Source organism: Lichenostomus cassidix, chromosome Z (genome assembly GCF_008360975.1).
Source record: "Lichenostomus cassidix isolate B80296 chromosome Z, HeHo_3.0, whole genome shotgun sequence".
NCBI lineage: Eukaryota > Metazoa > Chordata > Aves > Passeriformes > Meliphagidae > Lichenostomus > Lichenostomus cassidix.
The window spans coordinates 23,377,050-23,449,138 of record NC_139511.1 but is presented as its reverse complement, the minus strand read 5'-3'; the positions used below and the strand labels follow the sequence as shown (position 1 = coordinate 23,449,138).

Here is a 72,089-nt window from a genome sequence, read left to right as displayed (position 1 = left end):
ACACAGATCACTAATGACATCACTTTATATTTAATTTTGTAATAGGTAGCTATTCTGCTATTTTCAGCAGCAGTTAAATTTGGAATTCACACTCTTGGTGCATTCCTGCAATTTATTGCTTACTAGAGGTTTTTCTATGACCTTTGTGCTTCTTTTTGTGGGAAGTTTTTTTTCAGTATCACCTTGTCCCCAGGTATTCTCAAATTTCCTCTCTGTGGCTATAAGGCAAAAAAATGTCTGCCATGGGACTTACCCATAAAGTATTGCTCACTTCCTCTCTATAGACAGACTTCAGGAATTCAGATGGGGAGGGGATACAGTCAGCAATTTATTTTGCCTGATATAATTGGGAGTGGTAAAGAGTTCAAGAAAGCAGAGATGGTCTCTTTTTTTTTTTTTTTTTTGGTATGGTATTTCTTCTTCTGAGTTGAAAACATGACCTGCACATCTAATGAGCCTCCATCTTGTTGGATCTCCTGCAGTCCAGCCAGCTGCCTCTGCAGCAGCAGGAACAACATAAATCCATGTAGAAATGGGCTGGCTGGTTGGCTGGTACCTCCTACATGGTGGTCTCTAACCCATGATCCTTCCCACCCTCCACAACATCTGACATTCAGGGCAATGCAGTGGGTCAGAACTATTTGCATTTACTCCTTTCTGTTTGAGACCTGTGCAGGTCTGAACTGAAAAGCAATTTATCCAGAACAGCCTCACAGGCATCTGGTCCAACCTCATCTACAAGAGACAGAAGGAGGATGCTTTTTTCTTTTGATTTAAATTAGGATTTAAGAAATCTAACCAGTTTTCTGTCCTTGTAAAACACATTATTTTTTTGTTGTTCTCTTTAGTTTAGCATCTTCATTTCTTCCAGGGTCAAGAGTGTGATGCAGCTGGAGCCTGATCTGCTTATCCTATTCTTCTGAATAACTTCAGGATAAAGAAAGCCTCCCACTGACAGCAGCATACTGCTGATTCTCTGTCACTGTGCTCTGCCATAAATGAAGACTGATCACGGTCATCAACTAAGCATAACACAGTGTTATAAGCTGGAATTTGTTCAATTTTTCCATGGCATTTCCAGGTTATATTATTAACCTTTCTAAAGCACTCAATGAATTGCTACTCAGAAGTTTTTAGACATTTTAAAATACACTATGTTTCAAAAGTTTACAGTTTTCTGTTTTTCTTTTCAGCATCTTTTTCCGAGCCAATGCAAAACACAACTAAAAAACCTGTAAGACTCTCCATGTTGACCATCTTTTTAGTCCTTCATCAAATTTAGGAATCAATTGATCTTGACGAAACCTTTGGACTGTAATAATTTTTCTGCAGACATTACCTTTGTTTCCCTAAGACAAACACCCTGAGCCAAAAGCACCCAGCTCCACTTCTGCTGCCAGATCCTGAACATCTCCCCATGGCTCTGCAGAGCAGCAGAAGTGAACGCTCCACTCTTTCATATGTCATGTTTTCTATATTAGACTTTTGTTCCTAGAGATCGCAAGGAAAAGGTGCCACAGGAAGAACCAGAGCACATGACAAACCCCAGAAATGTTCAGGTAGGGATGAGCCAGGAGATAGGGATCACCCTGGCTCACCCACACACATGGCAGCAGCGTCACACGACTATAATGCAGCCTAGAAACAATCTGTGCAGGAAGCAGCAGCATGTGGGCATCTTTGTTTTCAGAGGTGGAGTTTCTTGCCCAGAGGTGCTGTGCAGGGGAATCAGGGCCTCTTCAGGCCCTGCTGTGACACAGAGAACACCTGGTGGGGCACAGGCTGGCTCCGTGTGTGTTGTGTGGCTGTGGAGAGGAGACACTCCCTGGACAGGCTGGCAGGTCTCTTGTGGGCATGGCAAAGACTGAGAGGTGCCAGCCAAGGTCCCCTAAAGCACATCTCCCTGCTTTCACCTTTCCCTCCTTGCCTAGGGGCATCGTGCTTCCCAGCCATGCTGGCCCTGGGCAGCGATTTCCCTGGGAGAAAAGCCATTAGTGCAGCAGAGCTCACTCGGTCTCTGCCAGCCCAGGAGCCAAAGTGCAGGAGGCACAGAGCTGCAGGCAGAGCTGGGCTGGGCTGGGCACACAGCACAGGCACTGCTGCCATCTGTGCTCTGCCTCCCTGAGTTCATACCTTCCTGGTGATGAGCAGGATGGGCTGACATTCAGCACAGATCAGGAGAACAAAGGCTGCAGTCAGCAAAGGCAATCACATGAGCGGGATTTCCAGAAATGACTAGTTCTTTTGCCAGTTACTACTGAATGTGAGTTGAGTTTTAAAAAAATTAAACAAGAAGGCCCAAACAAGCCAAACCCATACTGTGTTTTGTTTCCAGATTACTGAAAAATATTTAACAGCCTCTATGTGGTGCTGGATGAACTGATGGCAATACAAAAAATGTATCTTCAATCTTGATATTGTGTAAAGATTAGCAGCAGTTTGAAGAACAAGCCTACTCATCTCCTGATGGCTTTAGCTGAAAGAGTCTAATAGTCTGTCATTCTGTGGATTTGCTTGATATGCTTACCCAGTGACATTTCCTGAAGCAAATTAAAACAGATTTATCACAATAATTAAAAAAAAAAAAAAAAGAGACAGAGCAAGGAACACAGAATAGACATCTCATATATAGGGCTTTTCAAGTTTATGAAATATTTGATGGCCTTGGGATAAAAATAATGTCATTCCAAGTGAGAATGGGAGTTCCCCTCAATATGGCTTCAAAAGCTTGGAACATGTGTGCACATTTGTTGGAAAGTGCTGCTGCCAGACCAAACCACAAAGTTGTGCCTGGTTAGAAGGAGGAGATGCAGGGGGAAGGAAGAGCATGTCTGAGGTGTGAGGGTTGTGTGAAAGAATAGACCCTCTTACAGCAGAGCTACTTTTCATCAAAGCCATTGAGGATGATCTGGCTCTGCTGGCCTTCACTAGCTTTTCTAGGCATTTCTCACCATGTACAGAAAATATAATGCTTTCCTATGAGACTCCTGGCATGCCTTTTTTGGACCTGAGCTCTCATCGGGACAGTGCCTCTGAAGGGAAATTTCTGGCCATGGGGCCTGGGCAAGGGTCTATCTTAGCCTAATTGCTTCAGAGGTATTAGTGTCTGCACAGGATAACTTGTGGCTAGAAATGGGATTTTCCTAAAACATTTTGTCTTTTCTTTATGCAGAAGTGCTTCTAAACGTCAGAATATGTGCCTATGTGATGAACCTGCATATCCTAAACCAGAGGGTCTGCAGTGCTGTTTTTGACAGTTTTGTACCACTTACCCTCTTTTAGAGTTTGCCTACGTCAGCTAGTGGGCTCACCAGCTTGTTTAGTGGTGCCAGACCTGTAGCACTGAAACAATAAAGATGATGCTACTGTTCCCAAGCTGGTATTCACACTGTGAAAAAACTGTGTAGATGGGAATACCTTGGCCTTGCCTGGGTCCCCGTGGAAGAGCAGTCATAACCACCCATGTTGCACAGAGGAGAAACAGAGAGGGTGTGACTCTGACCCTGGGGAGGTGAAAGCTGACCATCTGTGGAACAGTTCTATAGTGACTGTTCTGCTGGCACTGGACTCACAAATACCTCTTTCTACCATGTGCTTTAACAGTACCTGGCCAGTTCAGATCTTTTATAGGTGACTTGTACGCCTCCCTCTAGCAAAAGAACATTATGAAGTGAATTTCCACATCATATAGAGCTGTTGTAATGAAAAATATACTATAGTACTGTGTAATCAAATGCATGGCAAAGGAAGCCATATAAATATTATTTCATGCAAAGCTAGAGCAGGACACAGATCTGTGATTGTATCCACCATTCAACCCTTCAGCATGTGTGTATATATATGTATATGTGTATATACATATATATATATATATATATAAAAATGTATGGGACAATGGAGGTTGAATAAACAAGAAATAAATTTTTTAAAATGACTAAGCAAATACTACAGTTTGGCCATTATCCATCCTATTGAAGCTCTTTTCAGGGAATTGCTCTTTTTATGGATGTGCTTTGGCTCACACACTTTGGACTGCTCTTTGTTTGAACCTTTCCTGCTGGAGAGTAAGTAATGAGTCATTCTTCACTTGCAATGCCAGAAATTTCTAGGCCTTCAGTTTTCTGTGGGATGCAGTAGCTATACGAATCACTTTGTTTTCAGTTCTGTAAAACTTACTCTTGCTTCTAACACAACTTTTAGCAATTCATCAAGAGAAGCAAAGAAGGCAAAGGGGTCCAGAGGTAAACAGAGAAAAGTTGTGCCATAGCGAACTGGAGTGGAAAGAGCTCTCATTCCTTGGCAAGCATTACATCAAACAAGAAGCAGGCTTTGAATTTTGAGGATCTGCAGCAACTCAGCGTCAAGACACAAGAAGAACCTTAAGGTGCAGCACAAAACATGAAGTATCTTCAACCAGCTTGAGAGATCTGTATCAGATTGTCCATTTGGCAATGATCTGGAGGCATAATGGAACCTGGGGCTCTGCCAGCTACCCCTGCACCTCGGCAGTGGTGCAGGTGTGCATCCAACCCTCCAAATGGACTTTTATCAGCAGAGCTGTATTCTCGGGGGTGGGGTGATATGGTGTGCTGGTAAAAACACTGAGGGAGTAGCTAGAAAGCCAAACTGCCTTTTCTTTTACTACAGTTTAGATGACAATAGGGTTGAAAGTAATTTAATGGTGTTAAAAGCAACTGAAAAACCTTTTATAAGAGTCAAGGAAGTGCAACAGCAATACATATAAAAATATATAATCATATATACTCCTCACAGAGACTGGAAAACATACATTCTCTCAGTGCCTGTGGCTATTAAGGATTATTCACCCAGCAGCACAAATACCCATTAAACCAATACTCCCCAGACGGTTCCCTGCATCTCACAGTCTGATGCTGGTAAAACCTCCACTCTTGGTTGATTTGGTCCAGCTTTACACTAGCTCCACTTCCTAGGGAGTAGTTTGCTGGAATATCACTTCAGTCCAGCAGTGCCTCTCCAAATTATTGTCATCTTCACCTTCACTGGAGGTCTGCTAGGTGACTTCTGAAGCAGAGACCCATGGATGCCACTGTGCTGTTTCTCAACAGAACCTCCATATCACATCCATAGCTCACAGTAAATAAGGGTAGCTAATGCCCTTAACTCTCCTGTCCACACAGAACAGCTCCAGATGCCTCTGCACCCCAGGAAACCTGATTTGTGAATGTGTAGGTACTCAGATGTTTATGGGTGTTCACCTACCCCCAGAAGAACTGCTAGCACCTAAATGCCTGAGAGAACATCTCATGTATAAAATCCCAGTGGAGCAGCTCAGGCAGAGGGCCTGCTTTTGATTGTGAAGCCAAAACTCAGAAGCAGTACTGTGAGATTCTGAAGGAATACTTTCCTCTTTCTCCAGCTATTCCCTTAAATGGGGAAACTGTGAAAAAAAGGTCATTTTAAATCACTGGACTTTCATTTTGTACCTGACAAAATGCCTCTTTATGCAGGTTTCAGCAACCTTATTTTAAAATTGTGTTTCTCAATAGGAAAAGGAGTGTATTTGTTGCAAAACTATCCTTGTTCTTGTAAAAAGATTCCAAAGCTAGTACAAGTCCTTGGATATATAACTACCCATAACAATTTATCACCTGTGAGAAATAATATGAGGCTGTGAAACCCAGCTGTATCAGATTTTAATAATCCAAATTTCACTCTTCAACGTCACAGTCTCACAGAGACCCTGTGTGTGGGGAACAAGGCTGCTCCAGATCAGCAGTGCCAAAGCACAAGATGTGTTTTCAGTTCACAGACATCTCCCAAACAAAACAAAAGTAGGAAGGAGGAGACACTTTATTTCAACTTACAATGTTTTAAAGCTATTTTTTTTGCAAAAAAAAAAAAAAAGTAACTGGTGAAAGCAGAGGGCAGGCTACAGTGCCAGCAAAAAAATGGATGAGGCGTGGTGGAGTTTCACAGGAACACAGTAAGACAGCAGTCCTGTGAGTATCAGAGGCTGAAGCTTGTTTCCCTGTGCACAAACCCAACTCTGCAACTGGTGTGCAGCTCCTACTCAAGTTCACATCATGCCTCTGTCTACACCTTCAGATTGATAGAGCACAAGCACTGGCTTTGTGCTTGAGTATAAAAATGGCGCAAACACACTGCGTGTTAAAAAAAAAAAAAGAAAAAAAAAGGAAGAACAAAAGCAGCAGAAAACCTCTCTTAAAGGGATGGCAGGGAGGTTAGCATTATGAGCATTGGAATATGACTGGCTGGGTGGATGGGGATGTGCTTTCTATAGTTATTATGAAAGTGTCTAAGATTATAATATGCAGGGCATTCTGCAACAGGAGAGATTCAAATTGAAGCCACTCCTCTCAATTACAAAGGGAAAATCTGCCTTTTGATAGATGCCTGAAAAAACAGGTTAGAAAGGTATCTACTGGTGCCTTCTTCCCCCTGAGCTTTGCCACATTTAAGTCATGGGAAAAATTTCTGTATTTCTGGAAGGGCAAAAAACTCCCAATGTTTACAGGCAAAATGATGATCTCAGCTTTAACTTCAGGCTGCTTCAGCTGTCCCCACTCCTCCCACTACACCGTTTTTTCTCTGTAAATAAACATTTTTCTGGAGAAATACAGTTTCTCCTGCTCCCCACAGCAGCACACCTGGAGTGACCGTGATGTTGCAATCACTACACCCATCTTGCTGATTTGCAAATGATCTGTCTGTCTGTACCCTCAAAGTGACAGCCAAACACAGCTGGCTATGAGGAACTGCAACAAACAGGACAGGGGGAAAACCAGCACAAAAAGCAGAAGTGGTGCATTCATTTCTTCTGAAATTCTATCTGCTTTCTTTTGCTTTGTCTCTTCAGCAAGTCATTCCCCTCCTTAATCATGCTCTTGTGGTAGAGTTTCTTATCAGTGGCTTCTCTTCAAAGTTCCCTTCCGTGATAATTGTCCTTCCCCATCAAAAACATCTGTATTTTACACAAGTCACTTCACTGTGAACCAAAAACAGTCAGTCACAGCTTAGCACTGTTTTTCAGTTGTCAATGAGGTTTTTCTCACAAATCAGGAGAAAGAAAAAATCATAATTTCACTGAATTTGGTTGCCTTTTATTTGCCTCACTGCTCCTCTGGCCCAAAAAATTTTCAGATGTCTGTCATGCCATAGCCACAGTATTCAGATCACAACCATATGCTCTAGACCTAAGGCCCCTTCATCTCAGATGTTTCTGACATTTCTGGTCTCTTCATCTGTTTCCTGGTATCACACACTAGCAGATAGAGATTATCACAGCAAGCAGATAACTCCACTGAAATCCCACAGGAAGTGCTGTCCTGCTCTGCCTCCCAGTACTGTTTCAGAGCTGTGGAAAACAGGGTACTGTGAGTTTAGCTGGAGGCCAGTTTAAAGCAACAAAAACTGCAAAGCTCACACCCAGGCTGAGGGGAACTGTACAGGTAACACTGCCTGCTGCAATAACACCTCATGGACAGGGTGCAGACACAATGCTCTGCTCACAGTTTCTTTACATGAGTAGCTAACAGACTTAGTAGAGATCTATGAACTCCTCCTCTTGCTGAGAACCAGTGTCAGGCATGCAGCTAAAGAGTACACAATATTTTAGTATTTTTTCATAAATATAATACTATTCAGTGTAACCAACACTAACAATTTTCACCGAAGAGTTAAAATATAAATAATGCATGAATTCCCACAGAATGGAATATTTTTATTTTCTATGTACTCTCAAAATGTATCACTCTAATCACAAGCACAGGAGTGCTAAAAATCCTTGGGAAATACCTCTATTATTTAACAAGCACTTCATGTAACCTTCCCATTCACCAATGTAATGTAAAACCAATCTGTCATATGAAAACCAGACCTTGATCACAGACTGGTACCAATGGCAGAACCAGCTTTTAAACCATAAAAGACAGTTATCAGAAAAGAAAGGAATTGCATTGTCTAAACCAGTGTTCACAATACAAAATTGACAGTCAAATGATAACAGCTCTAGCTTTGTGTTTTTACCAATTCTGTGGAAGTCAGGGCAACACCTAATATCTCTGTCCCTCATGCTGTCTTGCAGCAAAGTGTTTTGGGTTCTCTGGGAAAGATGTTTCATAAAGAACACATAAGGATTGACAGGTGTGGGAGTAAGATGACCATCTATATTCACAACCAGACACAAGATTTTTCATCCCAGTAAGGGGCATTTGAAGAAAAATAACCACAGCTAAGCAGCAAAGGAAACATTATAAGAATTTTGTTGTACAAAGGGAAGAAAGAGCATTGGGTGCTGACACGTTTTTTCACAAGTACAAAGGAGGAGCAGCAGTTCAAAAACAAATAAAGAAGTGAATACAGGAATTCCTAAAAATGCAGTTTGTCCATAACAACTACACTTCTTTTTCTGAAAAGCAAAATCAGGTTTAACAAAGTTTTTTTCTTTTTTAAACAAAGCTCCATACTTATTTTTAAAAACCTCTGACAAGACATGGTGTTTATCAGTATTTTTCAAAATGATTGGTCTATAAATAATTCAACAGGGTACTAGTGCACAGAGGCAAATGTGCAGATCCTGACCACCAACATCTATTCAAGTCCTATATCCAAAAAACTTGGGCTCTCTTTTCCTTCCTTAAAGGCAAAAGCCCCAGACTTCCCTTACACAAAAAGCTTAACAACATTGCCTTGGTGCAAACCCTAATGTACTTCTGCAACATTTTGGGATCTATTTAACTCACGCTTTTCTTTCTTAATCAGATTTTATGGTTTTGGTTTTGGTTTTTCTTTGTTTTTTCTGAGGGAAGTGTACATTTCCAAAAAGCAATCTAAAGAAGTTAAGGGTACTGTCTCTCCCTGAGCCTGAAACAGCATTTTTAAAAACTGCAGCTTCAAAATAACAGCAGGTCTTCAACCTTTTCTCAGGAAGATGCTCAGTCTTGACATCAATACTTTTTTAAAGAGAGCTCAACAATCACTCAAAAGGATGCCTCTAATGGGTCTCAGACCACTTCCTCATTATCTAGTGGGATCTTTAATTGTAACTGTGGTGATGCTTCCCTACTGACACATAAAAATTGCTGTCTGCAATGCAGCCTTTGACAGCCTGAAATTGCAGAGGTTTTGTCACTTGCTTTCATTTGCTGATCCCTTGACTGAAAATCTATTGTCAAAGACCATCTCACAGGCAAGTATCTGATAACCCTTCCTGTCAGACACACGTGAAAGATTAACAGCCATGAGTGATGGTCTTGAACCACAGGCAGTCTGTAAAGAGTTCCAAGGAGAAATTCAAAGGCTAGACAGGCAATGGATTCTGTTCTGAAAAATGTGTTCTTCAATGTGATGGCAAGTGTCTTAGGAACCTGTAGGAAACAATGAAAAAAGGCAGATTCAGTGACTGGTAGGAGAATAAGCAGTTCCTTCTCAAAATTCCAACAGAAAAAGAGCCAGTCATATTTGGGATGGTGCTCTGATGCAGTTTGGGGCAGTTTGACTCCTCACTGTATTTTTTAAGACATGAACCCTCCCCAGAAATTTTTCTTAGATCAATAATTTATTGTGAAGAATCAACAAAGTTTGTTGGTGTCAGATTGCAAGATAAGGATTAAAACTGCATTAAAAGGAACTTCTTTATCTCTCTCCAATTTTCCTGCTCCTGAACAGAAAGTTCCAAATTTAAAGTATATCCGTGCACCTTTTCTGCTTTGACTTGAAATAAGAGTGGAACAGTGCAAAAGAGCAAATATCACAGCAAGCACATTTGAAATCCTCAGGCTGGAAGACCTTTTAATTAGAATATATTTCCTAGGGGTTTAACTGATTTCATTTTTCCTTCACAAAAAAAGAGTCAAGCCTCCCCCCACTCCCTCCAAAGAGGAAAAAAATGCAGTCATATACTCCCACAGGATGTTGACTCCATTGGGAAAAATAACAAAGGCAAATTAATGTAATTTATAATGCAGAAGAAAATTAATACAAGATAAAAAAGGTAACAAGGTGAATGTGAAACAATGGTATGTTTGCTCAGGAATGTCAAAGGTAGGAATGAGAATAATTCCTTTTGGTTATGAAAGCTGCTTTTATATTTTGGAAAACAAGAACTGATTATAGTGATTTGCACATGGAGATGGCAGGAAAGGAAACTGCTGCTTCTGCAGTTTCAAGACTTGTATTTGTTGACTGTGATTTCCCAGCAGCCAGTAGACAGATTTCTACAGCTGTGAGACAGGCTAAGTTTGAAGTGAACACTTCCCTAGATAATTAAAAATCAGCACATTTTTGCTAAAGTCAGGCAACAGCAAATTTAGCATATAAACTACAAGCTGCAAAAACAGTAATAAATTCCTGCTAACACACACAAGGACCTTTAATCAGCAGCCTCTAATACAGAGCATTACAGACATAAGCACATGTTCATTCTCAGCACAGTTTCTTGAAAGAACGTGAATGGATAAGGGCATGGATGTGCTGTGAAGAGAATGGTTTAAGAGAACATCTTGGAAAGCCCACTGTAAATGTCTGACATGCAAAGGCTTTTGTTATCTGAATGAATCTAAACATTATCTTGATTCACAATTAAAATCTTCTGTTCATTTATGCACACCTGCATAAACCTATTTTCTCTATTCATATGAACACCAAGGTTTGGCTTGTAAACTTTCTCTATGCATTGCATGATTCCTAGATACTGTTTGTGTTGATCCATGTTTCCCAGAAGATCAGAGTCCTGGGAAAACATTCCTCAGGGAAGCCTGAGTCTCCTTTTGCTTATGTGTCATCATCATTCTGGACCAGTAGCTATTGGAGAAGACCTATTTATGGAAAGATTGCCCTTGTATTAATTTTCTCTTCAATATAAAGAGATGAGTTCAGAGAATGTCACTGTTCTTCCCAGTTGAGAAATACTCCTGTGATTCTCTATGGCAACCTCCTCCAGCTCCACTGATTTTCTGATTCTCATAACAGGTTTTAAGAATTAACAGACTGCAAATGAGTATTGAGGAAAACCATTGCTCTATAATTCTTTAAATTGGTCTGCAGAGAGCAGTCTGCAGGGATGCTGAAAGAGTTTAGATAACAATCAGATCTATGAACACTGGGGTCAATCAAGCCTAGCTTTTCTTTGATTTGTATCTTGTGTCTGAGCTGAATTCCTAACAGAACTTGAGTAGTGCTGTTAAATGAACTCAGCTCTTAGAAGGCACAGGAGACTAATCACATACCAAGCAGTAAAAGGTTTTCATTGCTGTTTGCATGCAAGAGACAAAGGGAACTGACTGAATTGAATGGATTTTACTGTACTGCACGTTTCCTAAAGCTTGGGCAAAACATCACTAGTGCAGTGGATTCTCTGGGGTCTGACAAGTAGAGAGGCTGGGTTCTTGCCCTTCTCAGTTGCCTGCTTTCACTAAACTCAAACGACAATTTTATGACTGGGGAGACAGAGTTTGTAACAGGGTCGTTTCTCTAGAAAACATAAAACTGTGAGGCAGTTACACAAGCAGTGCAGAAGGAACATTTGGATATGCTGATCTCAAGCTTATGGATGAGGGCAGTGGGGGCCAGCAGAGTAGGAGATGCTGATCTCCTCTCTCTGGTGACCATGGATGGGACATAAAGAAATGGAGTGAGGCTGCACCAGAGGAAGTTTCAGTTGAACATCAGGCAGAAGGTTCTTCAGTGTGAGGGTGGTATATACCCTGGAATAGGCCCCAGGAGAAACAGCCACAGCTCCAAGCCTGTCTGAGTTCAAGAAGCTCTTGGACATTGTCACATGGTTTAGTTTTAGGCAGTCCTGTGAGAAGCACAGAGTTGGACTTAATGGTCTGTTTGAGTCCAATCCAGCTTGAAATTTTTTATGGTTCTATGATTCTAAACCTTGACTCACATGCAACTCACAGGAAAACATGCCTTAAAAATGGAAAGGGATGTAGAAGTGAAGTTCAGTGTAAGGGTTTCAGGTTCCTAATGACTGTTGAGATAAGATTTTTAACAGAGACTGGAGGTCTTAAAAAAAAATCAGCACCTGATATCCACAGTGTTGAGAAATAGTATCTCTTTCAGGTATTGCAGTTTCCCCACACTGTACCAAAGCACTTCAAACCATTTTCACCATGCCTTTATTCCTGTAATGAAGTATATGCTGACTGATATCCTGAAGCAGTTTTGCCCATCCAGAGAAAGCATATGACTAAAATGAAAGGATGTGACTAAAAACAGGAAGCAATTAGTCAATACCTAGAGAAGGCTTGCAAGGAAAATGTCTGGGAAGGAAAAGTCCAAGTACCAGATAAAATGCCTGGAGGCAAAACTCTTTTACTATCTCATACTGCTTTACTATTGTCTGCTGGGACGTGTCTGCGCAAAACCAAGTGACATCTAAATGGCATTAAACTGGATTGCTCCTCATATTAACTTAGTATTTTTACTTCTGACACCCTACCAAGTGTTTTGAGTTCATCACTCCTGTGGTAACAAAATCACTGACATTGTAGTCTTTGTCACCTTAAATGCAGTCCCTTTCCAATGCACGAGCTCTGCCTTTTGCTTGGAGGGTGAACCTGGGTGAAGCTGGAACAGCTGCTTACATTAAGTCATATAATTGATAACTAAATATTTTGACAAGGTTGCACATCAAAAGATGGCATGGCTTTTCACTGCTAAATGCCCAAAACCAATACATGAAAATGTGTTTAAAAAATTTGGTTTATTTGAAAAATATTAATCAGTCCTATTGTTGTAATTACAAGGTTGTGCAATGAAAAAAAACAAGCTGCCAGGAGTCCCAGCGGAAAGCAGAGCAGATCAACAGGATCCTAAACTAACTCAAACAATCCTGTTTAATCTCAAATGCTGTTGGACAGATTTTAGAAAGGTTTTTCAAGAAGGAACACAAACACGAAAAAGAATGGAATTGTATCTTCAAACAATAAAGGGAATTTCACAAAGGCAATGTGCAGCTGGAAATTCCCATCTACCTTATTTCACACTGACCTCCTGTGTAGACAAACAATGGATAAATGATCATACTGCTGAAGAGTCTTTGGATACTGCTGTGGCTATACCACCAAACATTCTAACACCTATTGTTTCAATCCTCTTGAAAAAATGCACGATGTATGAGCATTGGTGTCCTCTTTCTACCTCGAGTTAAAACAGAACTGTAGATTCTAAACTAATGTAAATATATGTGTCATTGCACTAAATTTAGAAATAACAATGTTAAATGGCACAGGGAGGGAACATGGGTGATCCTATAATTTCAAGGGAATTTCATTAAAATCTAGGTGAGAAAGATTAATTCCTCAGTATACCTGGATCTAGGCCCAGTTTTGAACCTGTTTTATTGTAATAAAACATAATATCTGACAGATTAAAGCCATGAAGAGTAACATGATTAAGTTAGTATTTAGCAGAACTGGAAGGAGCCATATTTCATGAAGCCACAAACCACTCAAATCATCATACTGAAACATTCTGCATAATCACATAATAATTTTATTATTCATTGCCAGTTAGAGATTCGTATCGTGTAAAAATGTAGAACTGCTGTTGAAACACTATTTCACAGAATCACAGAATATGCTGAGTTGGAACAGACCCTGAATGATCATCAAGTCCAATTCCCAGCCCTGCACTGCACCATCCCCAATAGCCACACCATGAGCCCAAGAGTTTTTTCCGAATGTCTCTAGAACTCTGGCTGCTGCTGTGACCACATCCCTGTGGAGTCTGTTCAGTGCCCAGCCACCCTCTGGGTGAGGAACCTAGCCCTAAACCTCTCCTGACACAACTTCATGCCATTCCCTCGTGTCCTGTCACTGCCACCACAGGGAAGAGATCAGTGTCTGCCCCTCCTCTTCCCCTCACAGGGAGGTTGTAACTGCAGTGAGGTCTCCTCTCAGATTTCTCCAGGCTGAACAGACCAGTTGACCTCAGCCACTCCTCATACACCTTCCCCTCCAAACCCCTCACCATCCTCATGACCATTCTTTGGATGTTCTCTTTGGATGTTCTCTATTACATTTGTATCTTTTTTCCATTGTGGCACCCAAAACTGCCCCCAGCACTGGAGGTGAGGCTGCCCCAGTGCAGAGCAGAGCAGGACAATCCCTTCCCTTGCCCAGCTGCCCATGCTGTGCCTGATGCACCCCAGGACACGAGTGACCCTCCTGGCTGCCAGGGCACTGCTGGGTCATGTTCAGCTTTCTGTTGATCCCTAGGTCCCTTTTCTCAGCACTGCTTTCCAGCATCTCATTCCCCAGTCTGTCTGGACATTCACAGTTGTCCCATTCCAGGTGCAGAATGCAGAACTTTCTCTTCTTCATATGGTTGGTGATTGCCCAGTCCTCTCACTTGTTGAGGTCTCTCTGCAGGGCCTCCCTGATCTCGAGGGAGTCAACAACTCTGCCCAGTTTTGTATCATCTGTGAACTTGCTTAGGAACTGTTCCAGTCCTGTGTCCAAGCATTTCTGAAGATGAAGAGCACAGGGCTGAGGATGGAGTCCTGTGGAACCCCACTAGTGACAGTCACCAGTCTGATGTCACCCCATTCCCTGTAACCCTTTGTGCCTGAACCCTGAGCCAGCTGCTCACCCTGCACATGATGAGTTTATCCATCTGTGTGCTGGACAGTTTGTGCAGAAGGATCCTGTGAGAGACAGCATCAAAAGCTTTACTGAAATCTGGAAAGATTACATCATTGATCAGCTGGGTGGGTTACCTTGTCATGAAAGGGAATCAGGTTTGCTAAGCAGGACTTCACCCTCATGAAGCTATTCTGGCTGTGACCAGCAACTGCACTGTTCTTCAGGTATTTTTCATTACCTCCCAGAATAATCTTCATAACTTTACGTGGCACTGAGGTGACACTGACAGTCCTGTAGTTTCCAGGGTCCCCTTTCTTGCCCTTCTTGAAAACCAGGACAATGTTCACCAGCTTCCTGCTAGTTGGGACTCCTCTGGATTCCCAAGACTTCTTAAAAATTGAGATAGACTTTGCAAAAACATCATCTAGCTCTTTGAGGATTCTTGGATGAAGCCTATCAGGGATTCTACAATCCCACAGATTTGTAGATATTCAACTGGAGCAGCAGACAACACACGATTTCAGGGTCAAAGTCCACTGAGAATTGATCATTCTCACAGTCGTGGTACTCCAACTCAGGGCACTAAGACCTCTTTGGTCCATCATCTGTGATGAAGACAGAGGCCAAGAACGTGTTAAACACCCCTGCCCTGTCCCCCAGCCCCTCAGATATTTACAATTGCTACTAATTTGGCATTCCACAGTGACCTGATTCTGTTTTTCTGTGTCTGAATGAATACTCTGGGTTAGAGGAAAGGACTGGACAACTCTATGCATGAAAACAAAATAGCCAAAGTGGATTAGAATTCACAGGATGCTAAACAAAATGAAACTGTCTAACATCTTCATTAGCCAAGAGCAAAACTGAGAAGGCCATTTTAACAGTCAAAAGGGGAGGCTGAGAGCTGGCTTTTACCAACACTACCCATTGTTCTGGTTACGTTCTTTATTCAGTGTTTTGGCACGGCTGATTTGTGGTCTTTAGCTTGGAACATCTTCACCAAACTGCTGCCTTTTCACTTCTCCCAGGCTGCAGGAGTGACTTTTATATGAATTGTTACCAAAGTCAGGATAAAACACTGTTCTAAAAGCTGCTCAGGAAAATCTGGGCCTTGGGAATTTACTTTCTGTTAAGAACTGACTTTATTTCTGTAATATTTTCTCTGTTGCTTCCCATTCTACTAGTATTTTTTATAGTCTTGGAGTGGAAACCAAATTCCTCCACCTTTGCTGTGAAATTTTCACCAGTCTGATGTACCCCCATTTACTGTAAGAGGGACTTACCCCTTAGGAAGCTGTGCTGGCTGTGACAAGTGACTCTGTTGTCCTTCAGGTGTTTTTCAATACCTCCCAGAATAATCTTCTTCATAACTTTAGTTATCTTCAGTTAGTTAAGTACAATGCAACAAACAGAATAAACTATGCATATACAGATATATATAATAAATGTATAGTGTACCACATGGTGATCCAACAAGGACTGCAGGGAACATAAAACACAAACTACAACTGAGCTACATAAATTGTGCTGCCTCATTGGGAAAACACTTATGAAAAGTTGCTGTTCCTTATTCAGCTGTGAGATCGTAAGAATAAAAGCAGTATTTCTGGGGAAATATACACAAAAAATTGAGGAAAGAGTGGGGGGAGCTAAAATAGAACTCCAGAGCTTTTTTTTTGGTGTGACTGTAATGGCACCATTTTGTTAACTTCGAAGGGGAAATGACTCCATAATAGCAATATCACAAATACAATCATTGGCCTCTGACTCCTTAGACCTCATCTCTATCAGAAATGAAAGGAAAGTGCTTGTGCTGTACAAAGAACCATTCTTCTGCTGCTAGGAACTACAGTACTTTTGCAATGCTGAGACTTACTTCCTTACACTAGACCTCAGGACTGAGATCACTAATTTATTTTACAGAATCTACTCAGTATGTGATTCAATGGTGCCTTCCTTGAAAGGATTACAGCAGTTAGATTTTTCACAGAGTTTCATAACTTCCTAGAAGTTCTGTCACTAGGAACAGAAATCCTTTCATCTGAGCTGGAGACCTGTGAGCCCACGTTGGATTCTGGCTGAACTGTGTTGAATATGAAATGGCCTCACAAAAGAGTGCAAGACCTTGGAAATAGGAATGGTGCCTGAGAATGGTTAAATCTGAGAACATACACAAACACAAGCATATTGGCTGTCCTGGCTACAGCTGGGATAGAATTTATTTCTTCTCAGTAGCTGTTACAGTGCTGTGTTTTGGATTCAGAATAAGAATGGTGTTGATTACATACTGATGTTTGGGGTTTTGCTAAATTATGTTTATCCTTAATCAAGGACTTTTTTTTCCCTCGTCTCATGCTCTACCAATGAGGAGGTATGCAAAAACCCAACAAACTGGGAGGGAACATAGCTGGGCAGGTGACCCAAACTGGCCAAAGGGATACTCCACACCACAGAAAGTTGTGCCCAGTATATAAACTGGGGAGTCACCCAGAAGCACAGTCAGTCTGGGTTCAAGCCAGGGGTCTGGCATCTGTCAGTGGGCAGTGAGCAACTGCATTGTTCAGCAGTTGTTTTTTTCTATTTTTTAATTATTTTTATTACTAGGTACCATTATAAGTGTATTTTACTTTATTTTCAATTATTAAACTCTTCTTAATGTACAAGTTTTACTTTGATTTTCCTTCCTATTCCACTGGGTCAGGGAGGGGAAGGGAGGATGGGAGCAGCTGTGAGATGTTTCATCTCCATGGACTTGCAGGCTTAAAATCACACCATTGGCTTACTCATCTGGCCCTGTATGTACAATTGATTGACACAATAAATACTGACACAAACAAGCTTGGATGGCTTCTTGCTGTCTTTATCATGCCCAAAACAAAGAAATCTCACCAAAAAGTTTAAAGGAGCCACCGGTGACATGTATTAGAATGTGTGCTTTACAATAAAAACCTTTTCATTTGACATATCATCACAGTTACTTGCATAAATGCTAGATTTTTACAGTATCCTGTGTTATCTCACTATTACAAAATAAAATTTAAAAAAAAATTTCACTTAAGCTTACACAAAATGTTTATCCAGGACTAACAACTTCCCATTTCCTCTAAAGATTAAAACACTTTGTATATAGTGCAGACATTGGTATGTATCTAAACAAAAGAGTTTTTCAGTATAGCACATTTCAATATAGCGCTGTGAAAGGGTACAGAACAGCATTAAAAGCCGTTTCAGTTGGCTTAATCTTACTTGACCTGGGTGTGGAACACATATTCAAGGAAGCAGAGAGAAAAAATTGGAAGAAAAAGACGAATTTTAGTGTAAAGTGAAGGGACTGCAGTGAAGGATCATTAGAAACGTCTCTAGAATGTCTGGAAACATGAGAGTGCAGTTATGACACTGTTGCAATTAGTTCAGCAGATAAGCTTAGGAGCAAAAGAGCAATATTTCTGAAAGAGAGAGGGTGTTACAAACTGTTAACATTTGCACATCTATCTGAGAATGGCAAGATTAAATCAGTTGTCTATTCTTCCTACATTTAACTGAAACAGACATAGGTTGAAGAAAGATCAGTACATATGAAATAATAAGATAAATACAGATGAAGATACCCTCACAGCCAGAGGTAGAACTGCCACGAGTGACAGGGGAGGCAGAGGGAATGAGGGAAACTTGCAGGACTGTAGCTGTCATGGAAAATTTAAGATGGCAGAGTGTGTTGCCTCTTCTCTTCTCCCTTATCAGTCCTTTCCTGGATATTAAGAAGCTACACTGTGTGGAGATGTCCAAACAAGTAATTAGATACATTATCTAAATCCTAGCAGAATTACAGACATTTTGTAAGAAAAAGACCTTGCTCTGGAAACTTCACATTATGAAAAAGCAACCTAGGTAAAGAAGAGGCACATAGAAAATAAATAGCTTGCTGAAGGTTACACAAAGACCTCCAGTTTTCCAACTATACCCCCTGACAAGATGGACTTTATGTTCCCAATCCTGTTTAACATACTGGAACACTGCTGGTCTCAGTAAAGTGCAAAAAGAAGTTCATTTTTTTCACAGAGGATGGCACATCTGTCCCCTTAAATAATTTCCAGCCTCTCCAGCTCTCCCTTACATAGGAACAGCTGCTCATGAACTCTCTCACAGGACCAGAGCAGCAGGAGACCGAATTAGAATGAAGTAGTGCAGCTTGTACTGCTCTACCAAACCTTGCAATCTATTCCACTGAGACAGGGAATTAGGCATGGAATGTGTGAGAATGAATTCCACAGGAGAAACTGAAAAATTAAGGCATGCTTTCCCAGTATGAGGAGGTTTTTTGGTTTTTTTTTAATTAGCAACAGAAAATGCTATCAACTTTTAATCCCGAATGCAGACAAAGGTGTTCTTACTTAGCTATTAACTACTTACTTGAAGAACAGATTTAGTGAGCAATAGAAATGCTGGAAAACAAAAATGGTATCTGACCAGACCTGGAAAAAGCACTCTCAACTGGATGCAGCAATTGAAAACTCTCTTTGTCCGTCATGCCTCTTTGCCACTAACTATGAAACCTGTTGTTACACTTCAAACACAGAAAGACCCCAATTACATGTCATAGAGAGTCAGAAGATCTAAACTTTTAAGAGCAGTAAGCATCAGAATCTTAGCAATTCAGAAACTTAACAATTCCAGAAAATAGGTAGCATATATTAGAAGTGGTAAAACACAAAACACACCTTAGAAAAAAATCACGAAACTGAGTAAAAACCAAACCTCTTGCTTCTTTATTTCACCAGCTAACACAATTATTTTGCTAACATAAAACAAAGCAACTTCTGAAAAGGAGCATCAATGATCAAAGCCATTTGATTCTTTCTCACAGAAAAAAAAAATAACTAGGACTATGCCATAGGAAATTAGTTAATTGTACTTTATTAAGTGACTCTAACCAGATGTTACACACCAGCCCATTAACCAGACAATGATTTAATGACTTTACTCAGCAGTAATTATAGACCAGAGATTAACAAAACTGCACTTAACACAGGAAGGTCCTTCCTTAAATTAGTTTCACATGCCATTAAAGCTACTCAGCTTTTGAGCAAACTGCAGTTTTATAGATTGCTATATTATTTGCAATTATTGCTAATTGCTGTGAGCCATGACTGCAGTATCTCTGGCACACATCAGTTGCTGACACTACTTGAATGTGACAACTTCATGGCTAACAAGTGTACATGTTACTGATGTATCATTACTTGCAAGTGACTGACAGATGTGTTCTACCTTTATAATTGGAAATACAATAGGCGCTTTAACTCATATCAGGGTAGATCTGTATTTTCACTCATAATAGGCCAGTTCATGTGTGCAAAGGTATCTAAAGTAGCAGTTAATCCTCAAACAGCCTCAACTGGATCAGGAGATTATTCATGTAATCAAGTACAATACAAGCACTCATTATCAGGCACTCATGCAGCTGGAATAGCTGAAAGCCTGTGACCAACACATGGGATGCATAATGTCTCTGACACAGACCTGTTTGTGAGGGAAGGCTCTCCTTTACACACCACACCATCTGGAATCTCGCTTCCAGTGACAAACACATTGAAACTGCCCATGGTGTAGCACATATGTGACGTGCAGATATGTGCATACCCGACAGATGCTGGCTTTGAAAGAAGAGTGTGTTTTCTCTATGCCAACTTCAAGGAATAAACCATCAGAGAAGAGAGACATTTTCAGTCTCTAGGAATGATGATGCAGTCCCTGCTTGTGCCACGTCTACTGTAGTAGATAAATGTACAGCCTCGCAGGCTACAGAAGCAGGTGGGGGATGCTCTGTGCTGCGCAGATGAGAGCTGGAGAGAGAAAAAATTTCAGTTAAAAAAGAAAAATCTTACGAATCATTCAGGACTCAAGCATGGACCTGACAGAGAACTTGTATCATTTATATTGGTTAGACACATGACAGTGCTTCTGAAGTTTTTTGAAAACACACCGTGCTGGTACAAATCCAGAACATTACAGCTAGTGTGAGATGGGTGAGAGGCATTCCCACAGATTACCTGATGATTACCTGAACAGTGTTAAACTTGGCATCAACGGCACTGACACCCAGTGCAGATCTTCAGAAATCTGAAGTTCTGGCACTGTCCTTATGCATATGAATAAAAGGGACCAAAGAACTAAGAGGAATGGAGCAAGGTGTATGAGTGACTAGCCACTTTAATAAAAACAACTATGGGCAACCACATTTTTAAAATGAAAAATACAAAATCTAAGAACGTCAGGAGTCACTTTGTGAATCAGATTTCACTTTGTGAACCCAGTGCCAGGCTTTTACTCACTGAGGAACAGTTGTAACTGCTGACAGCAGCCATGCTAGCAGGAATTCATACCCTGACCCATTGTGGAAACATAATTCCTGAGACAGCAGACATGTGGCAAGCTGGTGAGCACTTGAATACAGTGGCTCTTTGTGACAGAAGCTTACAGGGACCCCAAGAAATAATCCAAGACCATTCACCTGACACCATGGCAAGATCAGCTGTAGCTATGTCATTACTGACAAGTTTGTTTAACCTCCTGTTGCAGACCACCCAGAAGCTGCATTCACAGCAGTCTGTTCCCATGCCTCCCTCTCCTACAGCTCAGAAGCACATGGCTACACTGCCCATGGATGGCACATGTACCACGGGCTCTACCTACAGGAGGAATTGGTCTTCCTGCAGTACCATTTTATGTATTTGTATATCACGCTTCTTGGCAGTATCTTCTCTGCCAGGCTAAGCAACCTGCCACTAGATTGTCCTATTTGCAGCTAGATCAGATAGATCTTTGGTTTCTCTTGTCAAATTCCTCTCTGTTTTTCTCCTGCTAGGCCACATCTGCCTTGGAGTAGAGGGTTTAAAACAGGACCATGGCTTTACAACTGGATAGGGCAGAAGGCTGACTTCACTTTTTTTTTTTTTCAAATCATAGTCTTACTCAGAAATACATTAAACTGATGGTTAATTATACCTAAAAGAATATTTGCTATTTATAAATATTACAGATACTTCTTTGTGAGCACTGTGAAAGATCTTACCACAACTGACATCTGGGGTTTCCCTTCTCTGCCTCCTACTGGGATGGGACAGTTTTGATTTCTGTCAAAGATTATGTCTGATATTTCTTAGAACAGGAGAATGGATTCAAGAATTTCTCTGTACATCAGCTCAAGGGCCTAAAACATGCTTGTTGAATTATTAAGTCCTTGTCCCCCACAATACATCACTGTCAAATGTACTCAATGTGTTAGCTCCCTAAGGATTTAATCTACTCTCACTCTTTTTGAAGTAAGACTGAAATGGAATTTCAGGGTCTATCCTCTCTACACTCTCTCACAAGTGGCTCATACTCACATGATTCTGCCAGTACTGTCTCTTACTTCAAGTCATTCTCCTTTCACTTATGAACCTTATTAATTTGACACACTTTTGAAAATTACTAATATCCCTTTGCCACATTTTTTCCAGGGAAACTGAAATAACTGAGAAGCCTTTAACACCATGACAGCCCAGGGAAGCCCTTCCTCCTACAATAAGGCTCCTGTCAGGAATGCTACTTTAGAAACCAAGACAGTTACAGCCCTTCTTCCTCAAATATCAAAGCTGGCTCTGACAATGTTTTCAGAATCCCCAAAACAACCAAGACTGTAAGCTCAAATTTACCACTGCATGCTACTGCCAATGGAAGCCTGAGATGCTTTATTTAATTACTTAAAAAAAAAGGACGCCATGCAACGTTTAATTTGGAATTTTGATTGCAAGGACTGGTTTAGACTGAAATTTAGACAACCACAAAAAATCTGAATAAACCTACTTTCTTATATAAAGACTAGTTCCTTGTGTTTCAGAGCAACTTAAGCAAGCAACTTAAGCAAGCAACTTAACCAATCAATGCTACATTTCATAGCCCCCAAGCTGGAGGCTCCTGACCTTTCAAGGGACATAAGTCAGAAGACTATTCTTGGAGATAAGCATATCGAAACAACAATAAATATATATTTTTCAGTGAAGAGGCTTTATGTGTATGTAGACATTCACAATTCCATAGCTAGCATATTTGTTTTACCTTTGAAAGGAAGATAGTTATGAAGTTACTGACCCTGCCTGAAGGATCACGAAACATGAATGTATAAATTTCAAAAAAATTTTAAACATGTTTGTATCAAGGCCTTTTGGTGAACTTCAGCCATTACTGAAAAACAATTCTTTTCAGGCCTTTTGAATAAAGCCAGGAAGACTAGAAGTTAGCTCTATATATAAGCAAAATGCATCAACATTTTGACAGCATATAAACTTCATTTATTTAATTCCCATTAAATCACAACACTTCTGAATTAAAGTCCTGGTGCTACTCACTGTCTTCAATCCTTCCTTTATTAAGATGAGCCCTACACTTTTCAGATGTTTTGCCAGTAATTGCAAAGATACAGAGGACACTAGTTCAAGCAATGGACAGCATTAGTGGACTCTGAAAGCACCCTTGATTACAGCTTCTACCCACCCAAGATGCCTAAATCAAGCAGGTTTGCAAGGAAAACTATCTTAGAAGAAAAACATATAAGCCTTATGGAAGAGGACTACAAAACTGGAGGCAGCAGCCCCACATACCGTGCCACGGAGAAGGACAGGAACACTATAAAGCAGACAGCAGCCACTGACCCTAATCCAACTGCAGTCATGTATTGCAGAGGGGGTGACACATCTGAAAGAAAGTATCAAACAATTCAAACAAACCAAACAAACAGTGCAGCTTCAGTGTCGGACTCAACAACTAAGTCTGCTCATAGCTGAAGTATGGTAACAAAACTTAGATGCTGGACATAGGGCTCAGTTAATGAGAGTAATGGAGCTGACTATCTGGTAGTTACCATCCAGTTGAGGAAGAAAGATTACTAGATTATTCATTTATTATTATTAATAATTATTATTAAATAAAAACTATTATTATCCTAGTTTTTGGTAAAATATATACCTGTCCTTATTACACTGTAACACCAGTTTCCATCAGCAAATCTCTAGACAACATGTCAGACCTCCGTAAAAATTACAGAATTGTCTTCACTCTAGAGTGAAGTAGAGTGTATTTCATACAGCTCCCTAAAATTCCATTTCACTTATTTGTGGCAGAAGAAAGTGTGCTTTTAATACATTTTTCTATCATTTTTTAATTACAATGATCTATCACACAATGTCTAGCTAGATGGCATCTGAAACAGGCCCATTTGGTTTAGATTTAATCCACAGATTTACCTTCCACACAAGATGAATTAAGAAATATTTCTCAAAGGATTCGGTAAGCCAAAAATACTCTCAGCCCCTCCAGCTGCAGAAGTACATTAGGGTGAAGGACACTTTGGCTATAAGCCCATTCAATATAAAGGCAAATGGATTTACAAAAAGTCAAAGACCTGACCTGTCCTACTCCCATCCTCCTAGGCCTATTCTTTTAACTCCAAAACCAAAATCCACCTATATTTAAGACAGCCTTTGATGATGCTCTACATGTTGATAAATGAGAAATTCAGAAAAGGACAGTTTTCTGTCTTTCCAGAGTTATTTTACAGCTATTGCCTACACAGTCTTAGCAATAGAGCTCTAAAACCTGAGGAATCCTTGATGTTAGCAGAACCTCCACAACAAAGAACTGCCTGCACCACATTCTAAGTGTGGTGGTAAATTAACTAGGTCATAAGAGTAATTAATTGAAGAAACCTAGAAGCTGGACACAAACACAGAGTCGTCACCAGAAGAGCAGTTATAGTGAAAAGCAGATATGGAGGAGATGCACCTCAAGCACTCCATCAAGCACATGGCTTCATATCACTCCAAAGTATTGTCTCACTTTCCAGTGTTATTGCTTCCAACTCAAAGTTGTGAGACTTTCAACCCAAAAGCAGAATTTAGGGCTCATAGGAGACTTTAGGGGTGCTGCTTGCTTTGTTAGGAGAGGTAAATGTTTGCTTTTTGCTGAGACATAAGGTGGATGTAGAGCTGTTTCAGCTATGATGGAAAGGAGGGAAATGTTGTTGTTGAGCCGCTAGCAGAGAAAAAGACCTGGGTTCTCAGTGTGGCAAGAAAAGAGAGCTTTATTATTTTGATTCCAACCTACATAAACTTTTCAGAGGTCACCCAGACTGGTCAGTCAGAAACCTCCCCCTAGGCCTGACTGGCCAGGCCTGAACTGTCCAAATCTCAAGACACTGTTTTAATAACATCCAAACTTTATCTTTGTTTATAAAACACAAGAAAAAGTTCTCAGAGAAAAAACCTGTGCTAGCCACAGGGAAATACGATCTCTAGGATTCTAAACTCCTCTGAGGTAAACTTATTCAGTGGAAACATTTTAGAGCCAAAAGGTAAATCAAAGTAAAACCACACTGACAAATTTACTGGGTTTTAAAGTTATGCCACTAAATACTTTAGAAACTGTGTTTACAAGTACATGAATTAGCCATATTTTTCATTTTTGCATGGTATCTTCTATTTTTTTGAGATTGTAAAAAGATGTAACTCTCCAAGGACCACCTGATTATTCTAAAATAAAAAAAAGTGATCTCTAAAAGCTAGAAAATGGGGTGGGGGGTGTTATTGATGTTCTTTTTTGAGTTTCTTAGTTATTGTTGTTCTTTGGTTTTTTTAATCTTTAAGTCACTATAGAACTATCTTAAAATAAGTTTCCAAAATTTCACATTTTCTGTGCTTCAAATCCTTTGTGCACAAAAATTGCTGTAAAAATTTGGCTGTGATGCACAGAAACAGCAACACTGAAAAGCAGGGGGAAACAACAGAATCCATGTTAGAATGGATTGCTGAGTCCATTAGAATGGAATACTGAAGAGCAAGGAAAATTTTCTGTCTCCAATCTTTTCAATCCTTGAAGCCAAGAGATCATGAAAGGCAAAAGAAGAAACAGCCACAACAATTCTTAGTTTATGCTGCTAAGCAAAGCCATGACAACTTAGACTTTTTTATTGAAGGAAAAATTGACTTACTTTTAATTTGTGCCCAAACAGCACAGGACTGTGTTCTTACCTGAAAATGAAAGCATAAAAATCACTGTCTCTCATGAGCAAAATTTATTATTGCTAACGTCCTTGGAAAGATCAGCCATTGACAAAAATTACTGTTGGGAATGGCGTTTGTTATTCCCTTGCTAGTAGCCTCTATTTTGCCTTAAAAGATTATAAAATAAGATTAGACATAGAGTTTTGATGAAAGGCTGGCTCTAGTTTTTAGCTCATTACTCTTCCTTTCATTCTTCAACCAAGGCATGTTAGTAATATGGAAGGATCTTTGAAGTTGCTTTGATGAGAATTCAGAATTTATTAAATGCTAATATAAGGCTGAATATGCTGTGTTGGCTCTTCCCCGTGTAGAACATGTGTGTTAAAACATAGTGTCTGATAAGGTTTACAAATACTGGACATAGTGTTTTCTTCAATTATAGTAACTTGCTTGGTAATTTTTAATAACTTTTATAGAATACTTAGACCAAAAGAAATTTTTTTCAGGGATCTGCTTTTGCAGACTTGTTAGGCAAGTTTGGTTTTTTTACAGTAAGCTTTGGTTGCTACAGAGCATTTTACCCCAGCTCTTCATAGTCATAAATACACAAAAAGTTCTATTCTAGGTTCTATTGTCTATTGTGTAATTACTGTGAAGTCTATTTTTGGAGTGCTTCCTGCTAAATGACTTTCACAGACTTTCACATAATACATGCACAATACATATATTTTTAATGTTGTAGCAAAGTGTGCATTATATTTCTCTGAATAACAGTATGCTTGAGAAAGAAGACTACATTTTGAAGCATTTGTATAAAAGGATGAAGGTACATTTGTGGGCTTAATCTCACTTCTGTGTGTCTGCATGCAGAATTGTGGACTCTCAATGATTCTTAAACCCAATATTTATAAGGAATTTTATGGTTAATTAAAAAGAGAAAACACTGACAAAGAAAATCTTCATAGCAAAGGAAAGATAAAGAAAAAGGAGTGGGTTTAAAAACTCGACCAAATGCCAGATTCTGGGGGCATTTTGAAATAGATTTATGACAGGTTCTAGTGTGAAGAAAATCAAACGTCTCCTGCCTATCAGGGAAGTTACAGAGATCCCATCTCAGAGAAAAAAAATAAACAAAAAGTAAAAATCTCACAGCAGACACCCTTCAAGACCTCCAAATCAAAACAATGAAAAAACGAACATGATAGTATGTCAGGGATATTCATGCAGTAATAACGGTAATTAAGATCACAACCAAGGCATGATTTTGCAGCATGGTGATACAATTTGGACTATTCTCAGAATGAAAGGGGTTTGGAGACAGAAGTGATCTTTAAGGACGCCAGAATGTAAAAGTCAATAATGAGAACATTAGTTTGGAGTCTATTACATCTATTTCTAATTTGTCTGTATTCAAATGGAAATGTGTTAACAAGTAAAAGACACTTCAGAAATGTTGATTTCACGGGTATTAAGAATTGAGGGCCAAGCAATTTTTTTAAAAAGACTTAACTGTTGAATCCAAATTCAGTTATGTAAGTAATCAAATTTTTAGAAATTCTCAAAACCCAACAACCCTCAACTCATAATTCTGATTTTTTTTAACCTTTTAATACCAACAATTGCACAAAATACAGGCATGACAATTGAAGATAAACCAGTACTTTTGAAACACCAGTCTCAGTTCCACTTCAAAGAAGCAGAGATGTGAACCAAAGCTGTTTGCTTTTTGCAATCCTAATAACGATTCATAACAGTTTTATATAACTTTGTGTATTTCATCAACCAACAAAAGCCAAAAAGGAAAGTGTACACTAAGCAGCTGATGCATTTTAAATGGTAGGAAGTGAGACTGATTTCTACAAATAACTCTAATATTAATCCATTAGATCAGTGGCCTAGAAAATACGTCTGAAAATGTTAGCAATGAAAGATCAGGAAATAATCCATAAGAATGTGAAAGAATAATGTAAATTAGAAGCAGCTTAATAAACAGCTGGCAGAGATGTATAAGAATCTACTTTGTTCTGTGCAACAAAAACCTCCACAAGAGTAAAAGAAGTTAAAATACCCCAGTATTAGAAATTACTGAGGGTAAAGAGCCAGGGAAACCAAGGCATAAAACCCAAGGATAAATAAATTAAGCTCAAACATGTATTCAGTATCTCTTAAAGAGGCCAAACGTGTATACATCTGACTGATTAACAATCCTACTCTAGAAAAAGAGTAATTTTTTCTATAAAATACAGTTCATTGCTCAAATTCCAGGACATACCTTCTGTTGTCATTTCGCTAGTTTCCCCCTCACACAAGTAATTAAAAATTTATGACAAACAACACACTTGTATCAGGATCAGGAACCACTTCATCTCTGCTATAAAAACCTCCCAGACTCTTGTTAAATAGATGCTACACAAAATACACACTGCACAGATTAGTACATACCAGAATCATCTTTTTACATGCACTTGTTTTATTTTGCTCACTTTGGACTGAGGCAGTTAACATTTCCTGACAGAAGCTGTTTTAACTTACTGAGATTTGTGTGTAGGCTTTGAAAATTGTAGAGAATTGTAGAGAATTATTTATAAGTGACTCATGGATTAGTTTTTGCATGCCTCCTTGCTTTGTGCTGTATACACAAAGTCCTAAAAACTGCATTTTAACTTTTTTCAGCTGTGAAGGTGAGGCACTTTTTAGGTGTTTATTTCTTTATTAGAGGCTGCTTAGTTCAGGGTTTATATTTGACATTCAGCAACTATATTGCACATGAAGAGTTATCACCTGTCCAATATGAGAAAAACTTTCTACTGCTGAGACTTACATTAGAAAAAAAAATTAAAATTGCAAACTTGTGAGCTAGATATAACTGGAAAACTACATGAGTGTACATTTTAGAAATTTTTTGGTTTTGTCAATTACTGAGGGCAGTGATGGCCCATCATTTTTGATGGTTTTCCATTGTTTCCCTGTTGGCACACAGAGTCGCTTCAACATTACAATGACATAAATATTGTTAAGGAATTACAAGGGATATTTAAAGAGCTTCATATTTAATCTAATTCTGTCAACCTTGGAGTATCATAAAAAATTTAACACACAGCTAACAGTTTCCTCTTTTCCCCCAACAACATTTCACCAAGATGTGTAAAGACAAGGTTTTAAAACATCCATTACCTTATTCCACTCACTTATTATTCTCAAAAAAACACAATACTCTTCTCCCAGCTTTAAAGGAGCATTATAAAACTTCCCATAGTAATGTCTGTCTCCAAGAGCAATTGACATATTATCAGCAACATCCTTCGCCAGAAATTCAGCTGCCACATATCCTTTAGCATCAGTGGTGTTACTAAAGAAAGTTGCAGCAGCAAAGGAGTCACAAATAAAAGTGCTTTGCAAATCCAGAGGAAGCACAATCACTTGATAAAGACTAGAGTGAAACAAAAAAAAAGTAAGTATTAGCTCTCATTTCAATGAACTAAGCACCAGATATTCATTAATTGATATTAGTTTTTGCTATTCACAGCCTCTTTACTGTTTTTTATTATTAATGTCCAATACAAACACTCCTTATACTAAAATATTTCTCTGTGTGTGCATGTTCCACTTCATGCAAAAGCACTGCATGCACAGATTAGAGCTGGGTCTTCTCATCACATATACATTATTGGTAGATGTTTATTTATGTTCAGAAGAACATCAAACTGAGATATTTCAAACTAACTCCTCCTCCTCCTCTAACTGAAATTCACCTATGAAATAATACACTATTTTCTCTAAAAATGATTTGTAAGTTCCCAGAAACAAGACATTTTCTATTGAAAGTCGGAGAGGACGGGTACCATTAGTTAAAGAATAAATCAATTCTTTCTTTATACCTCTCAAAACAATGTTTAGTCTATGGAATTCAACCACAGGAGGACTGTTTATTAGGGTTGTTACACCAGCCATTCTGTGAAATTTATTAGCTTTCAAATATTTTCTACTTCAGTGTAATACAGAGTTATGATTACCTTTTCCTTCTGTCACCAAGAGCACATATTAAGGGGTAAGTCCTTTTACTCTAGAAATACATCTTGGTAGTAATACACTCACATGAAAACACTATTTCAGAATAGGCATAAATGAGGACATTATTCACTCTTTCCCCTGTCTCTGAGGGGAAAAATGTACTGGCTTCATGAGTTTGTGGGAAAAGAAAAATCACACGAGTAGAAGTGTTTTTGGATCCATCAATATAGATCTACTATAACCTCACTGTGAATAAAGGGAAAAGAAAAACAAAACCAAGCCACAAAGCCAGTGGTGAAAACTAACAATTATCAAACCCAGGATTTTGTTCCAGAAAACAGGGCAAAGCCTGAAGGTAAATATTACTCTGCTAAGGGGGGAGAAACTGGGAGTTACAGCTTAAGTTTCCTCCCATTGCTAACAAAAATAACCTAGCCACCCAAAACAGTTCTAATCTGTACGTAACATAGATCTGCAGAATGTCCTTTGAAAGGGTGAAGAGCACAGAGACAAACCTGATCGGTCCGTTCTGATCTTCTGCTTTCCGGAGTCTGAGCAGAGGTGCAGAACCTTTAACTGCAACAAATTCTACTTCTGGGAAAGGGGGATCTAAAAAGTAAACAAACAGCAGTGATTGAGAAAGGTTTTAGAGATATTTCCAGCATCAGTTTCTAGCTATTTTTCAGTTCCATTTTCAGTTGCTAGCCACTTTCCCCCCAAAACATCCTTTAATGAGCCTTGAACTCCAGACAGCTAAAACCTGCAGGCAACAGAAATCGGTCAAGAAAATCACAGAGTAAATATGATCATGATGGCCTGGCAGCCCCAAGTCAAAACCCTGTACTGAAATATATCTGATAGCTGACCAAAACAGAGATGCCCAAAATTAGGGGTTGAATACAGAAAAATGAGGCATGAAGGCTTTGTTGGGAGAAGCAGTATTATTTATTAGTGTAATTGAAATGGTCTGGAAGAGGAAAAATATGAAACCTGGTGCACAGAGGCCATTGCAAGAAATGCAATGGCATGAATAAAGGAGAATTTAGTAGCACCAAAAGTACTTTCAAGAAGGCAACTTCTACAGTTACTGTTGATCGTCAGGTTGCAATATCTGGGCCCTTAAACTGGGTTTCAACATGGATACAGAACTCTAATCTGTTTTAGTGAGATCTTGTATCAAGGCCAACACTGAATAAATACTTCTGCCTCTAATTTCAATGGCAATGATGACAGCTGCACAGTGCTATGGAAATTACCACTACCTGCCTGGAAGCAAAAATGAAAATAGCTTCAGCATGCACAACCAAGGGGGCAGAGTGTGAAGCATGGACACCATCTATCCCAGAAGTCTGAAAAGACTTGCACAGGTAAATATAGGCACAGCTAGGCTTTTTGAACACCAGTGGATCAGACTGCTGATGTGATACCTGACTGAAGAGTAACAAATGCCATGCTTACATGCAGAAAACTAAGGCTTCAGAGCCAGAAAGAATAATCCACGTCATGGAGAGAAACAGATGAAAACCAATGCAGATTTCCCAGAGTTAAGTTACATCAGGCAAATTATTGCTGAGATGCATGGATTTTTCAAAGAGCTGGAATACAAACAGCTGCACATATCTTTTGAAGTATAGAAAATCATTAGTTTTGCAGGCGAAAATGAAGCTTGTTAGAAAAACTGTCAAGAAGGTAAGTAACAACAGCTAGAAATACTCATCATGTTGAAAGCAGAAGTACTGGGGTGCAGGAAGGTTATTAAATGTTAGTCCTGCTGGCATTTTGCTAACAATCATGGTGCAAAATCCCAGTATGTATAGATGTATTTTGCTGCTCAATGTTAGAAATATAGAGAGGTTACACAAAGAGAATTGGATCACCTTTACAGTTGTTGTTTTGCAAAACTGGGATTAAATTCACCAGTACAAAGCACAAGGTGATACAGTGATACAGTTGGGCTACTAACAAGAATTTGTGCTAAATATTCTAATTTCTAATTTCCTTTGAGTATTAGGAATGGCATATTAGTAAATCTCTTACTAACTGGCTTGTAACCTATGAAGAGGAAATCTGAAAACTTACATGATCTCTGCTTTAAACAGAGATGAAACATGTGAAGGGCTACAACTTAAGCACAGTATGCCCAAAATAAAGCTAACAGGCCATACAAGTACCCCTAGCAAGGAAAACCCCTGCCCCCTGATAAAAAATCATCCTCAAGAGAACCTCCTGAAAGCTTATCTAGCCAAAAAAATTCCTTAGGTAGTTCACTTTACAGGTTATCTTCAAAACAAGGCTATCTATGGGTGATCTACCAGTGAATAAACTAGCAACAAATGTCTAGGATTAAAATGAGAGTAAGATTTATATCATGGTCTACAGATTCCCCCCCAGGAAAAGCAGAAGGAAAGGCACTGATCAGTTTTCTCTGATGACCAATAACAGGACCAGAGGGGAATGGCCTGAAGCTGTGTCAGGAGAGGTTTAGGTTGGATACCAGGAAAAGGTTTTTCCCCCAGAGCGTGGTTGGGCACTGAACAGGCTCCCCAGGGAAGTGGTCACAGCACCAAACTGAGAGAGCTCAAGATGCATTTAGACAATGCTCTCAGGCACATGGGGTGACTCTTGGGGACATCCTGTGCAGAACCAGGAGCTGGACTTTGATGAGCCACATGGGTCCCTTCTAGCTCAGTATATTCTGTGATTCTGTGAAAGCCATTGTGCTACAATGCCTTGTTTTCCTCTAGTAGAGACAGGGCAGAAAACCCTTTCAGAGAGTTTCCTGAGTTAATGAAATGTACTGCATGGCTGCATGCAAGAACAGGAAATGATCTTTGCTTCGGGTCTTTCCAATACATCTGCAACTGGAGATATCATAAAAGATGCAGGCAGAATTTCTATCTGAACAAAATAAATGAACAAATAATATTTGACAGCCAGTCTTTATGCCCTTTGCACATTGCAAACTTAAGCAAACATAATTTAGGTGCCATAAATTACCTGTTAATTTCAGTGGTTCCTCAGCACAGACATTGTCAATAGAAAGAGTGAGCAGGAAAATATACCTGTCAGGGTAGATTTATCGGGTATACTTTTATCTCCCTTTCCCTTAATTTTCAGTATCACCACAAGACTTTATTACTAACTTCTCTTAAGATTTTTCAATTTCCAAGAAAAACTTGGGAATTTATTTTCTTATGCCAGCCAGAATGTGCATCGCATGCAACAATTTTGCATTGTTTTTCCAGATAAACAGCACAAGGGGAAACAGATGTGGACTAAGACGACAACAAAATGTTAAGACTAAGGTAATAACAATTGATTTTTTATTTGCTATAATTTGACAGGAAAATACAAATCATGAAAATAAGTAGCCATCCAGAACTGACAGCCCTAGTAAGTGGGTAAAAGAGAAAAATCTGAAAAAAACACATAGTGCTATTAAAGGTTGGAGTCTTTTGCTGGCTTTAGTTTCTGGTGAAAAATACTAGTTTATTAAAAACATCAAGTTCACAGAAGACAATCTACCTGTTCTAATAAAAAGAGTGAACAGCTTGCAGCAATGTGAAGGAGGAGGAGGAGGAGGAGTAATAGTAATAACAACAACAACAGTAATAATAATAATAATAATAATAATAATAATAGAAAGGAATAGTTTAATTTTTTATTCAGTGATCAGAAAATAAACTCTGAAGGAATTATTCCACATGCAGTATTTTCCCACTCTGACTTTTTTAATAAAATAAGAACTTTGCCAGAAATTTAACATTTAAAAATAAAATTAAAAAGAAAATAAGTCTGCTGGGAGGTCATAATTATTACCAGATTTAAAAATCCACATGTTAAAAATACTGACTTTACACCACATAGAACAGTTGGAGGCAAAGGGAGAATACTACAGAGAAGTGAGAACTTGCACTAGGTGAGTTGTGGGAGGAAATCTAGCTACTCCAGTCTGTTCAGGTGCTGTTAGCACCTTGGCTTTCTTAAAGAATTAACTTTTTTAACCCTTCACCAGCAGAACAGACTAACATATCTGTAGCAATACGAAGAAAACAGGAAAGAGCATAGCAAGAAATGCAAGTATATCCAGAGGTGGTCCCACTCTCAGCAATTCCTTGTCATAGCAGTGCTATGTTAGTAACACTTGAACATTTCGTATACAGGCTAATGTTCCACAAGAAGAATCCATCTCCTAATTTTGTCTCTGAACCTGAAGGCAAGATACAGGGAAGAAAGTATACACCAGGAAGTGCCTACAGCTGCAGCAACACTGGGAATCATCACACACCTCAATGCTGGAGCTAAAGCCTGCTTGGTGTTACACTGTAAGAGCAACGACAAAGCTTTAAAAATAGTGATAGAATTGAAGAACAAACTGCAAAATCACATGGCAACTCTTCATCAAACTTGACAGTTCAAAGAAGTCAAATCAAAGACTCCTCTCAAGGCCATGTTTTAACTAAAACACCCCTTTGCTGAAATAAGACTATTTGCATGATCCTAATTTCCTGCAAACAGGGAATTTCTTTAGTGGTTTTTTGAGGGCTTTATGTCCAAAAGGTTTTTACTGTATTTTAAAACAGGAGGTAAAAACCACTGCTGTAAAAGTAAAACTAAAATAAGGTAGAGCTATTGATACAATAGAAAAAGTTGTTTACCATTTGTATTGCTGTTTAAAGCAGAATAATTAAGTTTACTGTACATACTAAAACATACTTGTTCCAATACAGAGTGAGATTTCTCACTTGGAGAGAACATTACGTAAAGAGAGAGAAGGAAGGAGGATGAATAAATCAAGACCACGTCTACAGAAAAAGATCATTTAAATCTTCTTTAAAGACTAGTCATTTCTGGAAATCCCGCTCATGTGATTGCCTTTGCTGACTGCAGCCTTTGTTCTCCTGATCTGTGCTGAATGTCAGCCCATCCTGCTCATCACCAGGAAGGTATGAACTCAGGGAGGCAGAGCACAGATGGCAGCAGTGCCTGTGCTGTGTGCCCAGCCCAGCCCAGCTCTGCCTGCAGCTCTGTGCCTCCTGCACTTTGGCTCCTGGGCTGGCAGAGACCGAGTGAGCTCTGCTGCACTAATGGCTTTTCTCCCAGGGAAATCGCTGCCCAGGGCCAGCATGGCTGGGAAGCACGATGCCCCTAGGCAAGGAGGGAAAGGTGAAAGCAGGGAGATGTGCTTTAGGGGACCTTGGCTGGCACCTCTCAGTCTTTGCCATGCCCACAAGAGACCTGCCAGCCTGTCCAGGGAGTGTCTCCTCTCCACAGCCACACAACACACACGGAGCCAGCCTGTGCCCCACCAGGTGTTCTCTGTGTCACAGCAGGGCCTGAAGAGGCCCTGATTCCCCTGCACAGCACCTCTGGGCCAGAAACTCCACCTCTGAAAACAAAGATGCCCACATGCTGCTGCTTCCTGCACAGATTGTTTCTAGGCTGCATTATAGTCGTGTGACGCTGCTGCCATGTGTGTGGGTGAGCCAGGGTGATCCCTATCCTGGCTCATCCCTACCTGAACATTTCTGGGGTTTGTCATGTGCTCTGGTTCTTCCTGTGGCACCTTTTCCTTGCGATCTCTAGGAACAAAAGTCTAATATAGAAAACATGACATATGAAAGAGTGGAGTGTTCACTTCTGCTGCTCTGCAGAGCCATGGGGAGATGTTCAGGATCTGGCAGCAGAAGTGGAGCTGGGTGCTTTTGGCTCAGGGTAACTGGGTTAGGAGCATTCCTGGTCCCTCCACAAGACCACTTGATATGACACCCTCCTAACCTCAGTGCAAGAGGTCTGGCCTGGGACCCTGCAAACAGCCACCACTCCTCCTGTCCCATTTCCGAAGCGATTACATGCAGGCTTGCAACGGCAGCCCCTTCCTACAACCCCTGCCTGTGCTTAGCACTCTGCAGCTCTGCCTTCCCCCTGGACCTTGGCTGAGTGTAGGGGGCCCCCTGCATAACTTGGAGCTGCCTAAACAGGATGTTTTTCCAGATAAACAGCACAAGGGGAAACAGATGTGGACTAAGATGACAGGAGATGCACAGGAGACTGGCAGCTGTTCATATGCACCAAGATGAAAGAACTCACACAACACCTGGTCATGGGAAAGGAGGAAAATTTGGTCAAGGAAAACTCAGCAGAGTGCTTTTTCAACTAAGAGACCTGAGAGAAGACACCATGAGGGCTTTTTGCTTGTTTTTCTTTTGTGAGATATCCACCCAAAGTAAACAGTATGGACGTGAATTTATTTCCTTGTAGTGCCAGGCTGTAGAACAGGCCACGGCTTTCCTGCTGCCAGGGGGGCACTCATCAACAGTGGCAATTTCATACAGCAAGAGCCACAAGATCTGCAGCTCCTAGTACAGCATCACTGCACAAGGAGCAAGGGGCACATCCAGGTAGTAAGCTGCACATGAAGCCAAGTGGAAAGTGCAACAATTGTCGGGCTGATTTGTTCCTTCTCTGCTGAGGATTCAAATCCTAGCTCTGTTTCTCTGTGCTGAGAAATAAGTTCAAAGCTTTCTGAGGACCACATTTTAGAGCTAGGCAAAGTGTAAACAGGAATTGTTTACCTGCTTCCTCACAATAGACTGGGGGGACACATTTTACAAATGTATTATTATTAACTGCTTTAATTAGCCTTGCTATATTGCACAGAAAACATTAAGAACAATCCAATGCAGCCCTATTAGCAGTTAAGCCAAGCAGAAAGTGTAACTGTAAGCAAATTAGCTTAAAAAAACTCCTGTGATCAGCTAGATGACACCAAGCTGACTGGTGTGGTTGACATGCCTGAGAGAAGGAATACCATCCAGAGAGACCTGGACAAGCTCAAAAATGGGCCATGGGAACCTCATGAGGTTCAATACGGCGAAGTGCAAGGTGCTGCACCTGGGCTGGGACAAAGCCAAGCAGAAATACAGGCTGTGTGAGAATGGACTGAGAGCAGCCCTGAGGAGTAGGATTTGGGAGTGCTGGCAAATAAGAAGTTCAACATGGTCTGGCAATTTGCACTTGCAGTCCAGAAAGTCAGCTGTGTCCTGGGCTGCATCCAAAGCAATGTGGCCAGGAGGCCAAATGAGGGGATTTTCCTTCTCCAGTCCACTCTTGTGAGATCCCACCTGGACTGCTGCATCCAGCTCTGGGGTGGCCAGTATAGGAAAGAAGTGGTGCTGTTGGACCTACCACTCGAACAGAGTTCAGAGGAGTGCCATGAAAATTATTAGAGGGATGGAACACCTGTCCTTTGAGAAGAGGCTGAGAGAGCTGGGGTTGTGCAGCCTGGAGATGAGAAGGCTCCAGAGAGACTTTACTGTGGCCTTTTAGTACTTAGAGAGGTCTTATTAGAAAGATGGGAACAGACTTTCTAGTAGCATCTGTATTGACAGCACAAGCAGTAATAGTTTTAATTTGATAGATTCAGAGTAGATGATAGAAAGGAAGAAATTTTTTCCACTGAGGGTGGTGCAATACTGGAAACAGTTTCGCAGAGGGGTGGTCAATGCTCCATCCCTGGAAACATTCAAGATTCGGTTGGACAGGACTCTGAATTACCTGATCTGATTGCAGGGGTGTTGGAGTAGGCGAACTTCCTTTCAACTCAAACTGTTCTGGGATTCTGTGATTGTAACTTAAAATGGAAATACTAACAGTATTGTATGACCTTTTCACGTATAAACTCATAGCTGAACAGGACTTACAATCTATCTTCCTCCTCAGTGTAGCCTAATCTTGTATTGTTCTTTTCCCATTTTGCATTTCATTCATTTTTCTTTATGCTAATTACACTAAGAGGTTGAGGACAACACACAGGCTGATGCAGATACATCACTATAAATTTGTAATGCTTATGTGTCAGATCACCACACCTCCAACAGTCTTTCACTTCCTCACTGGAAAGCAGATTTTGGGTCTCCCCTCCTTTTCCAGACCTTAAAGAACTCTCTTTACGAAAGAGTTAGTGTAAATGTTTTCTATCCTGCAACAGCGCAGAACAATAGTCTACCTTTTCTGTGTATGTGTGTGTGTGTGTACATCCATGGGCAGATGAAAAAATTAGACATCACAACCTGCTCTGTAAAGTAGTACATTTTCCACACACACCAAGATGAATGAGCAGGGCTTTAGAAGATTATACTTACTATGTCATGTCATGATTCATAAAGCATTTGCTAGACTGTATTTACCATCCATAAGAGGATGGCTAAAACCAACATTGTGCTCAGCATGGAACTATTTTTTTAGAGGATGCTGCTTGCCAGTGAGAAAAGCAGGCTTTTAGGTCCCAAGTTCTTGGCTTTTTTTCTTTAGAAATACAATGTATATAGCATATCCTCATTCAGGATGGATATAGGCATAGCTATAAATAGGATATAGAAGTAACTTTCATGCCATGCACTCATAAATATTGATTTTTTTAAAAAATACCCAAACTTTCTGCTAGCATTTACATACTTATTGTATTCTGCAACAGTCTAAAAATTCACACAGATTACTATCCTTGTCAGGAAATTAAGCCTGTAAGGCAGTGATCATCCAGTTGGCTGGGACATCTTTTCACACAACTCAAAACCCCACAGTTAAGATTTTCCAAGCTCTCAAAATGTAGGAGGCGTGTGAAAGTCAAGGAAGCACAACATCTGGATTTGCCCCCAGCTGTGGAAACAGAACAACTGACCATGTACTTCTGAAAGGATGGCATATGAAATCCTAAACAACCAAGGAGAACACAATCAGTATAAAACTTTTGTAAGTATCAATTTCCCTAGAGCTTCTGAGCTTAAAGGCATATTTTGCATTTTTTCAATACCATTTAGCCAGAAAACCACTAGAGCCAATACAGCCACTTTTCAGAATTAAGTTGGCAGATAAACTGAGATCATTCCATTCACTGCGATAAAAACCCTATCTGGTTTAACTACATACTTGATTACAAAATAACTGGACAAATGAAGAAGAAAATTTTGCACCTAGCCATTAATTGTAAATGGGTTTTATATAAATTAAGCTGCTTGCATAGGTAATACTACTCCAAGACATAAGACACAGAAGTCAAAGGAGCACTGCCAGAATAATTATTTTAGCTGTATCCTTTTCATCTTAGATGAGATAATAAGACAATTAATCTTATTTAAATTTTCATTATTTGGCAAGTTTTGCAAGCAAGATCATTATTGGCTTTTTAATTTTCATCCAATTTCTGCAAAAACTGCAAAAATGCATACTTTTATGGTTTTTTCAATGGAAGGCAAAAGTAAGAAGTGTTTTCACATCAAGTTTTAGATAAAGACTCCTAATATGACAGAGCAGCACCTATCTTTTAGGTAACCTTGCATATTGAATAAAGTAACTACCAGATATAAAGGGGCTTGCGTAGTAGAATCCTCTTTCAAAATGGAAATGACCTAGCTTTTACACAAAGACCTTTCCTGGGACTATGCATGTGCATTTGTTGAGCACTAACTCAGCAGAGAGGAAAATATGCCAACTGCCAAGACACAAATACCATTTCACACAGCACCTGCTGCAAAGTGTTCTCCAGAGCTCTGCTGAGTAAGTGACCTGACCAATCCTGCACACTGAGGAAATACCACAGGATGACAGTGTAAAGAGCTATTCCTTTACACTGAGAATGTATTCAAAAATTACCTTAATCAACGCAATTCTGAGATATCTTACCAGTTTTTTTACAAAGACACATGAACTCATAAACTCATGGGCACAACTTTTGAGTGACAATTAGGAAACTTGTGAAAAAAGATTACCAAGTCATGATTGTAATTTCATGTAAAAAAAGAAATAAACAGGTCATTGTATATCTTAAACAGGAGCTTTAGGAAATAAGAGATATTTTACCTTTCATGAAGCTTAAAGCTGCCAGATTTACTATTGAAAACACAGTAATATTATCAGTTACAAAACCACCACAAATCCCCAGCGCTTCCTAAGCACTCAGAAGAGAACTGATTCCATCTAGTGGCTGAACAGAGTTACAGACACTCACACAGCTTTCATTTTTCTCACCTATTACAATTTGTGTACCTGACAGAAGAGCGATACCATCATCAAACATTGCACTGCACTTCACCTAATACAGAGAGTCTGACAGTACAGGGATGATGCAAAACTGCTCTAAACAAACAAAAAAAAAAAAGAGCTGTAAGATGATTCTCATCACAGCATTTTAGTGCCATACATCTTGCTTCCTTCAGAAGTTTATTTGCTCAAATGTCTGTTATGTTTTCTACTCTGCCAGTTATAGACAAAAGTATACAACAAGTATAAGGTACTTTTAGATTCATGTACCCCATACTTTGCATTCTGCAAGATTTTAGTGATATCTGTTTCTGTTGTCACAAATACCCATACAAAGTGCACTCAGACCATTAACTCCACTGTGGAGAGAACTTTTACTGAAAAAGTGACTTAGCCTCTAACAGGGAGGAGAATTTAACCCATCTTCCCTAGATACAACTCTTGTGTCTAACCCACCAAATGATCTTTTCCCTGATGTCCCAAAGTGACACATTAACACTCTGCACCTGAATTTCTCTCCTCCTGCCTTTGGACTGTCAACCCCACAAAATCTGTGAAAACAAACAAAGGACAGTTTTGAGCATGGAAAGAATACTTTGACAACCCACTACAGAACACTGAGATCAGCAATGCAGATTTACTTGAGTGCCTTACACCCACTAGGTGCTTTTGTAAATATATAAAATAAATGGCAGGACCTACCTGTAATTTGTGTTGTCATAGAAACAAGCAGTGAAAAATTCAAAGCTACCATGGAAATATTAATAGAGTAATTGGTGCCTGGCTGCAAATCTAAACAAACTTCAGGAGCTTGCTTGTGTGTGGAAAGTTCAAAGATCATTTCATGAAAGAAGTTCTTCTGATACCAACGCTGGCCTTGCACATGAAACTGTAAACAATCACAGCATGAAAATTGAAATGTTATAATACATTACTTTCATTCAGCAATCTCATGTTCTTAATTTGAAGAAGCAGCAGAAGAGAGCACTGCATACAAATTGTCAAAACTGTTGGCACTGATAGTTACTCAAATCCCAGTGCTTCCAAAATTTGACAGGAATTGCAGTCCCTCTTGATCAGATCTGACATTGTCCTGATTCTTTCATTCTCCACCTAGTCTATCCTCTTTTTTATTTGTACTGTAATTTCCTCCAATCTCTATTTCCTGCTAGCACATAGATTTCCAGTAACAGTTCACTTTCATTGTAGTATACCCTCCTGGTGAGTTGTAAAATGAGCTCACCTGAGCACCTCTCCAGTTTCACCTGAGGATCAAGACAAAATCAAATCATTCTGACCCATGTCAAAATGCCATGTCAAAATGCCAACTGCACTCCAGGATCTGTCTACAGACACCTATATTTCCAGACTCATGGGAGTTTTTTTGTTCTAGTGGGATTTTGTGGTTTATGGTTGATGGCTGAAATGATCATAGTTATTAACTTAAGGCCCCTCCTGATCAAATCATTCTTCTGTTAATGAAAACAAAAATGCTTGCTGTATATTAGTCGTGTGCTAACTTTGCTTTACATAGACCCTCTGCCTTCAGATAATCTCTTAGTGTCTTTTAGCACAGGGAGAGTTGGGAATGACAGCAGGTGGTGAAGAGTCCTGGCAGAGGTAGTTCAGGTAGAAACTCCCTGCTGATAAGGGAAGACTGAAGGCATTACCACAAGGCAGAGAGAACTGACTGAGTGGAACTGAAACAGAGTTGTGAGGCCTGAACTTGGCAAACTTGAAAGTACAAGTAAGGAAAGCAAATGAAGAGTAAAGTATGGGACAAAATAAGCAAGCAGCAGGTGACTGCAACAGAGCGTGGTGGTTTCTTTCTTTGATTGATGGCAAGACTACTCTTTGGGTTTTTATGAAACACGTTATTATAATGAGGAACAGAACTAGCAGTGAGTGTTTGAAAAATGAGGTTTTTTCGAAAAGGTGCTTGGTAAAAATTGCTTTCTAGATTCAAAATATAGATTGTCACTTACTGAGTATCTGTCTTCCACATCAGTTCCCCTGACATTTCGCCTCCATTTCAAGCAGGTATCATTAAAAATTAATACATTATTGAAAGCTTCCTTTACTGTAGAGACAATTAAAAAAGGATAAAATTATTATAAAAACTTTACCTTCTTCAACTTAATTGAATATGAGTAGCTGAGAATAAAATTTTTAAAGAAGGTTTTTAACTTTATTCTCTTCTGAGACAGAGGTAGATTATTATTTCTTTTTCAATGAACAAACAATGATAAGTAAAGCGTTATCATTTTCCAGACAAAATGGCTCTTGGAAAAACCCAAGCATGCTATTCAGGAAGTCCAACACATGATTTACTTGTCCAGGCCTACAAGGTTATAATGACAGAAAGCTCAAGGGTTCAGACCTCCTGATGTAAATAAAATTATCACAGTACAATTTGTCACAGTTGATGCGCTATAGGAAAATGCATGTGAGAAAAAGCATTTTTGTGCATTCCAGAAGCAATTATTTCTCAAGGTCTGTCTCACAAGAATTGGTATGTCAGAAGGCAAGATTAAAGTCTCCATGACTAAAATGGTACAGAAATCCACTGTTAGAACATGCTTTCTGTGCAGTCACTGATAACTGCCAGAGCCCTATTAATCACTAGCAAGCATAGGAGCATTGTCTGTAATGCTCACACCATGCAGATTAGTATCACACAGCTAAGCAACAGGAAATTCTCCTACAGGAGGAGAACCATATTTCAAGGCAAAAAATGGACACCAGGAAGCACTGTACAGTGGACCAAAATTGTGGCACATAGCCAGAAATGTCACTGTATCAATCCTGCCTCAGCCAGATGGCAAATCCTGAAAAAGCAAACTTGTCAAATCTTTCTGAAGGGCACTTACTGCCACTGCTCTCCTTGCCCAGAGAGTCAATGACCAAGCGAGCAGAAAGAAAAACATCTTGGAGGAAAAGTGGTGCTGACAGTGGCAACATACATGAAGTCAGCATTAAGAATTATGAAGTCTAGGAAATAGCCCATTTTCCTGTCTGTTAGACTCAAATCAGTGAAGTCTGCAGCACAGTAAGTTCTTTTATAAGCACACAGAATACAAAACACAACCTACCCTTTGTTTGAATTGCTACTGTAACTGAGACGGTGATGTTGGTGGAAGAAATGGTACTTATATTCACCACGTAGTTACTTCCAGGGTTGAGATCTAAACACACGTTTGGATTATTTTCACTTGTACTGATGTTAAATACCACATCTTCTGAGAACATCTTCTCATCCAATCTTTGGCCTAGTATATGAAACTATGAAACAAAGACAATAGAGCAATTTGTTGTGGCTCTCCAAAATTCAGAACACTAGTTTATTTAATCCTACTAGTTCTTTCAGGGAACACAGGATTACATCTGCTTTAGAGTATCAGTTCAAGGAAAAAAAATTGGCTTTTGACTAGCTAAAAGATGGTTTAATAAACTGGATCTTTATTTCTTCTGGCTGCTAATATTATTCATATTTTTATATTTCTACAACAAATAGAAGGAATCTATTACACAATCTAATCCAATCTATAAGGAACCTTATCTATTGTTGACCCTAAAAATACCTCCAACTTAAATAGTAAGGTGTAAGCAAATATTGTTTCTTGTTTACAGCACATAGATATAAACTACATCTATTTGTTACTTTCCTTCCCTTTTGCTATTTTTTCCCACTTGCCCTCCAGAAGCAGTAGCAAGACTGAATGTCAAACAACAGCAAAAGACAAGGTTCCCTAGGACTGTCCCAGTGTAGTGAAAAAGAAATCTGTTACATGTATGACATGAAGGGACAGACAAAGCTCACCCTCTCTGGCTGCTCTGAAGTGTCTTTCAGATAGCTGAGTTCAGGAAGAGCATGTGCACAGAGCACATCATACCAGAGTTTACCAGTTACCATTGGCTACATAAAAGAGTTTTGACCTATTAGAGGAACTGGGAAGCTGGCTTTTTCCATCTCAGCAGTGCTCAATAAAAGTATACAAACTAAAAATACTTTGGTTATAACATAGGAGGAGAAAGACGGGTTGTTTTACAAAATTATTACCCAACCTTGCAATGTTTTCCACATTAATGTTCCTACCCTGGACATTTAAATAATCTCCTTTAATTTTTTTCCTGACTTGTACATACTGAAAAAAAAGGAAAAAAACAAAACCAAACAACACATGCATCACAAAAAAATCCCTTTCTTGGGTTGTTATTGTGAAAATATGAGAAATCTTATTGTATTGTTTTGGCTTTCAATAACACTGAAAAACTATTTGTTTTGTTTCTGAGAATTTATACTTTAATTTTTATTCTTATGCTCATGTTAAAAAAAAAGAAGAAGAAAGAAAAAAGAAAAAGAAAGGAAAAAAAGTAGTTATAAATGTTGTTTTCAATTTCCATGAAAAATGGTTCTAAAATGTCCACAGGTACATTGGTTGAACCTTTTGAGCAAGGCCCATTATTTTAATATACCTTGCATTTCTAAAATGAGTTACACCCAGTATCTGTAAGTGATAAATGTTCACTTGAAATTCTTGTCACAGACAGCGACAGAGCCCTAGTTTTGCAGTGTTTTCTGTGGCAATGTGAGCTCGAGCTCTTCAAGGGAATTTCACTGAAACATAAACTCATGCTGTAACATCTTACAGATTCAAGCAGGCATTTAGGTGATTCACTGGAGTGAGACCCCAGTGCTTTTGAGTTTTTCATCTGTCTTTAGGACAGGAGTTTTTTTCTTTCCTAACCCAACTAATCACCTCTAGGTTTCTAGACGTTTCACTGGGAAGATCAAGACAAACTACCATACAACCAAAACCCACAAAACTAATACCCACTACTGAATCAGCAAATATAACCAAGACAAAGATACTCCCAATCTCAAATACTTACATTATTGCCCTACTTACTGTGTATGTTTCCTGCACTCCCAGTCTTCCAGTTTTCCTTTGCCACCTCACACATGATTCATTGAATACAGACAAATTACTGAATAATTCCTCCTCTGTGAGCAAAAACAGGAACACAGAAGGAAAATCATATGTTTGGAGCAATTGCTTATTTCTTACTTTCTCTGTGGTTTGGTCTTGGTTTGGTTTTGGTTTCTTTTTTGTTTGCTTTTTTTTGTCCAAACAGGAAAGAAAACAAAGTAAGCACATGTTAGGTAGAAAGCTTTCTCTTAACTGTGTTGGCTCCTAAACTTAAAATAACAGGCTAAGTGAAGAAGCATGTTCCGAGCTAAAGACTGTGAAGTCTTTAAGCATACAGCTAGCATTACATAAACTGACCCATGAAGCTTTCAAGAAAGCTTCTGTGTTAGACTGGAAAAAAGTTTATTTACATTTGAATGAATGTTTTGGTTCATTAATTAGTTGGGTTGCTTTTAAAAAGGTGTTGACACTTTTTCTTGTTTTATAATAAACAAAATTAAACCACATGCCAGAACACTTTTCAAAACAAACACTAGATTAAAGCAACAGAGCCTACAGAACAAAGCATTTAGGAAGTAAAGTTGTAGCAACCAGAGACAAATCCCTCAACATACCTGTGTTAATTTACACACTTAGAAGAGTAGACTTGCACCTCAGAGAAAAAGCACAGCTAGGAAGATCAACCCACCCACTCTTTTTTTCAGCAGCTCTCTGTCTGCTGTCATTAGACACAGGGCAGCTGCTCTCATGAGACAAGAAAATGAGATATTCTCAGAGCTAAGAAGAGCTAAGAACAGAGCTCTTCTGGTTATAACTCAGATTGACACTGAAAGTATTTACTCCATTCCTTCACCAGCCTTCAAATGACCTGAGTAGGTCATTCCGTTGTCCTACCACCATATTTTCTTATTGCATTCAGTACATCACCAAGGTCATGCAAATCCAACCTCATATTCTAGCCTGAAAAGACTTCCTAGCTGCTGAGAAATTGAAGGGTATTTATAGGACAGCGTGGGTAGATAGTTCAGAAATATTCACAAAAATGTTGTTGTTATGTCCTGCTGTAAAAGCAAGCACAGGTCAGGGCACTCTTCTGTACATAAATTTCATCACCAGCTCACAGGGACCCCTTGTAGCATGTGGGCATCAAGCTGTCACTGATAGAAATCAGTACATTAAGAGTTTCTAGCACTTCTATACTTAGGCAGCTATTTAGAGCCACAATGTAACTCTTAATGTCTTTTGTAGCACTTTTTCTTTTTTTCTTTTTATTTTTATTAGAACTGCCATAAAAGTATTTTTTAATGTTATCTCCCTCTCAACATATTCAATAAATAGATGCCTCACTCACTAGACCAGTTCATCTCCCAACCAATTTTAACTCCATTCCACATTCATTATATATGGAAATGCTGTTGAAAGCTTCACGTTTCCAGGACAGAAGAAAGAGATATATCTGCATGTCCTTTAAAACAAACTTCTTACAAACAGCTGCATGATTATTTGTATTTAAGTGCTGCTTATTGTTGCTATTATCTGTTTAACAGTTCTGCCCAAAAACTCTGCAGTAAAAGACTTCTGTACCAACACAAAGCAAAAGATTATGTTCAGTTGTTGCGTTCTTTAAATCAGACATATTTTTATTAAAAGAGTGGATGGCAACAAGGACTAACAGATAGAGGGAAAATGTTTCCATATCCATGAGATCTGAATTAAAATGCATAGCAAGGAGGCTGATGTGGGGCAGGGAGGTACTAATCTGCAAGACTTCTCAGCAAGAAAATCTGGAACTTGACTCATGACTTTATATAATACCCAGTTTGGTGGGGGGGGGAAGCAAAGTAAAGCAGCAAACAACAAAAATGATTGTGCTGGGTATTTAGGCAAGCAAAGAAATCTTATAGAGTGGCCTCCTCAGAAGGAAGAAGGCAGAACTAGTAGCATTTTTTTTCCATAACTACATCAATATTTTTGTTATGCTTTCTGAACTTGGAGGACAAGGCCACCAGGCAGTGACCATAATTTCACAGAATAGCTGGCAGACCTTTCCTCAAAATTTTCCACTTCAAATGGGTGTGAGTGAAAGAGCATGAAAATCTGTACAGAGCAATTACCACAACAAAGTCTTCGACTTTTTGAAGATATTGCTTCTTCTTTTTTACTTCTACTGATCACACAATCTTTGTTTGGATAACCAAATATACAGAAAGGGCTTGGTTTAACATGAATCCCAGTAGCATAAACATGGTATCCAATAACTGCACAAAGGTTTCTCTGAAAAAAAAAATACTCTGCGACTAGAGGGAGACATGTTCCTTGAAACATTCATTCTGCTGTGAAATCTAACAGTGCCAGCGACCTCCAGAGCTTGGGAACTTGCTTTGTGAAACACTCAGTAACAGACAGTAGCATACAGGTTTTAAATGTACCTCATTTTGATCAGCAGTTTACACTCAAACTCACAAATGACATGGGAGAAGCAAAGACCCCCTGTTTGCCTGTAACTCAGCACTATAAATTTTAACTTGTGATTAAACAAGGTGAGTGAATGTCATTGCTACCCCACTGACCTTCAGGTTACCTTCACAATCTTCTTCTCTCCCAAGAGAAAACATCCTAGAAACAACATGCAAATAAATACCCAGAGACCAGAGGAGAAAGGTGGAAAAAAATCCTGGAGGAGTCAAATAGAGAGAGGCAGATTTGGGAGAGGATAGAGAGATGCAAATAGTACCTGGCTGCTGGCAGCCAGGAAAGACAGGTGCTGGTAAAAGCAACACAAACAGTAGAATGCAAAAAAAACCCAACCAAAATCAAAGCATTTCAACATCACCAGTGAGTGTTGGAGGGGGAGAAATTATATTAAGAAATTTTAAAATACCAATTTTTTTACCAGAAAGCAGATAGAATCATCAGCTCCAATCTGACATTTGTCTTTAGTGAATAGCTAAAAGAGAATCCACACATGCAAGTTCATTTAGAGTTCTTGCCACTATCCCCACACATACAAGCAGTTTAGAGGAAAGAGAAAACCCGAGTGTCAGACTTTTTTGTGTATTTTTGCCTCTTCAATTCTGTTAGTGGTGAATGATGCTGCAAATGTCATCTGCTACTCTAACAAAGACCACATTTTTGCAATGAAATAAATGAAATTACCTGAAAGACTGATGTCAAGAGGATGGCACCGGACTCTTTTCAATGGTGCCTAGAGAGAGGATGAGGAGCAAAGGCCATAAACTGAAACACAAGTAGTTCCACCTCAACATGAGGAAGAACTTATTTGCCCTGAGGGTGGCAGAGCACTGGAACAGGCTGCTCAGGGAAGCATGAAGACATTCAAAACCCACTTGGATGTGTTCCTGGTTCACCTGTTCTAGGTGATCCTGCCTGGGCAGGGAGGTTGGACAGGATGATATCCAGAGGTTCCTTTCAACACTAACTGTTCTGAGATTCTGGGAAACCAAGCACTTCTGCTGGCCAGGGAAAGAAGTTCTGTGAGGACCTTCTGGGGGATGTCCAGACTCATGCACCGAGCTCACTAGACAACAAGTATTTTAATTGCTGGTCTGTTCTCTGCACTTTAGTCTCCTCATTTTATATACATAAGTCAGAGGCTGGTAAAGAAAGACTTAATCCATCTGACTTTTGCCACACCTTACTGATGGTTTAATCCAATCAGGATCACAAATAAAATTAATTTTGTAAAGACATTTTTCAATAATTAAGATAGCTATTCATAAATGTACTTGTACACACACACAGATAAATTTACCACATAGTCCAACAGACAATGCACCAAACAATACAAATAAAGGGCATTCCATAGGAATCACTTCCTAAGAAATTAAGAAATTAATTGTCAAAGGCAGTTCCCTGAGGACATTCTCTTAACTTCCTTATTTCTAATGGAATTTTTCAGGCAGGAGGGAGAGACAAATGGTTTTCCAACTTCTGTCATAAATTATTTTGGAATGGTATATAATTTTCTCTCATTTTAATGGGAATTACTGATTAATTATCTACACACCATTAAGATCATGTACATCTCAAAGACATCATTGCCAAACCAGAAATTTAATTTCATTATCAAGTAATTTGTTACCTCTAGTAAATACGAAAAATATAGAATTCAAGAAGATGTGAGATTTTGTAATAATTTCCTGTTGATGACTAATTTTTTTTAAAGGAGTCTAGACTAGTTAGGCAATTTGTGTAAGTTTTTCTTTCCATTCTATATGACCATAACTGACTATTTTGGCCCTCTGATCCAGCAGCTAGAGCTGGAATCTGGCAAAGCTCTGGCTGAAATCCATGATAATCCTATCAGTGCAGTCTGCAGGTTCAGGCCCTTCAAAGCTTCACAGCTTTGAGTTGCACAAGACAACTCTTGGCACAGCAAAGACTGACAGACCTGATTAACTTAGTCACTCTGCACAATGTTAGCTTAAAAATCAATTCACAAAATACAGACATGTGAATTTCCTAAATGAAATATGAATCATGACTTCTAACAACAGCAGTTCTATTTTTACTTGGTCACTATAAAAGCTGAGAGAACTGCTTTTCTGCATACTCATTTTATTTGATGCCACATGTTTTATATTCACAGTAAATGCTCGAGAAGACAAGTGAGGGAAGAGAGGTATCATGCAGTAACTCTGTGTGAAGTGGCAGCAGTCAAGGACACATTTCCAGTCCTTTTGAAAACCATGAGGATGTTTCAAACCTAAATGAACACTATCTTCTGCAAAAGACAGCACTGCTACTTGAGAACTAGAGATGGACAGTGGTAGGCAGCTCGCTCTTATGACACAGAAGAACACTAAAAAGCACAACATTCATACTCCAAAACATCGGCTAGTTGTAGCTGTTATTAAAATGTCATTGCATCCTGTTTCCAAGCACACAGTATGACAAGACTTCTATTACAGATCTCCCTTCTCAGTTCTCATTCTTTACTAAGAAAATAATTCTGAAATTAAATTCAGACAACTAGATCTAGGCTGGAAAGGCAACCATGAGCACATTTTGCTTTGGTCATTATGAGAAAAGAACAAAAACCAAACCAAACAAACAAACAAAAAAAAATTAGAGAGAGAAAAAGGGCTTTGAATTAAATTCCCACTACTTTCACTGGAGTGCACTTTACAATATTAGATTCACAAGAAAACATTGTTAAATCCTTCTGTGCCTCTGGTGACACTCCATGGGCTTCTAAACTTGAAAGCTCTCAGTGAAGCAAGAAAACTCCAGTGCATTCGTTTCTTTCTGTTTCAGATAAAAAGCAAGACAGCTATAGAAACACCTGTGGTACCCACTAAAAGCTGTTGTATGGTAAACACTCTCTTCTGGGACCTTTCCACCCAAAAGTACCACCACATTCCCTATATCGCAAATTAGAAGGGGATTTCTTTCCTTCATTCTTCCTCCTGTTCCTAGCTCAAGAATAGGAATGACAAACTAATTAAGTTGCAATTTAAACAGCAACTTCCTGCAGTAATATTTACCTTTGCATACGTATGTAATATTCTCCCATAACTGATCTTTTGTGCATTCTGAAAAATTCCTGTCCCCATCAAAATAATATCCGTCTTTACACTGATAGTACACTCTGCTCCACAGAGTGGTAGAGTTGTCCCAGGTCATTGTCGTGTGTGGAATGAGAAAAGGTTTGCCACAGTCTATTTCTGGAAGAGAGAAAAACAGGAAAAAAACCTTGAAATGAAAACAGGCAAGACATACCAAAGTGTTTAAGATGGAGGGATGAACTGTTCCAGAGATACACTTCACTTTTTTCCACTTAGTGACTTCTAGAAGTCAGGCCAGTTTACCAGAACTCAAGATTTTGTAACTAGAGACTTTTTAGCAGGGTGGGGCATTTATCCTACATGATACCCCATAAAAAAAAAAAAAAGAAGTCCTGATTATAATGGAAAGCAAGGATCTTTAAGCCAGTTTTTATAAATAGATATATCTTCCCACAAAACTCTCTCATCCTCCACATGCTATTCATTCCTGTCTTTTATCTGCCACTAATAACAGCAGATATTAAAAGAAACACATGGTCCAAGCAATGTCATGACAGAACAGCATCAAGAAGGTCATGTTCCTTTGTCAGTGGATTGAATTCAACGTTTGAAAAAAGAAGCAGCTACAGACAAGATGAATGAGCAATTCTGAGGGAAATTTTGATAGATGACACAAACCACTTTACAGATAATTAGAAATCTGGGATAATGAATTTTTAATCTAATTCATTTGCTCCATTTTCGGGGGCTTGATAATAAAAAATAGGGAACAAAAAGAATAAAAAGTGAAGATCAAATAGATGGAACAGCATTATTTAGGGTAAAATCTGCTTTTAAATCCACAATGTATGTTACATCCCAATTCTTATCACTTCAGTGATAAGAAGCAAACACTGTAAGAATTAAAACCTTACCCTCATTAAAGCTTATATGCAGAAAACAAGTGTTTTCAAAACAATTTAATAATTTTAAGGGATCCTGAAGTTATACTCCAAAAAAAAGGAAAGCAAAAAAAAAAAAGCAGAGCTTACAGAATCATTATCTGTACAACCATTAAATGAAAAATCAAACATACACATTGCAATGGGCAATACGTCCACCATCATGACTTTTCATGTCCCAGTGTGTATGAATGTATCTATTATAAATCATCAGAACAAGTCTTGGAATAACTACTGCGCATAAAAAGCACATGCTTCACTCATAGAAGTTCAGAATGTCCTTCTATGATACAAAAATACCTGCTGTTCCAGATACCTGCCCATGGCCATTCTGTAAGCAGACTGAAATGCAGAAGCACATTTCTGTGTAACACTGCAAAACCTTCTACTTAGACTCATGACCCAGGATAAGAATAGTAAAGGACACTCCAAAAGTAGAGAGTGGTTATAACACAGACATTGAGCATTCAAAAATTCACTATATTTGATTGCAATAAACAGGAATTTTGATCCTGCTGGATCAAGATGAAAATATATGAATCACCCAACAAATGGAAAAATGAAGATGTGCAAATGTGAAAACTGACTAAAGAATGTAACTATTCTGAGGTACCCTAATTAAGAATATGAGCCCAGATTAAAAAACCAAAATAGTTTTCTTTTTAAATGTACCTCTGTTTCATCTGATTGAGGAACTCTTTAGGCTATACTCTTCCAAATCATAGCACTGTAGGAGACTTGGCTCATCTCTAATAACAATGGCATGCTTGAGCAACCATAGGTCACAACTGGAAACGGTCCAAGTATGGGAATTTTGAAGGGATATTAATGACTAGCAGCAGTTCAATTTCTGATAGTGCCTTCAACCACTAGCAGAAAAGTAGAGAAGATATTGAACTAGAAAAATGTCTGCAATTTAGGCTGAATTTTCATCTCATGGTAATCCCAATGCCTGGCATGCAGTGGGGTTATGTTCTTGGAATGCTAATTTTTAACAATTTATTCCAACTTCATTAGTGACACAGATTAAAAACCCTGTTCAATATATGGTTTTTGTTTTGCAAACAAAATGCCAGAAGGCTGTATAAACTGAATACCGAAAGAGGATGACTGATATTTTTCACAGCGACCTCAATGCTATCTCTGCTAAATAAATCTGAAGGCAGGTTTTATTTACCTTTGCACACTAAATCAGGGCCATCCCACTGTCCTGCAGCATTGCAGACTGCAGTGCCACTGCCACTTGCCATCAGGTAACCATCAACACAATCATAAGTAATTTCACTTCTGTATGTGGTCCCACTCACAGATGTTGGACGTGCATTCAAAACAGAAGGTGGAACCCCACAATCCACACCTGAGGAGATGAAGGAAGAGGAAGATAGACTGGTTAGTCAACCAGCTGGAGCAATGACAGCTGCACTCCCATGAGCATTTCCTAGCCTCTGTCTCCTGCAGTAACACAACACTTCCTTGGGTCCTCTGCAACATTCACACCATGATTGACAGTGCTGTAGCTACTCCAAAGATCTGCTTCCAAGCAAAAGGACACCTTTCTGCCTTTCTCTCAGAATGGCATGTTAAATCTGTGACTAATTCCTCAGTCTAGTTGCTAGTATACAGAAAAGGTCCTGGTTTTTTTCTGAATCTTAAAAGATTCCCTTGCTTTTACCAACCTGATTACATAGGGTAAGCTGGTTCTATACCATTTGCAATGAGCAACACTCAGAGGTAGGCAGATGAGCAGAAACTGCTTTTAGAAAATAAAGCTTGGAAAAGTGTACGAAGACTACGAAAATGCAGAACCATAGAAAAGGTTACAACACACAATGCAAAAGCTTCCTGTTAAGGCAAGAGTCTACATAATACTCAAAATATATTGTAATGGTTGCTCTGTTTATAAACATGCCAAGTTGTCATTGACAAATGCTTAAACAAAGAAGTCAAGCAGCACACACAAACACACAAATAATTATGAAGAATTTGTTAAAGGTACATTTACTAGTATAAAAAAAAATCAAACTAGACTTGCTGTTTTTACAAAAAAGTGAAGTCCTAATTGAAATCCAGGAAAAGAATTTGCAATACAAAGGGGAAACAAGTTTGACATTTCAGATTTTTGGCTGTTTCTTGGTGTATCATGTGCCTTATTTCAATTAGCAATAAGAGATGTGTTCAGAAGCCCTGACTTGACCTACTGTTTGCTTGTAGAAATTAAAAAATCACATGAAAAAGCAACTTCTGAAAAATATTAACAAAAAACATATATGCCAAAAACTCATAAGAATCGTAGTCCACAAGCTTTCTCTAGGGACCGCTAGAGACTTTGGACACTCCTCTTTTGTTTTCAAATTCATTGTCCTTTATTTACTTTTTGGGAGGTAAAAACATTACTTCCACTGGTTTATAATTGTTTTATCTTTTCTTTCTTATGAATTTTCTAGTGATAGTTAATATCTTACTTATCCCAGCCACATTGTTTTAGCACCCTTATTTTAATTTATTCACTTCTCATAAATGTTATATTTCTATCCATTCTCAAAGAAAAAGAAAAAAAAGTTAAAAAAGAGAGAGGAAGGGAAAGAATTAGAAACCAAGAGGGCTTTTGAAGTTTCAGAGAAAGACAGAAACACCTCTCCTCACTATGTGACAATTTTCAGGATGATAGTTCTACCCTGTAGAATTGCTATACTCAGCACTTCAGATTGAGCAAACAGTCTACTATCTTCACAAATCCACTTCCCATTCATGAACCCCCCTAATGAAGAATTCAAGAAAGATTTAAGACTCTTTTCACCTTTACAACTTAATGTGGCAGGTTCCCAAGTTTCATTTGCAGTGCAGTATGAGAACTTTCCTTCATTGGTGTAAAACCCTTCTTGACATTCATAATAAACTGTACTTCCTGGTAGAGAGCTGTAGTTCCCCACAATGTAGCCATGCTTCATTTCAGGAGGGGAACCACATCCAATTTCTGCAAAGAGACTGGGTTAAAAGATCTCACAGTACATAAATCACAACACTCGACCAATTTAAAATGAGCTGAACTATATGGTCACATCACAAAATACACCTGATCTGATGAATCTAAGGGACTGCCAAAAGGGTAGAATATTAAAGTTGAAGAATTGTCCTGGCCACAGTTGGAGGAACACAAGGAAACAGTTACTGAGCTACACCTTTACTAACATGCAGCTGAAGCCATTCACAACACCAAAGATGAGACACTGCAATGTGATTGTGCTTAGTGCAGGCCACTCTCATTACAGCAATGGCTGAATGATACTTCAACATCAGAGGAAAATTTCAGGCCCCAGTGCACAGCTTTATTTCCCCGTACATGGGAAAAGTGAAGTACTTTCCAGCAGATAAATTGAAAAGAAATATTCTGGCCCTCAAATCCTTCATCTCATTGAAACAGCCTGCATACAAAAGCTCCATTCCTCCAGCCCATCTGCTTGACAGGGCTCCCTTGTGCAACTCTGCAAGAAACACAATCGGTACAGACACTCTACTTTGCCACACAATATGGACAGGCAAGTCAGCGAGATAGGCAGGATTATCAGCAATTCTGGCAAACAAAGGGGAGCACTCCAGTCAGAAAAACTGAGCAATTACACGCTGTGAGCTTTACTGACGGTTCTGGCAATAACTCAGAAATAAAAGCTGGGTATAATCTAGGCAGCTCCTTCCACCTGGGAAGCCTGAGTTCATTATATGCTCTGACATCTACAGCTTACACCACTGCCAGTTTTCACCTGTGAAAACTGACACTAAAGACAAATTTTCAAATTGAAAACTTTGTTTTGGTTGAGGTTTTCTTTGTTATGGCAACATAAACAGAAAAGTTTATTTATGCAGGAGGCACAGTATGAAATAAATAGCTAAATTGTTATTTTATTATTCCTCTCCCCAAGGTTTGTTTCATTCATCTAGCCTCTTTTATCAGCTATTTAGTCTCTCTTCTCTTCCCCTTTATGTGGTGTGATTATATAAACAACTGGATTACAACACACTTCCTTTCTACTTGGAAACTAACTACATTGCTTTCATAGCATTATTAAACTTTTCTGACCCTGCACATCTGAAGCACTGCTGAGAACCTGCATGAACCAGTAAAGTCCAGAGAGAGGGTTTCTGACCTAGAGGACTGCAGGCCAGAACAGGCACTACAGTACCATGCAACATGTGATTTTATCTGCTAGCAAAAACAACATCCAAAGACTCTCACCTTTGCATGAAACTATGTTCCCATCTTGATGAAAAGATCGCTCTCCATTTTCTAATTTATAACCATCATTGCAGTAACACATATAGCTTCCTTCAGTATTCACACATCTTGCATTGTGACCACACAGCCCAGACTCCTCACATTCATCTATATCTAAAAATTCAGAGAAAAATAGATGCACTTCATAAGTGAGCTTTTTGTTTTAATTAATTAATATAGGGCACAAGCTTAACTCTTCCATGCAGAGTTCTACATAGTTTCTCATGGCTCTTCTGGGAAAATAAAGGAGTTTATCATTGTCTCGTCTTCAAGCATCTGGAAAGAGGATTACTGCAATTTTGTAGATAGCTATCTTTATAATTATTGCTGATTTACTTGACAAATAATTTCCAATGTTATCTCCTGGTCAAACAATTCCAGAAAAATCCAGTATCTGCACATATCTTGAATAGTTACAAGAGCTACAACTCAAACAAGGAACTAGCTAATATTCTACACTAAATACAAATATGACATTCTGGGGAATTGTAATTGTAATCAATCTTACTTCTTTAACCTAGCTGCTGCTTTTTCTTCTGAAAAGATCATTGTTTCAATGAGACTGTGAAGCAATGATTTGTAACATAGCAAAGAGCTCAAAATGGAACTATTTCATAGCTCATAGGAACTTGGATGTCAAATAGGTGCATCAAAACCAGAAACTTTTCTGATGTAGTGCTAGAAAATAAGTTCTACAGTGAGGGGGGAAAAACGGATTTGTGCAGTAGAAAATTAAGTTCTGTATCTGTCATGTTCAGGATTCTTTGTGATATCTACCTGTACAGTTTGTGCCATCATTGGGAATAAATGTCTTGTTGTTGTTGGAGGCTCTGTATCCATCAAGGCAAACACAATAAAAACTTCCATGTGTATTATGGCACAGTGTATGATTTCCGCAGATCTTGCTGGCTCCAATCTGGCATTCATCTTTATCTGCCAGGATATTTAAAACATCAGAGAGAGATTAAGAAAAGTGTAGTATTGTCTCCTCCTCACCCATTCTCAAGTAACAAGACTTCTCCTTACCAATTTCCTTTACAAATTATTTGGGATAAAAACGCTGCTAGTAAGCTGGAGACCAACAGAGATTGTTGTATCTGGATGAAACTGTGAACACAGTTTCATGACAGCTTAAGTTGATCTAAGAGTCCAAGAGCTGCTGGAACCAGAGGGCCCTGCTTTCTTACTCTCTTCCTTACAGCATGCACTGATTATAGCACTTCATGGAACACCTGGGTGTTCCACATTGGGTGGGGGCAATCCCAAGCACAAGTACAGTCTGGGTGGACAATGGATCAAGAGCAGCACTGTGAGAAGGACTTGGGGTGCTGGTGGGTGGGAGGCTGGACATGACCCAGCCATGTGCACTCACAGCCCAGAAAGCCAAACGTGGCCTGGGCTGCATCCAGAGCAGCGTGGGCAGCAGGGGAGAGAGGGGATTCTGTCCCTCTGCTCCTCTCTGGTGAGACCCACCTGGAACTCTGCATCCAGCTCTGAGGTGCCCAATATAAGAAGGACATTGACCCACAGGGGCAAGTCAAAAGGAGGCCATGAAGATGATCAGGGGGCTTGAGCACGTCTCTCAGGAAAGGCTGAAAGGGTTAGGGCGGTTCGGTCTAGAAAAGGGAAGGCTCTGAGGAGCCCTTTTTGCAGCCTTCCAGTACCTAAAGGGGACTTACAAGAAAGCTGGAGGGACTTTAGACAACATTCTGTAGTGATAGGACAAGAGAGAACGGCTTTAAACTGAAAGAAGGTTTAGATTGGATATTATGAAGAAATTCTTCACTGTGAGGGTGGTGAGGAACTCAGGTTGCCCAGAGAAGTTGAGCATGCCCCAGTGCCCCATCCCTGAAAGTGTTCAAGGCCAGCTTGAATGATGCTCTGAGGAACCTGGTGGAAGGTGTCTGGTGGAAGGTGTCCCTGCACATGGCAAGGGAGTTGGAACTGTGTGATTATTAAGGTCCCTTCTGACACGAAGCATTCTATGATTCTATGTTTGTCCTACAATAATGAGATACCTTAACTCTGAGCAGGGTCCAGCAGCTGCCAGTGCTTTGTCAAACAAGGCTAAGACATGGAGAGGAAGAGATCATTGGTGGAGGACCATCCCCTTCAAGCACTGGTAAGCTATTACATACACTGAGACATAGCATTTGACTTTGTTCTTTGATTCACATATTGATTTCTCATTAATTAGATAGTCTTAGAAGGACACTATCAGCCACAGTAACAAAACAACATTAAACAATACTTCTGAACAGGTGGCAGCCTTTTGGTAAGGAAAAGCAATCCATGCATATTCTATGTTTGGGAAATTCTGCCAGGAAATGACAAAGTTTTTTGCATGCTTTGAAGAATTCATTAACATTACTTGAGAAAGGTCACTTTGGGAATTTACAGAGTTTCTTTCCATTTTATAAACAGGCAGCCTACCTTGACAATGGGTTCTTCCATTGCCTACAAATCCGTAGTTGCAGATGCAGACACTTTTCCCTCCATTTTGCTGACACGTTGCATGAATGTGGCAAGTTGCACAGACATCAGGAACTGATCTGTTCACAATTGCTTTAAGGACAAAAAGACACATTTCTTTTTTAAAGTACCTTACAGGTGGCATGGTAGGGCAACTGGCACAGAATTTAAAATTGAGAGAAATCCAGATTAAAACACATAGAATAGACTACTACCTCCTCCCACCTAATTTTCAAACTTATAGGAAAAACACAGCTATTTTATTAAAAGACTAAAGATGAAAAATAAATGAAAGATTAAACAAATAACTACACTGAGCATTTTCGACCATCCACCTCTTCTCTGACAACAAGGAAATGAGCTTTTCAGTGAGGTTTAGAAGGTATATAATAAGTAGGCCTATGCAATATTATTAATCTTTCCTCCATATCCATTTGTTTCCCTTTTGTCTTTATTTCTGTTTCCTCTGTCTTGTTGCATTTTTTTCTATTATTTACACATGGACATTTGGGATACTTATCAATCTGTTTGGATGATTCATCCACATGTATTTTGTAAAAATGTTATGAATAAAAATTATGTTGAGTATGCTGCCAGGAGTAAAACGATTTACAGTAAAGTAATTTTATAAATTAATTTATATTAAAAGTGGTTTAGAAGCGTACAACATACAATCTAATTTACTGTAATTTGACAGGGCTGTAAATACATATGGAATTATAATAAAATACAAATTTATTCTCTTCTTGGTATTCATACTTTGTATTCTCACTTTCCTCCATTTTTTGTAAGCTCTTTTTATTGTCACACATACCCTCAGATTCCAAATTACAAATGTCAGAAAGGATGGCTTTTATGTAGACAAAGCATGCATATGCTTACACCTTTTTACATTTTGAAAGAAAGAACTAATACTGCACAAGCTGATGACTCATAGTGCTTGACACAGAAGTATGGAATTTTTTACTTTTCTAAGATTGATAAGAATACTAACATCACTGTATACAGAGCATCTCTGACAAAATTTTGACTACTGTACAATGTCTCAAAATACATAACCATAACTGGAAGGAGAAGGCAGCTGAACACTCTAGTTTTTTTATACACCAAATTTATCACAGTAATAAAACTTCCCTTCCACATGCAAAGGGTTTCAGTTTTACTCCCAGTGCACACATGAGCACCTAAAGGCTGTGGGAAGCATCAGAAATTCCTATGCCTAGTTATCCGTGCTTTTATATACTTGTATGTGTGTGTGTTTCTGACAAGAACAGAAAACAAAAACTACCAGCATGCAATGGCAACCAACATAGATCAGGAAACTAAATTTACAAACAGCCACGGTGAGAACTTTCTCGTGATACCTCAATCTTCTGCTAAGACATCCTCATCAGATGGCTGCTTCAGGAGATAAAAAGACTAAAAAGACATGTTTCCACCCCCTGCCTCCCCTTACTCCTACAGCTGAAACTTTATGGCTTATTTCTCCCTCATAACACACAATTTCTTGTGCCAGCACTACAGCCACCTCGCCGTTTTGGTCCTACCCATGTGTCACTCAGGCGCATCTCCCGCCGTGGCAAGGCCCTCTGAGGCCGGCAGGACACGAGGCCACTGCCACCACTGCCATCGCCCGGTGGCGAGGAGACACACCAGCCAGTGCAAAGCTCAGTGCCCACTCCGGGCTGCTCCGCCACCAACGCCGCGGGTACCTCCATCACCACCAAGGGCTGCTCCTCCACCACCTTGGAGCTGCCTCCAACACTCACCACGGGCTGCTCTGCCGCACCACAATGGGCTGCCTCTGCCGCCACTACCACTAAGTCGTGCTCTGCCACCACCGTGAGCTGCCTCCAACACCACCACGGGCTGTTCCATCACCACGGGATGCTCTACCACCATCACCATGGCACACATTGGCACCACCGCCATGGGCTGCCACCACCAAAGAATGCTCCGTCACCACCAAGGGCTGCCTCCACCACCACCGCCACCGCCGCCACCACCAAGGGCTGTCCGGCCGCCACCGCCGGGCGCTCGCCGCCGCGATGCGTGTGCCGTGCCCCTGCAGCTGGCAGTCCCCCGCCCGGCCGCACTTACCGCGCCGCCGGCCCGCGCACCGCGGCAGCGCCAGCAGCAGCAGCAGCAGGAGCGGCCCGGGGGCCCTGCCGCCCCCCGCGCTCATGTCCCAGCCGCCGCCGCGCCCCTCGGTGCTGCGCGCTGCCGGTGCCTCTGCATGGTCCCGGGGCGGAGGGCGGGAGCCGAGCGCGGGGCAGAGCCGCGGCCCCGGGCGGAGGGTGGCTGGCGCTCCTCCGCGGGCGGGACACCCTTATCGCTGCCGCCGCGCCCTCGGCCCCCCTGCTTTTACCCTCAGCGAGGCCCCTTTCCACTCCGGCCCCACTGCCCGCAAAACCCTCTATTTTCTTCCCTTTTTTCTTCTTTTTCTTTTTTCTTTTTTTTCTTTTTCCTCTCTTTCCTGGCACAACCCCTTTCCTTCCCCGGGACACCGCCTGTGCCCCGGCCAGGCAGGTGGCAAGGCTGATAAGGGCTGCTGCCGTCCACAGGCCGGGAGCGGGAGCAGACACGGAGGGTAGGATTATTTATGATTCCCGGGAAGGACAGCTGGAAAGACACACCAGTTTGTAGGTGGGAGCTGTGCCGCTCCCCGCCCGCCGCCGGCAAACGGGACCGAGCAGCGCCTCGGCTGGGGTCCCGGGACGGGAGCGGTCCGTGTGTCCCCGCGGGGAGTGTCGCAGCTGCCTCCCCCACGGCACCGCCTGCGCGCCAAGTTAGCTCATCAGCCCTACGATGTACGAAACTGGTGCAGCCGTACACCGCCAGCCCTCGAAATTAACTCAGGCTTGCTCACCGCAGGCCTTAGCCGCGGTTCGGGTGAATCCCCAAAACTCGGTTTTAGGCAACACCAGCAGCACTGCCTGCAGAGTTTTCTGCTGTAGAAGAGTTGTAATAGCTCTAGCGCTCGTAGTCATCATTCGTGTCCGTGAGCCTGCATTTTAGAAAGCTGCTGCATAAACTTCTTTTCATCTACAAATGCAGCTGAAGAAGTTTCACTCATGTCCTGTGATGGCTTTTCATTAATGCCGTTGTACACTAACACAGACAAATCGTCCACCACCACTGCATTTAAGTGACATAACCTGATCTTTCACTGCTGTCTTACAACAACAAACACCAAACTATCTGTGTCTGATTTCAAGGGAAGCAAAACCCACTGAACTATCAGCTTTATTGATTTATTTACAAAAGTTGCTCTCTTTCAGGGTTTGTGTTTGTTTTTCTTTTAATGACTGTTCTGCCTACTTAAGCATGTATACATTTTAAATCAGCTTCTGTTATGCTTATTCATCCTGACCAGATTCTTCAGCAGCAGCCAGTCACATTACAAGAGATCCTGCTTTTGGAAGAACACACTGCAGATGTCAGTACTGCATATTTCTCCCTTAAAATTACTGAAATCAGAAGCATGCATTCTCAGCAGTGGTAAGCTGCATATCATTATAAGGAATGGTTCAGAGAACAATCGTTCTGTACAACATATTAAAATGGTCTGGACATTACAATTTTCCTCTTCCTTGGCAGCCCACCATTTAGCAGACCTACTAATCACTGGAATTTCTACTGTTCCTTTCATAAAAAGCAGGGAAAGCAACTCTTTATAATTATAAACACTTCATACAGCAAACAGGAAAATATTTTTGGCACCAAGCTTGGAGAAATACATCATATTTTAGAAAGAACAAGTTAAAAATTGTAATAGAAATATTCTTTAAAGAAAGTAACAAGGATGTGTATCTGCTAAAAAAGTATAGGACCTAGACTGGAACAAACCTCCTTGTTATGTTCCAGTCTATTATGTCTCAAACAGACAATTGCTGCTTAAGACATACTTCAGAACTAAATAATTAAACTACACACAAAGGCTACTTTAAATTCAATGCATGGTCATGAAAAATAAGTGTCAAAAGATGCTGAGAGGTCATTTGTTCTGTTTTCTGCTTTACAACAAGGTCAACTCTAGGATTCCTGACATAGTTGTCAAACTTGCTCTTTATGCTGACAGTGATGTAGAATTCACAGCATTCCCAAACAATCTGTCCCACTATTTCAGGTTTGAATCTACCACTGAGATTAATCACAGATCACTTCTGCCATGAGGTCACCTGCCCAAGTCCTAGCTAATTTATATAGATACATAATTAGAGATTCAGGGGGAGAAAACAGATTAGTGTCCCAACAAGCTGATCCTTAACATCTTGGGCAAATCTTGCTTGTTTCCTGTAAAAATCTCTCTAATGAAAACACATATTAATATCTACCTCTATTTTCTGTTCTGGATAGGATAAGATTTTTAATCTTTTCCTTGTCAAACCTAAAGGAAGCCTATTTTATAATGACAGCGTGTCCTTTGTCCCTAATATTAAATTATGCAGAAGATTATGTACCATTTTTTGCTTTAAATTCTTTTCTTTATGAAAAGAAAATAGTTGTGATGGTCAAAGTAATTGAATTCATCCTGAGATGATTGGAAGTTTACTGTGCATTTTTGGCTTGCAAGTGTCTAAATGCAGATAATTGAAAATAAGAAAGGCAAGCTGGATTAAACATCTCCTCAGTGATCTATATTTATTAATTGCAGACAATTAATATCACCATGACATCTAAATCCCTATTTTTTCTCCTAAGGATCTTTGGCATAGATTACACTGCTTATTTTGACACATGACGACAAAATATTTGATACTAATAGCTCTTTCAGCAAACATATTTTTAAAAACACAGTAAACATCTTCAGCCAGAGTGAATAAATGTATTTCATCCTTGTTAATAGATCACTCAGTTATTCATAGTGCAGTTGCATTCCCAAATGGCTTGCTATCAAGTACTTCATTCCAACTGACAGTGAAAATAATTGTAGCTTGATGGAAGATTCCTTCTATCTGAATTCTGCCTCTCTTACCTATTTAAAATTAATCATATTAATAACTGGTTTCTGGTTATCCACTTAGTTTCCAAAATAAGCAACAGCAATTGCTGAAGCAGAAATAACTGAGAAAATTGGCTGACCCCCTTCAGTTTGTATTGAAAATGCTTCCGTAAATATTGTGCAGAAGTAAGGCAGTCTCTTGTATAATTTTTTTTAAAGGAAATATTATCACTCAAGTTGTTTGCAGTATTTCTGTCTGTACTCCTAGGTGTGCCTATGCCACTGTCTCAACTCCTAGCAGATGAAATCAAGATGAAAAAGTAAATGAGATTTCTGAAAAAGCATTGGATACCTGAAATATTGAACCTTGAAAATTGAATGCTTCTATACAATTTCCCTAGAGGATAGGTCTTGGATGGAACATATATCAGAGCATGCCCCATACATCTCATAACAAGGGCATAGTAGGTGATAAAGCCTGCTGACAGTTACTGCTAATCAGAAAAGCAGCTCTCCAGAGCAAAAGGGCTGCTATCTGTGGGTTTTAGCATAGGAGACAAACTGGGCTTTGCCACAAACCTACTGGGAGCTTTGATAAGATTAACCCTCTCTGTCTCTCTTTCCTTCTCCCTCCCTCTTAGATGTGTAACTGGGATAGTATTCCTACATAAGTGTGTATGCAGTCTGCCCCAGTTTTTAAAAGCTTTTAAACCACAAGGACTTAGTGTATATCAGTTTATGGGGCAATGTCATAGCATTGTAAGATCTTGGAATATCATCCAAGAACACTGCTCAGAGCCATTGCTTCTGCTTGTTTCAGGCTGTGTCATTATTTTGAGGGTTGTGCTGACTGAAGACCATAGTTATGAGAAAAGAGGCAGAGAGGCACAAAAGAAAAGTTCAGAAAGAAACAGTAACAACACCCCCTTCCGATATTATTAAAAAAAAAAAAAAAAGGTAATGTGATTTTTATTAGCTCCAAGCAGATGAACAGACATCTTTTCTTTTCAGATCCTAGAATATCTGCTAAAATCTGAACAGAAAGAACTTGGCAACAAGATTCATGCCTTCTTCTCTGCCAGATTCTCCAAGCTCACCCACAGGGGTGTTGGCTTTACTATTGCAGCTGCATAAAACTTAACAACTTATCAGTAAGGCAAAAATGAATGACAATTTATTTGATAGGTACAGGAAAAAAAACTACATTGACTACAGTATTATCCTTGTATTTTCCTTCTCTCACCCTCGGCTTTGCTGCATTTATGGGCAAGATCAGTCTAAAAGTGAATCTAAAAACATTAGATGGGAAATATGGCAACTTGACAAATTATATTATATATGAAGATAAATTCCATACTTGCATCTCATTAATTTCTGGGCATCCTGTGAACCTGCTTTAGCAGGGAGTTTAACCAGATAAACCTTCCAACCCAAACTATTCTGTGGTTCTGCGACCATAGATCATAAAACAAACCATTCTGAAGCTGTTAAGGCAGCTGTGGATTCTTTTGTCATGGCTTATTTCTCTATGGACCAGCTGTATTTTGGTCACCAGGCAATCTCATATTTGTATCAACACTTTGTAGTGGGAAAGAAAAGGGGAATCTAATAACAAATACCTCAACCTTCACTTTCAGAGTTGTTTTGTAGGCAATTAACTTTTCACATGCTGTTTACCAAGTTTAGAGTAGCTGTTTTTATCTCAGTTAGAAAGTACCTCAAATTACTGTATTTTTAGACCCTGGGAATACAAAGCCAGGAGAATGAGCTGGATTTCAGATTCATAAACTTATGCATTCACTGGTGTACAAAAAGAGAGTGCTTTTGTTTTGTTACAAAACCAGCACAAGCTCTGCTCTTTGATCTTGGAAAATTAAATTAGGTGTAACTCTATTATTTCTACAATTACTGGCAATCAAAGGAAAAAATACACCCTGGGTGACAGCATTTCTGAATTGTTATAAATTGTAATAAAGACTTTAGATTGGCATTTCTATGGAAATAAAAGGTCACCTAGAATTTTTGTTTTCTTTTTCATTCCAATTGCAAAGCTGAAAGCCCTATTTATCTTCCTATCATTTCTGCAAGAAATCAAGTTTGTCTTACAATCACAGAACCACAGAATGGGCAAAGTTAGAAAGGACCACTGGACATGTGGCAGTGAGAGCACATGGCACAGGATTCCATCCAGATGTTCTTGAATATCTCCAGTGAGGAAAACTCCATAACTTCTCTGGGTAACCTGTTCCCGTGCACCGTCACTCACACAGTGAAGTTCTTCCTCATGTTCAGGTGGAACTTCCTGTGCATCAGTTTCTGTCTTTTGTCCTATTGCTTAGCATCACTGAGAATGGTCTGGATCCATCCTCTGACACCTCCCTTCAGATACTCAGAGACATTGATGAGGTCTCATCTCAGTTTTCTCTTCTCAAGGCTGAACAGGCCCAGCTCTCTCAGCCTTTCCTTGTAAGAGAGGTGCTTCAGTCCCTTAATTACCTTTGTTGCCCTTCACTGGACCCACACGAGGAACTCCCTGCCTCTCTTGTACTGAGGAGCCCAGAACTAGACACAGCATTCCAGGTGAGACCTCACCAGGGGTGACTAGAGGGGCAGGATCACCTCCCTTGACCTGCTGGCAATGCTCCTCCCCAGGTAACAGGATACCATGGGCCTGCTTGGCCACAAGGCCACCACTGGTTCATACATGAATTTTCTATACAGCAGAAAAACTTAACATTCAAATACTATAAGCCTGTGAGAGCTAAATGATGACTGATCATTTAGGCTGCATCAGGCTGAGTATTTTTTTCTTGCTAGGTACTACATTAATCCACTGTCGAACTACAATTACAAATTTTTTAATTTTATACACATTTGACATACAGATGAAAATCAGAGAGCATTTTAAACTTTGGCTGAAGGTATAGCCCCATCATTTGGAGAGTAAGTGAAAAGATATGCATATGTAAGTTTAGAAGTGTGGTTGTTTAGATTGGATCCTAGACTTCAAAAGGGACAAAATCAAGATTAGTCAATACGATTCCCAAAGTTACATTCAGCATCTCAATCAAGCCCAATGTTTGTAGGCAATTGATCTGCAAAGTTATCAGCAATTTTCCTGTTAGATTTCATGAGACAGTAAGTGAGTGAGATATCCCAGGCAAGACAGGAAGCTGCTGCTAACATCTTATGGTAGGGCCCTTCAAAAGTCATCTCTTCCTTATCTATTGTCCTGGTGATGAGTGGCAACAACAACCTGAAAATATTTTTGAAGGGCCTTGATTAAAATCACATACATAAAAAAACTCAAATGAAAAATGCAATCTTCACGTAACACAAAATAGGGAGAATCTAAGCCCTGCAGAATAAGCAGTGTGTGCAAAAGCTAGAGGTACACAGTGATTGAACAACTTCCTCAAAGAAAAACTATTCACACAAGCAGCTACTTCTGCACTAAGTGATAAATAAAGAGCTCCACAAGGAGTTCCAGTAAGTTCTTTGGGCATCTCACAATCATATATAGCATGTCCTGAATGAGAAATTAATGAAGGACTTCTTGTGTCAGGCAGGCCATAGCCAGCAGAGCCAAACCAGGGTAGAAAAAGAGAAAAACACATTTATACCGTAACAAGTCTTAGCATCAAGAAGTGTGGTGTTGTTCATTAACTTCTGTCATCTCTGTGGTTGAATTACCATTGGAAGATCTTATCCTCAAATAGCATAATGCATTGTCATTTACTGTTGAAACAAACACACAACAACTGGGAGAGGTCTGTTATCAAAAATCTTCAACTGTTTCCGTATCTGATAGACCAATGAAGGCTCTGAGAAAGAGGATAAGTCTGTTGAAACACCAAGAGAACACGTATGTGTTTCATACATAGAGAAAGAGTATGCTTTTGACAAGACAATTAAAACCTCAGCAAGACAGAATTTTAAGCTGTTTAGTCATAATTAGAACACAACACGAAAAGGAAAAGAAGAGCATATCACACTTCCAAACATCATGTATGAAGAAAAGTACAGAAACCACTTTCAGTTAATAAATGTGATAGAAGAGATTGCTTGGCTAGCAAACCATTTTTAGACACTTACTGTGTCCTTAAATAGAAAAACTGTTTTCACAGCTTTTCAAAATGGGGAACCTTAGTTACACAATTCTTACACAAGATACTTCAAATCTGATGACCAGATGAGTCAAATTCTGCATACACAAAACCAATATTTTTCTGGAAGTACTGTATTGCTGCCATTAAATCTCACACTGCTTTTGGATAATTTTTGATAATTTGGCCATAGAAGAAAATTGGAAATGTGAAGAAAAAGAAAGAAAGATAGAAGGTCAATAATACTGAAAAGTCAGCTGGTAACATTGCCGTGTTTTTTGATAAGAACTAAACTTGACAACTTCAGGTTTTTGTAAAAGTTTTAATTAGAAAAGAACATGCAACTTTCCTTCCCAGCACACACCCACATTGCATTTACTAAAATAGACCATGCAGCTACAGACAGTTCTTCCCAGATCAACAGAATTCATAGTACTGAATAGGAAAGTTATCCTAATTTCTTTAGCCTTATGTCATTTTTTTTGTGTTGAGATCATATTTTTTTTAAAAAGAGCTTTAATTTTATTTTTACAGGCGGTGATACTGAATATATTCTCTAGGTGTGTGTTAGGCAGCACCATAGCAGGGTAGAAATAGCACCTATATCCAACCACACAGCTGTAAGCCTGCAGAATTATGCAATATCCTTCAGTCCTCCCTCTTTTACAAATAGTTTCCAAGTACTGAGTAATGTGTCTTCGCAGACCAAGATGGGCTCTGGAGTGAAAAAAAAACCAAACCACAGAAAACCCTCAAAAAAACTATTACAGACTCTTCATTGTACAAATAATATGCACATACAAAAGAAACAGTTCATATAATCACAGAATGGACTGGGTTGGAAGGGACCTTAAAGAAGATACAGTTTGACCCACCTACCATGAGCAGCAACACTTTCCACCAGAGCAGGTTGCTCAAAGCCCCATCCAACCCAGCCTTGAACACTTCCAAGGATGGGAAGTTCACAACCTCTCTAGCCAGCCTGCTGCAGTGTCTCACCACCACTACAGTAAAGAAATTCTTCCTATTACCTAATCCAAACCTACCCTCCATCTGCTTACGGCCATTTGCCCTTGTCTTATCACTCTTGTGAAAAATCCCTCTCTACCCTTCTTGTATCTCCCTAGGTCCACAGCTAGAAAAACACTTGACACAGCAGATTTAATGGACGAATTACAGAAGGTATGCTTTGCTTCTATTAAAAGCTCTGATTCACACAAAAGAATGGAGTAGCTGTACTTGAATCAGATTGGAAATAAAACACAGGACTTGAAAGTGTTACCCTGATGAACTGTCTCAGACTAAGCACCAAATACTATGGAATAAGAATGATCACTAACTTGAGACTAAAGTATTACGCTCCTTGTTGGAGCGCTTTTGGAGCCAGGCAACTCATACTGCTACCTTAGCACTGCCATAAAGACATTTGCTCTCTTTGTCAGTGGATTGTTTCCTCTCACATTTTTTTGCAGCATCTGAGATGAGTTTATGGTCAACAGCAAAGGCATTGGTCTTGAAATGGTCTCTGGGATGATTTACTTTTCTGAGGTCTCTTCTTCCCGCTGCCTCTACTTCTGACACCTTCTCTCACCTTCATATTCTACCATGATTTCCACTTTCACGATCTTTTGTTTAGACATCCTTGTACTCACCTGCTACATGCCAAAGAACTCAAGTCCAAACATCTCAGCACAGTTAAGAAAACGCAAGTGAGAATTTTTATTTTATTTTCAAAGCATACGTTATCTTCTTTCCACTTCTGCAAATGGGTGAGCCCTGGGGCTATCAAGAAATCTTTTGGGACTGATCCAAATCATATGATAAATGAGATGTTGGCATCTCATTTCACCAGTTACCACCCTTTCTCTTTCATCTTTCAAGTAATAGAAAAAATTCTGGTACCAAAAATTTTATATCTGTGCTATTTAAAAGTTGCACTTCATTTTTCATTTTCCAAGATGGACACTTAAATAAACTGCTTAGGGAAAAAAATTACTGTGATTGTATTGCAGGGTTAGAACAGCAGACAAGAATTCAAGATGGCATTTATTTTTTGGTTAAGGAGTAATGGAAGAAGACAACAGGTAGTAATTCCATTCTCTTACACCTTCTCAGGCAGACTTGGTAAAAAATAAGCCAGATTCTGGCCACCAAAAATTAGCATTTTCCCCAGAATGTTCATCAGATATCAAGAACAAACTGATTCTGGCCACCAAAAATTAGCATTTTCCCCAGAATGTTCATCAAATATCAAGGACAAACGGAAGAGTTACACATGGGGACTTCATATCTATCCTTTGGAGAACAAGCATTTTGCTGAAAGCTGCAATTCAATCTAAACTGAACCATATTTTTCTCCTTACAAAATCAACTACACTCAGAGATTTTTAATAGCATAATTTGCTGAGTGGCAGACAATTAAATCCTTGCCAGACTGGCTGAGAATTTCAGCTCAGAAAGAGGTGAAATTACCTCTATCTGAGGTAATTTCACTATCTGCACTACCCTCGTATCTGTATCTATGGCTTTAGACTACGCTCTGTTTACCATCAATGCTGAATTTTGAATGCAAGAATAAGAGGGTCTAAATTAGTGTTGTGCAACACAGAGAAAGGCAACCAAAGGAGTATGAAAGAAAAGCAATCACCAAGACAGTTGAGAAACAGGAAGCTGAAAGCAGACCATCTTTTTCAGCTGCTATTTACATTTCTTAAAATCTTTGTGCAAAGGATATGAATTTGGACCGCAGGACTAAAAAAAGAGTACAGTATGGTAAAAGATAAAACAAAAAAATTCTCAATAATAAGGTCCCAAGTCTCTCATCACTGAAGCTTCTCAGTCCTGTACTCGAAGAACAAAGCAGTCATCAACTACTCTATTGGTTTAGAGCTGTAGAATAGACTACCATCCTACTGAAAACAAGAATTTCTGCCCTGCTCAGGAGAATGTTTAGGTGCTGCTGACCTTCACTTCTTGCTGAAGATGTGCATTAACCGTCTTAAAACACTTTTGATATGAAAAGCTTTTGCTTAGATGCCCATGTATGCTGAAGGGAAAAACAGAAAATAAGACGTTATTAGCTGCACAATTATAAGACCAGAAAAAACCCAAAGGAATAGACAAGAACACAGGAAAAGTTAAGAGAGTACAGCCATAATAACATTTATTAAAAGACATGCTAAAACAACAAGAGTTTGGAAAAGAGTAAGGTATAGATATCAAGTAATAAGAAAACACACTTACCTAAAAAACCAGAATATATTACAGCATAAACAAAATCAAATTCATCATGCACTATACAGTCACAAAACAGGTTTCTTTAATACATCTTACATCTTCTTTCAGTTTTAAGTAATCTCAACAGACATGGAATACTTTTCATGCAATGCCACAAAATGCTTTACAAATGAAAGCTGTTGCTTATTAAAATACACAGACAATCTTTTTATATAAAAACATTTTACATTTCCATTTGTTTCCCCAAACACTCTTTTGCCAGATTAAAAAAAAAACCAACCAAAAACTAAATAAAACATGATGTTACAAATATTTACAGTATTTTCTTGTGTTAGACAAACATTTTTATAAACTGACAGGGAACTTTTACGAACAGATCAAGTAAAATGAAGGAATGACAGCAATTCTTAGAGATGTTTTCTGTCTTGAGTACAGTACTAAAAGCAATGTAAGTAAAGCAATGTACTAAAAGCCTTCTCTCACACCATTTGGTTCACATTACAAGCTCATTTTCCACTTTTTCTACTACCAGTAATAGTCTCAAACAGAGGCCATTTTGCACTGGGTATTCCTATCAGAAAGAAGTGTGAGAGAAAACAGGTTTTAATATATCTCAATAAAACCAGAACAGTCTTTGGTCAGAGAGTGAAGTGACATTCTGATGAAAGAATCTGCTTGGTTAGCAACTTTTCTCTTGTGCTACTGCAGTTCTATGGTGAACTTCTGCAGAAAGTGGGTAGCATATTCAAAAAGAATTGGAAAGTGCTTAAAATGAAGTTTATGCGTGGTAGCTTCCCACTCATAAATAATGCAGAGTTTCCAAGAACTGGGAAACTTCTTACAGTGATGACATTAATCTGCTAACATAAAAGCTTTCTTCATTTATCAAGGACCTTCAATTATGTAAGCATTGAATTTCTTTGGGAGTGCTCCAAGCACAACATGTCATTATTATCTGAAGTTGGAAATACGTGGGTTCTGCTTGGATTCCTACACATTGCAGTACAAAAGAATAAACTGTCATGGGAAAGGCAGTAGAATAATTAAATCTGTATTGAAACAGCTGCAGTTCACTTCTTGTACAGTCAGTAGACAATATTAATTTTTTCACAATATAAATACACATCTTCCAGAGGGGGAAACTATATTTATTATACTTAAGACACCTACAGATATGAAAATTCCTATATATAAAACTACTGAAGGCACAAAAACTTTGGTCCAATTTTGTTCCTGTATCATATCCCCCATCAATAAAACCCTGAAGTTAAACACTTCAGAAATTTTCTATTCTGTTAAGATTTGCTTAAAAAGAGCAGGCAAACAATCTTGTATATAGCAAACAAAACCTCAGAAGACAGAAGATAAAGTTAATTTAAAGAAAAGATTTTGTGCAATCTGACTAGTATCCTTTCAGCACAACAGCAACAACACTAAGTCTGGTAGTTGTGCTCTAGCTAACAACTCAAGGCCAAAGGTTAAGGCAAAACAATGCTTTTTGTAGGCAGCTGACCTCTCATTTGAATAACAGAAGTATAAGCTAACAGCATAAAAAGACAAGTAGTAGGTCTACAACTCTTATAAAAACTCCCAGCTTATCACTTTCCTACTGACATGAATCAGAGGAGAGCAAGACAATTGATCACACAGACCTCACTGGCAGTACTGTCCACAAACGCTAGTAGTTTTCTTGGCATACAAACACAGGTTTGCTGTCTGTAATCAGAAAATGTCACATATAGGCAAGTCTCCACAGACGTGGAATATCTTCCACATAAAAAGGACTTCAATTTGGTACACAAAACCAGCGCAACTTACAGAAACAGCAGAGAAGGCAACTGAGTCAAATTATGAGTCAAAGTTTCAGAAATTGGTCCTGATGTTTTAAGAGTTCTGAAGGAACTGAAAGAAGCAGAAGTTTTACCATTATATAACAAATCAAGGATGATTAGAAAAGGCACTTAGCTGCTCCTGGGT

General features: G+C 39.4%; 1 protein-coding gene and 1 long non-coding RNA gene across 3 annotated transcripts in view; one reads left to right on the top strand and one right to left on the bottom strand.

Moving 5' to 3' along the window:
* Positions 1-1,168, top strand: part of LOC146424525 (uncharacterized) — an 8,800-nt gene extending 7,632 nt beyond the window's left edge. The window contains exon 3 of the long non-coding RNA XR_014846893.1: positions 872-1,168. This is a non-coding gene — a long non-coding RNA (uncharacterized LOC146424525). The remainder of the gene's footprint in view (positions 1-871) is intronic.
* Positions 1,169-19,337: 18,169 nt separating this feature from the next.
* On the bottom strand, positions 19,338-60,950 carry SUSD1 (sushi domain containing 1). 2 transcript variants are annotated; one of them, XM_085042957.1, is made up of 16 exons: positions 59,925-60,946; positions 57,786-57,917; positions 56,130-56,285; positions 55,314-55,466; positions 53,880-54,056; positions 52,260-52,439; positions 50,121-50,300; positions 44,593-44,687; positions 42,775-42,964; positions 41,668-41,762; positions 40,385-40,571; positions 30,160-30,253; positions 28,808-29,063; positions 25,621-25,660; positions 23,237-23,330; positions 19,338-20,437 (listed from the first exon to the last, which is right to left on the bottom strand). In XM_085042957.1, exons 1-16 carry the CDS (start codon positions 60,007-60,009, stop codon positions 20,299-20,301), a joined length of 2,253 nt encoding a protein of 750 aa, XP_084899083.1. In that variant the 5' UTR covers positions 60,010-60,946; the 3' UTR covers positions 19,338-20,298. The 2 variants fall into 2 exon arrangements, with proteins under 2 accessions (XP_084899083.1, XP_084899084.1); XM_085042958.1 differs by lacking the exon at positions 50,121-50,300 and having other exon boundaries at positions 59,925-60,950.
* Between the last annotated feature and the right edge of the window lie 11,139 nt (positions 60,951-72,089).

Bases quoted from the DNA above. Each gene is read 5' to 3' on its own strand.
- SUSD1 (XM_085042957.1), bottom strand. From the start codon at position 60,009: ATGAGCGCGGGGGGCGGCAGGGCCCCCGGGCCGCTCCTGCTGCTGCTG. The intron at 55,467-56,129 runs GTAGATATCACA...CTGAATTTTTAG, and splicing joins TGATGGCACAAACTGTACAG to ATATAGATGAATGTGAGGAG. The intron at 44,688-50,120 runs GTAAATATTACT...TTTTGCTCACAG, and splicing joins TATTACATACGTATGCAAAG to AGGAGGAATTATTCAGTAAT.